At 46.4% G+C, this 60001-nt stretch overlaps 2 protein-coding genes across 2 annotated transcripts; both read right to left on the bottom strand.

Annotated features, from left to right (window-relative positions):
* Positions 1-565: 565 nt before the first annotated feature.
* Positions 566-23839, bottom strand: LOC119434528 (transmembrane protein 135-like). Its single transcript, XM_049659517.1, has 9 exons — positions 23470-23839; positions 21246-21402; positions 21107-21199; positions 17447-17480; positions 17288-17353; positions 7689-7735; positions 3615-3656; positions 1983-2082; positions 566-793 (listed from the first exon to the last, which is right to left on the bottom strand). The coding sequence occupies exons 2-9, from the start codon at positions 21377-21379 to the stop codon at positions 566-568; spliced, it is 744 nt and encodes a 247-aa protein (XP_049515474.1). The 5' UTR covers positions 21380-21402; positions 23470-23839.
* Positions 23840-23943: 104 nt separating this feature from the next.
* On the bottom strand, positions 23944-34420 carry LOC119434527 (heterogeneous nuclear ribonucleoprotein Q). Its single transcript, XM_037701671.2, has 7 exons — positions 34264-34420; positions 33098-33763; positions 32895-33030; positions 25330-25831; positions 24785-24894; positions 24546-24694; positions 23944-24347 (listed from the first exon to the last, which is right to left on the bottom strand). Exons 2-7 carry the CDS (start codon positions 33755-33757, stop codon positions 24081-24083), a joined length of 1824 nt encoding a protein of 607 aa, XP_037557599.1. The 5' UTR covers positions 33758-33763; positions 34264-34420; the 3' UTR covers positions 23944-24080.
* Positions 34421-60001: the final 25581 nt, after the last annotated feature.

Here is a 60001-nt window from a genome sequence, read left to right as displayed (position 1 = left end):
ATATAGCTTTTCTTTCCACTTTGGTCATTTCATTGTACTCACTGTTGCCCATATTTAAAAGTTTGTGTGCGAGAGCACGTGTGTGCTGTTTTCCTTTCCCTTAACATATATTGAACCTGCAATAGCATGCCAAGCCTCTAAACTTTCTCTTACTAGCATGTGCATATTTTTAGACATACTGGTTGCTGTGTACAGTTTGCTATTGATACATTCCTAGAATACACAAGTTGTGTGTACAATGGGCAAGCTACTTGGCGGAAATAACATGGCAGTGAATGTTTGGCATAATGCAGCTGCAACTCCCTGGGCTAATTAGCTCAGAAGATCTAAAATGCAAAATAATGCATCTTTTTGTCCACTTATGTATTCCGCTGTGACCGCCGGGATGAAAGTTATTGCATCTTTTTTTTGTTTTAGTTTCATGTTTGATCGCACATGGTTGACTGTGTGAAATGTATGAAACCTATTAGAAAAGTATTAGAATCTGCAAATTGTGATTATTCGATTTTAGGATCGAATTGAATAGGACATGATTAAATTCATTATTAGAAAGTTTTGAATATTTTCACACTCCTACAATAATGCAAATTGATTTACTACAGTGAAGCGGCAAAAAAGCAAGCAGGTTGGAAAGACCCACCCGGAACAGCCCAACTGTGCTGGCGAGAAATGCCCCCTGTGCAAAGGGCGCCCACCGGCCAAGTATCCGCCAAGGTCTGCGCCGCAGGTGAGGTGATGCTAGTGACAGTAGAGCTTGCAGCCCATAGCCTATCAGAAATGGTGCAGACATGCCCTGCACAGGAGAAAGAAGACCATGGAAGAAAAAAGAAGCAAAGAGTGCAGTGCAGAAACATGACAAGTTCTGTTGAACAGTGTCTGAGACTTACACAACTTTTGATTTGCAATATTGGATTGCAGATGCAGATTCAGGCACTTGCTAGTTTTTGTACCATGTCCTTACGCTGTACGATTCACTCTAAAAATATGTGCAGCATGAAAAAGCAGACCTCGATGATTGATTAAATGGCCTGGTAAATACAAGAAGGGCCGTGAAAGTCTGGTGGGAGCATGGGGAGGAACGAGGAGGCGGCGGAACACCACCTGGTGTTCCGCAGCCTAGATTCCCGAATCTTCTTACGTGCGCCACGTGGCTCGAACACATGTAGTACCCAAGAATAAAGGGCAAGAGTCAGATGACGGAGCTCAAATGACATGATGCGGCGGCCACGGTGGCATCGCGAACACGAGCCTATACCAATGGCTCAAGTTGGTAGGCACCGCCAGCACCATGGTGTAGGAGGCTAGACAGATAGATACGCCCAAAGTGCCTTAAGTTGCAAAGAATTCTTTGCATTAAAATGTACACCATATGAGGCTTATATTGACAACAAGCAATAACTGTCATTTTGCATACATTTCCTTCTTTAACATTCTGCATTTGCAACTTTCCTGTCAAGCATGCTCTGTTGTGCTGATACATGGGTGCCATTCATGACCTGAAAGTTCCGGGCACACTGAGTTCAAAGAAGAATATCCGTGCAAGATAGATGAAGATTATTGCTTGGGGTCAAGGTAAGTCCCAAAGGGTGCAAGCTTTTCCTGGAGTGTGCTTTGTATCATCTCTCATCAGGTGGTACGAGAAATGGTCTGCACCTGTGGTATCTTGCCTTGTACCATCTCTGTATTCCCTCAACGATGTTGCTATACCCATCCTCACCTTGCAGTGCAACAGTGAAGACAATTGACGATAGGGATGCCACCAAGAAAGCAAACCCTACTGAAAATGCCTATCTGCCTAAAAGTGAGGGCATGGAAGGGCTAATGGTGAAGGATGTGGGAAGGCTGATAAAATCTCAGTAGTTAAGAGGAGGGCGGGCTGGTTGGCAACTTTAACAAAGTGAGGATGATGATAAGGTGAGAAGGTTTTTCATGTTTGAGAGTGAGAGAGGGATGTGGAGGTGGCTCTGCACTTCAGCACTAACCTCAGCAGCATGTCGCCAGCAGCTTCTCAAGTGCCAACATGGCTGTCCCGTGTCAGTCGTGGCTGTGGGGGCCACAAATTCCTCTGCACCCATGAGGAGTCTGCATTGTGAACAATGTGCCTTATGCACAAAATCCTCAAGCAAAACATATGTTGCCAAGTAGGTTTTTAAGAATCACTATCACTTATTAGTTATTTTTAACGGGACATCCAATGACAGGCAGATGCCTGCCTCAACAATGGTGCACCATCATCTGTGCTCTTGCAATGTAGGTGAAATGCTGCATGCAAGAACACAACAGGTGGGAAAATGGTAGAAGAAAGGGTAAGTTTTCGGGCCGCTGGCTGCTGGAGTTGGCACTGCTTTCTCCAGCCCGTGCCACTCGCATTCTGCTTGCCTCATTTGAGGCCTCTAGTTGTCGCGCTTGGCATATGGAAACATTGTCGCTGTTGCAAGGGCAACACTTTCTCCAGAGTGCTCGCATGATTAACTGTGTATTACAACTTCCAAAAGGTGCAGCAGACGAGTAGGTGACAAACCCAGAACAGCTGTGTGGGCTGGCTAGAAACAATTGTTTGCTATCAAGTGAATGATCACGTGCTTGGGTGATTTTCTATGAATAATCCTTTTTATTTTTTATGACTCGGCCTTTATGGTTGTCGTGTGACACTCCCTCTTAATTTTTTTTTTCCTCCATGGCTGCTTTGATGAGTACTTTGAAAGAGATCCCAGTTCAGTATGCTTCCAGGCAGGCTATGACACATGGCAGAATCGTTGGCAACTGTGTACCGATGCTCAAGAATGCTATGCTATTTTGAAGAATAATTTCTGTATGTGAGCATACCTTTAATTAACTCCTTAACTACCTATGACAAGGCAACTCGTCCTCTGGTGCCAATGACGAGTTAACTCGTCGTGAACTCCGCTATTTTTCCACATATGTATACGCACAGTTTCTTGTAATTCTGAGGAATAAATAATATACAATTACTTTTGCTATCTTTTTAAACAAGACCAGTAAATATGTGATAGGCATTTCTGGTATCATATTTTTTTTTAATTGGCGCAAGATATTCAGGTTTAAAAAAAGTTAGGCACTTTTCAAAATTTGTCATGGCAGTTAAAGGTTTAAACAAATTTTCAAGAATAAGTCTTATTATTTTATGAGCATAGCCTGTAAGATTCCATCTCCTTGTGGCAAGTTTCATACTTATAATGCATGGCAAGAATATCGCAGAACATTACTGTAAGGGCCTGTGCTTTTGCACTTGACATCCAACTGCAACACAGGTGGATCCACAGTTGGATCCAGCAGGAAAACTGTTTTGTTTAAGCACTGTGACTAGGCAACATAATTATTGCCAAAGACCTGGTGAAGAAAGAGCACCACCAAATTTGTCTCAGCTGCGATTTCATTGCACCACGAGAAGGTGTACAAAGGTATTGCAGAATGCGATAAGTACAGTCCCAGATTGTAAACAAATCCAGTCTCGGCTTGTTGATTAAAGAGACTGCTTTGTTTGTGCCTAATAAAGAGCGCATCAGTGCAGTATGGCCACTGTCAGATGCACAGCAAAGATTACGCAGTATGGAACATGGCCGTTTTTGTATTTGTATGTGCTTCATACAAACCTTAAAGCTTTGCACACAGGGTCCTTCAGCTTGTTGTTGTTCCTGCATAAAGATGCATAGCTGTGATGACTACAATAGAAAGATGCAACATAACAAGAAAGCTTCAATGTAACAAATGGCAGTACAGCCAATATGAAGGCTGTAAGTCGTGCTTGTACACAACTTATCAGAGCAAAAGAAAAAGAACAGCAATAACTTGAATAAAAAATTAATTAATTAATCCATGACCCTTGTGCAACTTGTTGCTGGGCTAGTTGGCTAGTGTGCTTGAGTATGCATCTGCAATATGGGATCCCAGTCACGTTAATCTCATTACTTCACTTGAACTAGTACAAAATAACTCTACCCGTTTCATTCTTTCTAACTATAACCGAACCGCGAGTATAACCTCAATGAAAACTAACCTAGCACTTATTCCGTTAGCTAACCGCCGCAAAGTCGCCCGACTTTCGCTATTTCATAAAATTTTCCATCACACCACGCTTCACGACGACTTGATAATGCGGCCTCAATACATTTCAAACCGCGTCGATCATTGCAGTAAGGTGGGAATTGATTCATGCCACACGAAGTCTTTCTTTCAGTCTTTCGTCCCCCGTACATCGCAGGAATGGAACCACCTTCCCTCAAGTATCGTAGCCATCACCGATAACAAACGTTTTCGCGAAACATTAGCTAACACTGTATAATCAGGAGAATTATTGTATTACCAGAACTCACTGCATTGGTTTGTTTGATTTGTCTTTCTTTACTACTCTGTAACCACTCCCCTCTTTAATGCCATATGGCCCTGAGGGTATTTTTAAATAAAAAAAAAAATATGTATTTCGAAGCGAAAGATGCAAAATCAGTAGTAAGAATGTAGGACTGGGCGTGTTGGTTGAGCATATTCTGAAAAGCGAGGCGCGAAGACGACGACTAAATGGGAGATAGGCGCCCGTGTGTGTATTTTCTCCCACTGTGTCTGTCGCTAGTTCGCTTCAGAATATGCAAAATCAAGTAAGGAAACGACTGGACAGTAAAGCATGTCAGGAATAGGTCTGGCCCTGTCCAGTCTTTTCTTTACTTGTCTTTACGTCTTCTCCACTGCAAGCACAACACACTTCTCTCCCATCCTTGCAGCAGAAGACAAGGTGCTCCTGCATGCTCTCATGTACAATGGCTTGTTGAGATGCCCCCTATGGGCCTCTGGATGTGCTTGTCCTTTTTTTTACTATACAGTGTAGCCCACTTATAACTAGAGGCCGGATCTTTAGGCATTAAAAAAGCGCGTTTTAGGCCTCCAACGTCATAAATATAGGCACAATAAATTTTTACATAAATGCAAATAATTTCAAACGAAGACGTGCGTGGCCTATATCTACGATAGGAAAACAAGAAACGTTATTGCCTACGATGGCACAAAGGCGCCAACAGTTGAACATAGCCGTGCAATTGTCCCATAGAACTGACTATCATTGGCTTAATTCCATAAGCACACTGCTCATATTCATGTTCAATGGCCACTGTATCGAGCGTCGCATATAGTGAAACAGGCATGAAAAAAGAATACTTGAAAGCTGGGAATCTGATTAAAAAAAAGCGATACTTTATGTCTGCCTGATGCAATTAAATTAAGACACACAAAAACAGACAAATAACAAATGCAAGAGAGACTACGATTTATTAAGAAATTAGCATGTTCTTACATGAGGACTATTAGTACAACTCTTGGCAATTTTCTCAGTATACAATGACATTATCCGAATTGTACAGGCAAGACGTCCAACACTGCCAGATACACTTCCGCCCATTTAAGCTGCACATGTTTGAAGAAATCTGTTTGGAGAGCGCGCGGAATAGTCTAAGAATCACCGTGAAGATTGTGAAACAATAGCAAACTACCACCATCTCCAGATTTTTAGATTCAAAATTGTGCCTCTTGTCACTGAGAATGATCTCATACGCTGAGAAGGAACGCCCGATGGCGGTGAACACCTTAAAAAGTAAATGACAAATCAAACAAAAGCCGCCGTGCACATCACATTTTCTTTCTTCTTTTGCTCTTCACTCTCCTTCCCCTGACGGCTCTCCGCGGTTTCGCATTCGCCAACCGCTCGCGCAATGTCAGCGCGGCGGTGTATGCTTACCGGCGCGTCCCATTTCAATGCTGCTAGCATTTGTTTTCCGGGAGTTGGTTGAACTAAAGGACTAGGTTGAACCCCATAGCGTACCGAACAATCAATGTTGCCCGGTAACATGAATAACGGTCTCTAACTGCACTCGAAAGCGAAACTTGAGGCTAACTAGTGTTCATATAGGTGCCGATATTGAAAATAGGCATTTATAGACATTTAAGCACAAACTCCAAAATAGGCATTTATAGGCACTATTAAAACACTATAAAAGCCCTTCTTAGCCTCTAATTCATGCTTATATATCAAAGTGGGGCGATAGGAGCGCAAGGAACAAAAAAGGCATTTGCCTAAAATCCGGTCTCTACTTATAACGAACCCACCTATAGCGAAATAGTGGTTATAACGAAGTGATATTGATTTTCCATCCTAATTTCCGCATTGTCAATGCCTTTTCGGTTGAGTTTTAACTAAGCAAATAAACGCAACTCAGCAGATATAGCGAAGCATTTTTTTTTCGAGAAAAACAAAACATCCTTCCATCAAACATCCTTTTGTACGTTCGCATGCATCAACAAGGCCAAAAATAACCGCTAATTCTTGGCTCCCGGCAGCCTCCGCCAGCATCGTTTTCCCTTTCATCCAGCTCGGCTCCTTGCGAAAGCTTGCTTCACCGCATCACACAGCAAATGCTACCCGGTCGCAGTCTCCAAACCAAGCGAGCGCTTCCTTTTTTTTTTTTTTTCTTTTTTTTCAATGCCAAGCAGGCCGACCGCCGGGTACATGAGCTGGTTTAATGCCCTCCAGAAAGGTTGCTGGTTTTGTCACGTTTCTCGTCGCACAGCGTAGTCCTCCAGTTTGTTTGACAAGAAAACTCTCCTTCAGTTGATGACATTGGTGCACTTCAGCCAGTGACCTCTGGAGCTGCTGTCGCAGCTATCGACATGTTACGTATGTTCCCGAGTTCCGGGCCGGACGTTTGCGCTCAGCCAGACAGTGTTAAGCCCGCTGTTCTAAAACGCGCGCTAATGAAACACGTGCAGCGGACCCTCAACCACTTTTTTTTCAGAGGGTGTAAATAAAATTTTCTACTTGGTCTACTTGATGCTTGCATTTTTATTTTTTTAGAGTCCAGATATAGCGAAAAAGTGGTTATAGTGAAGCAGTTTTTGATTCCCGCTGACTTCCGTTATAACCGGGCTACACTGTACTTCATATTTGCATGTTGCCTTCTCAAGAGCAGGGTTGAAAACTCGATATTGTGTTTTGGTTGGCCTGCATGCTTGTCATCATTCCCTTTTTCCCAAAGCAAAAATAACTGGTGCACACTTAACTGTATGCAAAATCATCTAGGGCAGTGTTGCAGGCACCTTCTGCTCAGATGAACCAATGCAGCATTCATCGACAGGAATGTTGCACTGCCGAGTACCATGCGGGTGCACAGTGAATGCACACGGCACCAAGCACAGGTTTGCCTTTTCACCTTCATGAATTTGCATCACTGTGCAACTTTTCGCTTTTATGCCAGTTTGGTAAGTTTGGTGCAACAATATTTGTAGCTACTGGTGACAATTCAATTGATAAAGTTTCTCAAAATCATGCTTTTGATTGAACCAGGAATTGCACCAGGACAAATCCAACAGGATACATGAGTCACTGCTGGTGATTGCAGCAGGGCGTACAAAGACCTAACATTTTTGCACAAAGTTGTGTCCATGCTGCGCCTGAGTGGTTCCAGGCACCAATTTCATAGTCCAAAGGATGCAAGATCAAATCTCATAAAAACCAAAGAACATTTCATTTCAGTTAGTCTATGCCATAACGAGCCAACAGATCATTTTATGAGTTCCCATGCTTAGCTACTGCCTATAATATGCGCCCAAGAGAGATCTGTGACTTCCCGTGTGAAGCACATTTTTTGTCAACTTCAAGCATGCTTTACACATGTTAGAATGCTTACCGAATGCAATACAGGAAGCCTGCCAAACTCACAGCAAACATGAACACCTGGAAGTATCAAGTTGCAGATGTGTAAGACACAAGTGTATAAAGTTGTGCTAGTTGGATCAAGTTCAACATTGCAATGGCAGCTCTAAGGATGACACAGAAATGCACACAATACAGTACCTGTGTCATCAAGCTTGTGTCATCTTTTTTTTTTTTTTTTGCACTATTTTTACAACAATGTAAGATATAGTGCAAGACACATTTCTCGCATTCAGTGACCACCTATATTAAGACATATTGCTGAAAGCATGCACAAAATGTCTAGGAATGCACTTGCAAAAGGCAGTTTTGTTTTTGTTGCACTGCACTCAGCACCAGGGCAGAAGTGGGTACGGTGGCCTGTGCCTGGTGCTAACAGTGAAGAGAAAGAAAGCAGAAAAATCATCTAAGTGAAGAGAGTCAAACATTGAAAAAAAAGTATTTTTTTTTTAAACAAATTTGGAGCTCTTTAAAATGTATTCTGAGCTGCACAGGACTATCACAGTCATTCAGGCCAGTAGAATTGCCCCTAAAATAGAGAATATCTGCCCTCCTTAACAATCAATGTAGGTATAGGGAACTTGAGCCTATAACAGGTATCTCTTGCTCTTTCAAAAACTGTTTGATTGATTGTTTGCTTGCTTGCTTGTTTATTTGTTTGTAGAGCTAACGTCCCAAATTAAGCAAGTCGAGCTATGAGAGACACCTTAGAAAAGGACGCTGGATTAACTTTGACCACCTGGGGTTCTTTACTATGCACCTAAGTCTAAGTACAGAAATTGTTTTGCATTTTGCCCCCATCTAAGTGTGGCCCCAATGGCCGGGAATCGAACGCATGACTTCAGCAGCAGAAAACTGTCACAGTAGTGGGCTTTTCAAAACAATCATAGGTTCTAATGTAATTTTCAATAATGCGGTGAAAACTGATTATATTTGTCACGAGCGAAAGCAGACGACGCTTGGTGCGTACGTGTCTTGCGCCTTGGCGCCGAGCTCGCGCTCACGAGAGGGGCTCGAGCAATAAAGAAGAAGGGTAAGGCAGTCCCTTCCTGGTCTCCACTGTGTCTGGATGCGTCTTACGCTGCCCCGGAACCCATAGAAACCGACGGCCACAACGGCACGTCACATTTGGCGCCCAACGGCTCAAGGTGAGCTATGAAGACGTTTATTCCTTTTTGATGTGGGGTCGTCGCTTGCTGCGCATTCCTTTGGTCGAACCACTGCCTTCAGGACAGCGTCGGCTCCGTAAACCCAACATAGCGACCGCCCAGTGTTCCATCAATGTGTTCGAACAGTTGGATGACGCCGCCCGGGTGGAAGCCTACAGGACCGCTGTGTCCGAAGCAGGTGCCCTAAGAACCGAAGTGAATCAGCTCTGGCGCGAATTGGAAGGACTGAAAATAATGTTTCCGGATGGACACGACACCACCAAAGAAGTCGACGCACCAAAGCCACCTCTTGACCCGCAGTTGCAGGCAAGTCGCGACTTATTTTGCAACTTACTCGCTCCAATTGTAGAACGCATCGAGCGCTTGGAGTCGAAGACGCGTGAGGACTCGGACGCCGAATCCTGCCAGAGTACGGAGACGAGCGCTGCATCGATAAATCTTCAACGCTGCTCGGGAAACCAACACGGCAAAGCTAAAGACGAAGCTACTTTATGCATCTCTAACAGCTCGGGTGAAGATGCTCGCGACCGACTTTCAAGTTTCGCGGGTAGCTCCTTGCTGCATCTTGGGAAAGATGTCACCGCTTGGTTTCATCAAGTTGATTTTTGGTTCAGAACCTTCAGCGTTCATGAAGAGGTCGCGATACCCTTCATTATCTCCAGACTCCCAGCTAAGGATTTCACATTGATGCGCCACCACGCAAAGATGGCCAATATTGCTACTTGGGCTGATGTGAAGGCAGCGTTCTGTCGCCGTTACAACATAGATTGTGACGTAACCTCTAAGCAGCGAATGTTCGGAGCTACACAACGAGCTGGAGAGTCGTGTACAGACTTTGCTTACCGCAAGTTGGACCTCATGGAACAATGTAATTATCCAGTATTGCAAAAGGAGAAGTGTCAGTTCATCATGGCTACGCTTTCAGACAAGGCCAAGAAACACTTTTTTGACAAGAATTTTGAGAAACTAAATGACATGATAGACTCTTTTCTGCGCTTTGACCAGATCAGCAATTCCGAGGAAAACGTTAAAGTTCTGGTTGCAGTTGAACCTCCCACACCACATACCGCGGAACGCCCCGTTTTGGTAAAGGGTTCGTCTCGGAAGTCTACGCGGAATCGTAAGCGCAAGGAGAGCATAGAGTCAAGCGGTTTCTCAGAATATAAGCTACCACAGAAAAACCTACCTCAAAGGGAACATGAAGTGTAACCGCCTCCAAGGAATCCGACTTATTATTCACCACGTGTTTTTAACAGATCTCAAGAGAACACCTCCAGGATTCGTAAACTATGCTTGAACTGCTCTAGAAGCGGACATTTTGTCACACAGTGTCGCCTGCCACTAACTGCAGAATTTTTGAAGTGGCAGGAGGAATTTGAGTCCGCTAGCGCAAAAGAGCAGGGAAACGAACAACTGGTGACGCCAATGCCTGCGAGCAGTCATCAGTGATTGAGCAGGTGTCTTGTTCTACAGAAGCGGGTATTTTTTTCCGTTCCTGTCATCATCAACGGACAAACGTTTAAAGGCATCTTGGACTCAGGTGCTGTGAAAAGTTTGATTACAGCACCACTGGTTGACAGACTCAAGCTAATTATTGGGCCTTCGTCCCTGCGTTTGGTAGGAGCAAGCGGCCATCACTTAGAAAACTTGGGTCAAGTCAAAACTGTTGTAACAGTCGACGGCCAAACGTTGCAGCATGAGTTTGTCGTGGTTAAGCGGTTACCTCATGACGGAGTGCTTCTAGGCGACGACTTCCTACGGGCCTCAAGAGCCATCATCGACTGGGGTTCACAAAGCTTTGCCATGTCTGTTCCTCAGGTGTTACAAAAGGTCCACCTCATTAGAGAGCAAACACTACCTGCTTTATCACGAAAGTTAGTTCCAGTGGACTGGCATCGCATGTCTAGAGATAAAGATTGTGTGATGGTCATCACAGGGACAAAGCTCTTGTATGACCGCTATTCGGTCATTGTGGAGCCCATGGTTGTAGATGCATCCGAAAAAATAGTCAAGGTTTTGCTTACGAACTGTTCACCCCAAGCCATCGTGCTTCCATCTCAGATGACAGTTGGAGTCATAGAAGAAGCAGGGGGAATAGAGGACATTGAACTCTCTGTGGAAGACTCAACAGATCCTCCAAATTTCATGCCTGCCTTCTCCTGAGGATCTTGATGAACCACCAGGCCATGCAGTTGTTGACCCGCAGCATTGCTCAATTCAAATTGGTGAGATAAACTTTAACGTTGGCACAACGTTATCCTCAAGTGAGCTGCAGGTCGTGAAGAAGTTGTTCGCGTAGCATGCTGCTTGCTTCGCACAATCAAGTACGGATGTGGGCTCATGCAAAGTTGAGCAACATTGTATTCCAACTGGGGATGCAAAGCCTATCTCCCAACGACCTCGCAGATTGTCTCCTGCGCAATGTGACCTCGTCAAGAGTCTTATCAAGGACCTCATCAATGCCAACATAGTCTGGCCTTCTCGGAGTCCTTGGGCTTCACCGCTGGTCCTAGTAGCGAAGAAAGACGGGACAACACGCATGTGCATTGATTATCGACAGCTCGATGCAGTGACTGAAGATATTGTTTACCCTTTTCCAAGGATTGAAGATGCCCTGCAGGCGCTCACCGAAAGCAAGTACTTTTCTGGCATGGACTTGGTGTCTGGTTTTTATCAGATAGCCATGCATCCAGATGACATAGAGAAGATGGCTTTCGTTACACCTTGGGGTCTCTACGAATTCCTACGGATGCTGTTTGGCCTCAAAGGTGCTCCTTTCACGTGTCAACGAGCCGTCGATACAATCATTGACGGAATTAAGAATGACAATGCTCTTGTCTACATGGATGATTGCGTAGTCTTCAGTCAGACATTTGAAGACCATGTTTCGCACCTCAGGGACATCTTTTCAAGGTTCCAGAAAGCAGCTTTGAAGTTCAAACCACAGAAGTGTTTCTTCTTCTGCACTGCTATTAATTACCTTGGGCATGTTGTCACAAAAGATGGTGTAAGTACTGACCCATCGAAACTGGCAGCTGTTCAGATGTTCCAGCCTCCTCGAACCGTACAGGAACTCCAGTCATTCATGGGGCTTACGTCATATTTCAGGAAGTTTATCCCTAACTACAGCGTTACCGCTGCACCTCTACGATCCCTCCTAAAGAAGAATTCAGCTTTTTCCTGGGAAGAGGATCAGCAAGTGGCCTTTGAGACATTAAAGTGCGCTTTGTCTCAGCCGCCTGTCCTCAAACTATTCTCGGAGAGAACGGAATTTAGGGTGCAAGTACACACAGACGCATCTCGTCTCGGCTTAGGAGGTCTGTTGCTGCAAGAAGATGAAGAGCGACGATATCGCCCAGTGTTATACCTGAGCAGGGCACTTAAAGGCGCAGAGGTCAATTATTTTTCGACGGAACTGGAAGCCCTCGCTGTGAAATGGGCATTAGAACAGTTGCGACCATACTTGATAGGCCGCAAATTCAAGTTGTCAGTGACCACCACGCCCTTTGCTGGATCTTGCGCTACAAGGAAGGTAACCAACGTCTCCTCCGTTGGTCGCTGATTTTGCAGGAGCTCGACTTTGACGTCACCTACAAATCAGGAATCCTGCACAGCGCACCAGATTGTCTCTCAAGGACACCTCCCATTGTTCCAGAGAAAGGCCAAATCCTTGCTGTATCCTATCCACCATTGCGATACTGTGGCAACATGGGTGAAGAACAGCGTCAGGATGCATTCTGCACTAAAGTCCTGGATCTCTGCTTAATGGTGCATTGGGCACAAAGAAGCAACAGAAACGGGCCCAAAAGAAATTTTTGATGCACAATGAGGTACTGTACAGGAGAAATCAAGGTCCGGTCAGCAGTCGATTTCTCCTCTGCCTTCCTTCTCAGCGACAGGCTGAGGCACTTTGAGAAATGCATGAAGGAAGGTACGGTGGCCACATGGGCATCAGAAGAACATTTGAAGCGCTGAGGTCCAAGTACTACTGGCCAAAGCTCTATACGGATGTCAAACGTTATGTGAGTCACTGCGACCTTTGTCAGAGGATGAAGATGTCGACATCCCTACCTTATGGATTACTACAACCAATAGAAGTGCACAGCCCTTTTCATACAGTTGGGATGGACATCGTAGGGCCATTCAAGAACTCTAGAGGATATAAATATATCATCGTAGCCTTTGACTACCTCACAAAGTTTGTTGAGGCAAAACCCTTGAGGAATATAGAAGCCACAACAGTTCAAAAGTTCATTGAGCGCAGAACTGTCTTGAAGCACGGATGCCCAGCCACGATTATAACAGACCGCAGTACTCAAATGATGGCACGATCTACTGAAGCTTACTTCAAACATCGTGGCATCACACATGCTGCCACTACTGCATATCATCCTGCAGCAAATGGCTTGTGCGAAAGGGCTAACAAGACTATCAAGCAGATGATTGCCATGACTACCGCTGGGGGAGAAAAGTGGGCTGATGTACTCTCATATGTTGTATTTTGCTACAACACCGGGTACCAGGACACGGTTTGCCAAACTCCATTCTGCTTAGTTTATGACAGAGATCCAGTGCTTCCACTAGACATTGTTTACAGCCGCCGAGAACTTGAAGAACTGAAAGAAGATTCCAGTTATGGCGCGGTAGTGAGCGAAAGACTGAAAAAAAGCTAGAGAACTTGCGGCCGCGTACATCAGACTGGCACAAGAAAAACAGAAGGACTACTTCAACAAGCACCACAAGGACGTTGTGTTCGAAAGAGGACAACTAGTGCTTCTTAAGGCTCCACTCTCCGGTGTTAAATCGACCACATGGTACAACGGCCCTCACAAAGTAGTGAACAGACTGTCTCCCGTGAACTACGAGATCGAACTTGCCGATAACATGGGAACGGACATTGTGCATGTGGAGAAATTGAAGCCCTACCTGAGCCCAATTGCCAAGATGGAACAACCTCGTGCATCGGACTAAGCCGTACATGTGTCTGACGCCCTATGGATGCAGTGAAGTGTGTGGTGCAGTATAGTTCCAGTGATTACATTTATTTACGTGTTACTGTTGTATGATTGCTCTTTAAGCTTGCTTATGTTTTAGATAATTCCTGTTGTACCATTGCGAATGTTATGTGTTGTGTTTTTAGTGTTGTAAACAGTCGGGACGACTTGTTTCAAAACCCGGCCATGTCACGAGCGAAAGCAGACGACGCTTGGTGCGTACGTGTCTTGCGCCTTGGCGCCGAGCTCGCGCTCACGAGAGGGGCTCGAGCAATAAAGAAGAAGGGTCAGGCAGTCCCTTCCTGGTCTCCACTGTGTCTGGATGCGTCTTACGCCGCCCCGAAACCAATAGAAACCGACGGCCACAACGGCACGTCACAATATTGAAACCAGTTAAATCAAATTAACTCTCATATAGAACAATTTATGAACGCTGTGAAGCCGTAGCAAGAATGCACTGCAAAATGTGCAGTTACATTGAAAGAGAATCCTATGCACACCTGATAAATATAACTCCAGTGCCAAATGGCTCTGCAAATTGAGTTTTCCACACAGCCACAACACTACCATGTCTGCCTGCCATTAAAGAGGCCCTTACTAAGTTTGCAAACAGACAAGTGCAGCACGTAGATCACACGGTGGTAATCATGTCTGCAAAGTGTCAAACAGCTGCAGCACACAAAAACAGCTGAAATTTCAAACAGAAGCCTGCAAACCCTTCTCCTTTAGGGAGACCTGCTTCCACCCATACAGTCAAGGTCACATGTACAAATCACTACCTAAGGCAGTGCGCCTGCAATGTAATCGATTATGACACATGACTTCAGTAAATCATTCAATGCAGAATGTGCAATACCACCACTGGAAGTGTGTAGTGCAGCAAGAAAGAAAGAAAATAAAAAATAATAATAAAAGAAAAGTAGGGGTGGGGCTCATGACGTAAACATGACACAGTCCTTTGAGTCCGGTATGGGAGAAGGCAGCGAAGAAATGTCACTTGTCACTTGCAGACACTAGTCGAGGTAAAGGGGGAGAGTGTCTACGCTGGCAGTGAAACTTGTCTCCTGGCAGCAAGGCAATGAGATATCTTAATTTTTCTTGTCTCCTCTAATAATTAATCAATTTTAAAAATTATTCTGGTATAACGCTCCCTAGATAGCACCCTACAACTTCCAGTGTATAACCAAAATTTGCAATGGGGCCTAGAGAGGGGCCTTTTATGGGATAAAAAAAAAATTGGAGAATAAATTTTCCTTTCGGCATGGTGTGCATAATGCACAGATTTTCAGTGCTGCGGCCATGCACAAGGGCGTGTCATACCAACACAGCACATCTTCAAGAAAAAGAAAGTTGCATAATGCCACCTGATGTTGTGGTCTGGCATCAAGAGGAAGAAGCAGAAGATGACCGAACTGGGCGGCCAGCGAGAAGCCTGGTGTTTTTGTTTGAACTAATGTGGTAGAATTAAAGGCAAACTGTCGTGGCATGTTAGAGATACATTAAACAGTCAGTCGGTGGATGAAATGTTTAACCACAAGTCAGCCATTTCCTGAAGTGAGTGCACATGCCTTATAAGATGTTCACCATACAGCTGGAGACAAGGTGGGTGCAAGTAAAGCAGCGAATGAAACGTCACCGCCCCTCCAGGATGACAAACATCTATTTTTCTTTCTGACTGTTTACGCCACTGCTAAGATGAATGTGTTAAGCAACAATACACTTTCCCTTTTTATATGGGAAGAAACTCCTCCTGGTGCACTTTCAAGAAACTATTTGTCTCCTGCAGTTTTATATACACTCACGATTATCTAGACATGATAATGTTGCGTGTTCACCTTTAATTCAATCACGTTAGGTCAAACAAAAACACTAGGCTTCTAGTCGGCCACCCAGTTTGGTTGTCTTCTACTACTTCCTGCTGTTACTAAGCCACACCAGCAGGTGGCATTAGGTAAAGGCAGACTGTCGCTTGATCATGTGACAATGTCCATAAATTGGTGCGATAAGCACGAGTCCATGACGCCTGGTCAATGAGCATGCAATTTTATATCATTAGAACTTTTGCCTAACAGATAACCAGCATCTCTTTTTGTATTAAAAAAAGCATTACAAAAAGCATTAAAGAAAGTAATAGTAATTGACCTTAGATTCAGACATGTTTCTAGTGGTCAAATTTCATAAAACTTTATATCTAATTAAATGCCATATCAAACTAGTGAGCACTTTTTTGCAAATTCAATATAAATGGAATCGACTATATAATTTATGAAGTTCTGTGTCTCAAATATGTTCAGTAATGTAAGAAAGAAGTCATAGTTGTGGGCTTAAGAGTTATTTTTGAGCCTCATGCATGCACATAAATTCAAGTATGAGTGTTTCCACATTTGCCTTCAAGTAAAATGCAGCCATCAGAGCAGTAGCGCACCCAGGATCTCTGCCAGGGGGGGGGGGGGGGGTGCGAATATGCAGACAATTTCGCATCTCACATCTTAGTTGCAGTACTCAAAGGCACAAGGAAAGAAAATGGGTCAAACCGCATGGCAACCCCTTAAAGGCAAAAATTGCATCTTTTTTCCGCCTAGAGCTGCTTCAGTGAAATTCAATGCAAAGCCATCGAGCACGCAGTTGGCCCTCCTTGAATTTAAGAGTGAATGAATAAATAGAAGACAATAATAGAGTGTTTTTCTTAACCAGGAAAATTCAAGCTCCGGCCACCTCCTGAATTGTAATGTCAATGTGAACAGAGCACTGAAGGTACACGTTGGACTGGTGGGGCTCGGCACGTGGGGGGGGGGGGGGGAGTTAGGACCCCCGACCCCCCCCCCCCCTTTCGGTGCACCACTATGTCAGAGTGAGGAACACAACCTGCTATTGCTGCTTAGCAGCAGAATGCCGCAGTCATTGAGCAATGGGCAGTGTGGTTATATTTTTGTTTTGTGTGCCCTGCAATAGAAAATTATGGTATTTTTGTGCATTCTTTCTGGTGAATGAGCTTCTACATGCAGCATTGTGAAACAGATGATTTTGTCACTTGAGGTTTGTGTAGTGCAAACAAGTATGCCAGTATTTGTTTATAACAGTTGCAGCTATCGAGAAGTGGACAGTACCACACACTTGAATTTTAGGCCACCGGGGTTGATAAATGTGAACGCACTGATGTGCCAACAAAATGTTGGAAGCAGCGATCTGCCTTTAAAGATAAACAAATAGATAAATAAAAATTTATACCAGAAGAAGATTAATAAGTCGGGAATTGTAATAAGTTAACAAGGGTGTTTGGCTTACAGCCGCTAACAGCGAGAACACAGCTTTTTGCCTTGGGTGCTTTCTAGAAGCATTGCACTGACAAGCAAACAATCTTTCAGTTCTGTGGCAATGCATTCCTAAAGAAAGGCAAGATGTTGACATACCTCTCCATGAGGAACATCATGTACAATGTTCCGGCTGCGCAGGCTGTTGAACACAATCTCCGAGCACTAGAAGGAAGTAAGTGGTTCCAAGTTTGCCTCTCTTAGTACTCAGCCAAGAATATCCCACTGCCCTACCTAGAGACACTAATTAAAGCTCACCTGGTTGAGCATGTACACAGACAGAACGCGACGCCTGAAAGTGACAGGAAAGAAGACAAAATTTTGAGCACTTCATACACAGTCATCAAGGGCAGTACAGAGGTGGAGGCATAGCATGCAAAATGTGAAACAAGCTGATTTTGCTCCAAGACACTGCTTGTGGTGTATTATTTCACTGCTGTTATAGTGACCTATACGTGGACTCCACTTCAAAATGAATTCCCCAATTGTTTCCCACAGACTCTGTGCACTGCTCTTAAGCAGAACTTCTGGTAAGGGAAACAGGTTTCCAACATTCTTTATTGTTCATCTTAAAGTGAGTCTATCATATTTTCAGCACTGAAAAGCAATTAAATGCTAGCACATGGCTTAACATTTAGCACACACAACTCTGGGAAACTGAAATAGCACTAAAAGTTCACGGACATTCATGAAGTACAACAATACACCTGTTCCACGTCCATCCTTGTCTTTGCAGCACTACTCAGTTTCCCAGTATGATAGGCCAACTACACTGAATTACTACCACGCACAACACAGAAAGTGTTTGCTCTGTTCCAAGACAGTGCATAGAGATTCCTTTACATCAGGCAGAATTGATAGCTAGGCTAGTTGGTGCGATTTGATACTGCAATATGGGAAACACAAAGCTACTTGTGAAATGTGAAAAATATGTTTGCCAGACCTCAGTCATGGTATTTGATAAGGAATTTAGATACCCTTGGAGCATATATCACATGTGCTCCATGTGGCCTGGATAACTTTCAGTGTCGCATGCACCCAAAAAAGTAGTTGCAGTCACTGGTATGTATTTAGTAACAATAGCCATTCTACAGATCAAAAACAGGTCTTCACATAGTGTCTTCCTCCCTTCCTTCCTTCAGTCAGTTAAGTCATTAAAGAAACCTTCATTAGAGAAAAAAAATCCTTGTCCCCAGCAGGCTTTGAACTCATAACTTTTATGTTGCAGCTTCTCAGTTTCTGTGAATAGCTGCGATCTAACAGTGGACACAAGAAACCCTTCAAAGCCAAGGAGCAAGCAATGCAGCTCCCACACACTAAGTATCAATGACAGCACACTAGCAACTTCCAGACTTTAACGATGGAAGAGACAACTGAAACGTTATGTCATAACGACAGAGGCTTGTTTCCAGACAACTGGTGCCAAGGTGTCCGAGTAGAAAATGGCAGCAATAATCACATGCAGTCACTGACATATGCAGGCATTGTAAATAGCGCTACGACTCAAAATCCAATGAGATTTGACTTCTACTTTTCCTAGCACTGGCAGCCAGATGGTAAGTATATTCATGAGTTAATTGGAGAGTATTAATCAAATTGTTGACATCTTCGATTTTTACAGCATGCCCTAGTGTGCTCTGCTTAGCTAATTATATATATATATGCTCAGCATAAAAAGAAGTGCGCTACATGAACCGGTTGTTAGTATAGCAAGATCTGACATCAGGATATGCACTACCAACGAAACAGCGTTGTTGTCTGAAGCCACCAATTAGGATATCCCCAAATTTTATGGAGGTACTTAAAATAAAAGACACGACCAGCAACACTAAATGAGGCACCAGGCAAATGTGCAGGACATGGTAGCAAAAAGCACAGAAATTATGCTTGCAGCTGGGCAAACTCCCAATATGAATGTTGCAATATAAGTTGTAGTGTAGTGTCTAAGCAAAGTAATGCTCCAGACACACAAGACGAATCGGGTGTGGCAAACATGGCAGGCTGGTGGCAATTACGGATAGCAGCACAGATGACATTAAAAAATATAATTTACACATCTTGGCACTGAACTGGCTGTTATTCAAGAAGTACCAAAAACAATGCGCACCATTACAGCTCCTATGCATCAAGCTCTCATGTGACCTTTGGAAGTTATCAATTTAGGGGGAACTTCAACTGCATATGTCTGATTACAACAGCATTTCTATTGGCTATTTCAGATTGCCTTTGCCTGTGTGGTCATGACCTCACTTTCCACACAAGTAGGGCAGGGACTAAGAGCCTGGCAATACACCAGCCATCGTCGACATGTCTGGTGAGTTTCAAGGCATCTACTTCATGGGTCTAAGTCGGTTCAAAAAACCCACGGCGTGCATACAGTTGAAGAAAAAAAAGAAATTCTGTACAGCCTAAGCAATTACTTTCACACCCTGTCTTAGGAATCTCATTGCTCTCTATGTTCTGTCACCAGCATCACACTCAGTCATCCTTGTAGATGCACACAGCAAATAGATTCAAGTTATGCCAATGAAGTCTGTAAGCATATCCCCTACAATTGCGAGCATATGCTCCGTTTTTACCAAACTTAAAATTTGTCACACCTGGCAATGAAACGCAGTTTACTAGCCAATGCATTGCCGATTTCATCAAGAGACCGAACATAACGCACCTGTCCATGCCCACATTTTGCCTATCAAATCTTGTGTGGGTATTGTTTTCTCCCATGCTTGCAGAATCATTCAGCGCACCCATAGTGTGTACCCTGCTGTCTGACGTGTGTCGCAACTATGATGATGGTGACAAAAGGAATGTGGAAACCGTGTATTCCATTATATGATTGAGTATAATAACAAGTGAAACAGCCACAAGCTTCGTCTGTTGTTATATTGATCACATTCACCCAAGGTGGGAATCGACACCTTTAAAGGACCATGGGAAACATGACAGAGTGAGGAAGTTTAGTCCACCAGTGGAGGAACCTGCACTATTGCCATGTGTGAAGCCTCAAGCCTGCCACATGCCAGCATCACATTCATAAGGAAATTGAATTCTGAAATTTTAGAAGTCAGAACCCCGATCTGATTATGAGGCATGCTGTAGTCGGGACTCCCGAATACTTTCAACCACTTGTTTGTTTTTTTTTTTTTTTTTTTTTTTTTTTTAAAGGTGCACCTAAATCTCCACTCCACTTTATGTTTTAAGTGATGGCCCTGTCTTGAAGGTGTGAATGTACGAGCCACACAAGTTTGCTGATAGAACTGCAAGTTCAGATTTTCATTCCTAGCAAAATAAGCAAGCACCAAGAAAGTTCACCCAAAAGTTACACTTATGCACGCAGCTGACATCAAGTGGCTCTCAATTTTTTTCTTCTTTTTTATGTATCCTGAAAGGCAACACGGCATTCTGTGCAGTAACAGACTGAGTCCTAGGGACACAGTCTGTTTATGAGATGGAAAAAAATAATAGATAGCAACAAGCCACTGCAACCAGAAGTAGCCACTTCATATGGTGCATGTCAATATTTATCAGCTAGTGGCATGGGCGGTAGATTGTCAGCCTTTGAACCAAGATACTTGGGCTTCAGCATCCACTTCAACCATTACTACAGAAAAGTCTTTTACTTGCACTAATCTCTTACCCAAAGACTAATATGATACTACAAGTGCACAGCTGAAAATTGGACTTTTGCATCTCATTTATCTTTTTCTCTAGGAAATCTGGCTAACACTACATATAAGCGTTTCATACTTTAATGCTAACTTAATCAGGTGGCATTTATGCTGAAAATTAAAAAAAAAATATATATATAAAAAAAAGATGTGCCAAACATTTGATATGAAATGCATGGTGGCTTAAAATATGAAACAGCGATAGACACAGAAAAGCACATCTTGGACAGACAAGAATGGCTTGCGTTACCTGCTCGGATGCTCGACGAAAATGGAAAGAAAGCCCGAGGCAAGCCCGGCCACGAAGGTGGAATTCTGCAGATAAAGGCGGCCAAAGCCCCACCTGAGGATGGAGGCGAGCGTGCACCACTGCTATTACTGTTACTCACCTCAGCGCACAAATGACGAACATGAAGAGCATCACATTATAGCTGAGGAAGGATGCTGACCGCACACTACTCAGCACCGTCTCTGCAAATGCCCGTCTGGAGGTCCTGCGGCTAACAAGCTGCGCCACCTGCATGAACTCTGCAGCTGCCACATAGCCTACCAAAGTAGTGCAGCCAGTATTCTTTTTCTTCCCCCACAGAGAAATGGGAGAAGGGGTACGTCACTCCTGCTCTTTGAAGTGGAGGCATCGACAAGTGATAAGAGGAAAGTGTAAACGGGACCTTTCAGAGACATCAAACTTGTTAATGGAAAAATGCTTTGCTGGACCAAAAGCAAACAGTAACATTCAGGAACTGTACTAGATTATGAGCCATTGTTAAAAATAATGCTTTTACTCGCGTGGCCTTTACTGTCGCAAGAGATGCCTCACTTCCGCAATATGCAAACGTCAAGTAATGCCCTATGTTTTCTGAAGGCTAAAATAGTTTACGGTAGAAATGAGGCAGACACAAAGGATGCCGGACTTGCAACTTATGACAGTTTGCTAAAGCAATGCTGCTGTGTACAGGAATGAAGACTGAACAAAAATGAAACCTAACAAGCATGTGTGTCAGCCCAAACCTCAATCGACAAAGATAATGCTCCTCTTCCTTGATACAAACAGAAGGGACACTGATGTGATCACAACCTCCTCCTTGTAAGCAGAAAGCATCATGGGTAGACTGTTTCCATTTTGCTAATTGGCCACAGCAGTCTTTCTCCAGTAAATCCTAGTTGTAGGTCCAGCATCCTCTGTCTGCTTTAATTCTGCTGTAAACTTTACTACTGGAATATGTGGTGCATCATTCAGTCAATCAACCAGACCACCTTTCAGCTTACATAAAGCACAAACACTAACGAGCATGTACATGCATGCACACGCACCACCACAGCAAACACACAAAACTGGGGATTCTTTTTTGCGATAACTTATAAATATAGTTTTTAATGTCATCAAGCATTTCAGAGTGTAGGCTGCGCACAATTTTTAAAGCAGCTGTAGTCGAGGTATAATTGCTATTAAAGAAAAAAGATGGGTTTAGCTATATGTACAATAAGGTAGGGTAGATTTGCTGCATAATCGAACCCTCGCATTATAAAAGCAAAATATTATGTCGTGCTTTGTCGCATTATTCATTTATATAATAAAGATGTTTATTCTCTCTCCCTCTGTCGCATTTTTAGCATTAGTTCTGACCAGCTGATTCTACACAAGGTTAAATTCATACATCATACCAAAAGCAAAACACCTGCTGTTTTAGTAATAAATGTCATAACAAGCGACATATATGTCACAAGATATAGAAATTTGAACGCATTCCCAGGAGCTGCTGCATGCGCGCACTCAGTTCTTACAAAGGTGGATTTTTTTTTGTTTTGTTTTCACATTCGCGTTCATGGTACGCTAGTCAAAGCAACACCGTAAATTTATTGTTTTTTACCGGACACGAAATAACACGCTCCACACGGCGCTAGCGTGAGAAGAGACAAAAGAGGCAAGAAAGTAATCTTCGACAGTGCCCATCACATCAATAACAGAAAGACATCGCGCAAACTATATTTTATTAACCTAACGCCATTTGTGGCGCTTGTTTGGTATGCATGAACGAAAGCGCGCTCGTTGCATCTCATTCACATTGGTGGCTTGCAAGAGAGACGCCTCAGATTACCGCTCGGGCGCTCCAGTCGTGCTTCGAACCTAAATTCAAACCCCGAGGCGCCTAAAAGCGGTCAAGAGGACGGACGGCACGCATGAGCGTTTCCTAAGCTCTGCCAATTTCTAACCGAACCTCACAGATATCCTCATCCTCTGTCCGGTCACCGTGGCTGGTCAAAACGCAGTTTCGTTGCAGGAGATTCGCTAAATAACGTCACACGAGTTTTCCGCAGTAGCCTACAGCGTCCCTTTCACACGCGCGCGCGAGTTTTTGCCTATGTACGCGGCAAGCTAGCAAGGCTCTTGGGGACGTACTACAACGCGCGTCCGCATGGTCAGCTGACTCGTGCATACGGCGTAACGACGCAGCACCTTACGAGGAAAAACGGTGCAGCGAACGTTTCCCGATCAAACACTTGTTCGACTATCTGTATTAGCGAACACACAGCTCATTACAGACCTACATAGACTTTCTCTCTCTCGTTGTAAGCGTGTCAGCTTGTGTCATCGAAAATAAACGCACTGACCAGGTAGAGCACGCTGTAGAGCTTGATAGAGTTGCTGAAGGTGTCGAAAAACAATGTCACCCAGCTAGCAGTGCACGAAGGCTCCCACGGATGCGCGATTTCATAGCAACGAAACGGCAGGCTAGTTTCCAGCAACTTGCTTAAAACCGCCATTGCAAGGCGGCTACACGTTGAATGGACACAGGAGGAAAAACTTGTCCAAAGTACTTTCACCTCTCGAAAACAAGTCATACGTCCACGCCACCTACATCTCAACGGCGCGTACCGGCCTTCGGGTGTGCGCGGCATTCGATTGGACCAGCCGACATTTTTAACAGCTGTTCGCTTTGCGCGGCATACTCAACAAGCATTATGCGCTATAATAGGTGGGAAAAAATTGTCCGATACCAAACCTTTGCCTGGTGGGCGTCGCCGTCCACTTGTGAGCGCTGTTCGTGCACAGCCGTGTCATGCAGCAGGGAAGAGAATGCCCGAAGTTTTTAAAACGGCCACTTTTATTTTCCACACATTGTCAGGTTACACGTCGCCTGTCCATCACAGTCCGGCCCCCCCGCGAGAAGGAGGAGTGCTTGGCGGCGGGAAGACACACACACGAGCGGCGGCGATGGCGGTCAGCCCCAGGTCTCTTTGAAGGAGTCCTGGTACCACTGCTGCCCGTCGTCCTGCTGCTGCTGGCTGCTGTTGTGGAAGCGGCGCTTTGAGTCGCCCTGGTTCTGGTGGCCCCCGTCGAACTTGCGCTTACCGGCCAGGCTTCCCCGGGGGGGGGCGCCCCCACGGCCCCCACGGCTGACAGGGCCCGCCCCCCGGCCAGCGCGAGCGCGGGGGGCCCGCCCACGGCCGCGCCCCCCACGCGTCACCCCACGCTGGCCACCACGAGCCTGCAACACGAACACCACACTAATCAGGGCCCACCGACTTAGGGGCTTGCTCTCCCGGCCACGGGCAAGGCGCGCGCCGGGCTACCATATCCGAGAGCGAGCACCTCAACCACCGCGGGGGCGCCCGCTTTCCCGGCCGCTCGGATATGCTAACCGTCGGCAAGAGGAGGAGAAGGAAGGAAAAGAGTAACCACCCACCCGCTCTGGAGCAGGCCGGCCACGGGGGGGTGCCGCAGCTGGGTAGCCGTAGTCATAATAGTCATCATAGCGGCCGTAATAGTCCTCATAGTACGGATCCGCATAGCCGCCCCGGTAGTCGCTATACCCATAGTAGTCATAGTCGTAATCTACGGAGCAGCACAGAGACCAACAAGGATCAGGGTTGAGCCAGCCGGGAAAACGCACACCCCCGTGCCCCCAGGTGCCCCCACACTCACCGTAACTCCTGGGACCCACGGGGGGGCCCCGGCCGCCCCCGCCGCCCCGGGGCCCCCGAAGGGGCGGCGGCGGGGGCATGCAGCCCATCATGCGGTAGTCCGACACGTCCCTGCAACAAACAAATAAGCACGCACATCACTACAACGAGCGTGCTACTTTTTCATCACGCACGGCCTTAACTGACCACGCTGCACGACCGCATAGCCTTCCAGGGCACGTGCACGAAGGTCAGTACTAGCAGGGCCAATAAGCTTTCAGTTAACGCAAAGCCTTGAGTGCACCTAAAATGGAACATCATCCAACAATGAGAAGCAACCAAGGCTTGCACCAATTACAAGCAACACGAACAAACGTGTTGCAATTGCCCATAGGAGTGCGTATTTATCCAATTTAGCTGGTGCACACACTTTGTGGTGGAGCACAATGGAATCCATTCTGCAGTGGGTGGCTGTGTTACTATGTCATGCACGAGGCAGTTTACTAAGAGGCCCCACTGATGGGCCACCACTCAAGTTCCAGCGGTGGGAGAGGATAGAGTGCTCACACTATGCGTTGCTGCATCATCTGCATCATGCGACGTTCCCGGTTGCGCAGCACCTCCTCCTTCTTCTTCTTGTCCGACGGGGGCTTGGCCAGCGAGACCTCCATGGGGGCCCCGCATAAGTCCTTGCCCTGAAGCTGCTCCATGGCATGCACAGCATGGTCCCGCTCTTCGAAGTGCACAAATGCATAGTCCTTGATCTTCTTGACCCGCTCTACTCGGCCATGTGCCTCAAACAGCTCCTTGAGCTTCTCTTCCGTCACGTCCGCTGTCAGGTTGCGAACGTACAGGACCTTTACTTTGGCCATTGTCTCCTCATCAGGCTCCTCCTGTGGGTCTGCCCAGTCCACTATGATGTCACAGCTCCACACCTTAATGCGGCCTGTGCTCAGGCGGCGCTTGGCCAGCGAGGCTGCCTTGTGTGACTCGTACTCCAGAAAGCAGAAGCCTCTGTTCTTTTTCTTGTCGTCAGGTGAACTGTAGATGATCACCTCTGTCAGGCCCGCTAGAAAAACAAAGGGACAGTGTTAGTCATGGGATGGCTAAAAATTTGTTTGTGCACATCAGCTTTAATGTTTATTTAACAAATAACACTGAGGTGCCCAATGCAATGAATACTAAGAAATCACACTGGGCCAGTGCAACAATCGGCTACAGCACTGCCTATAAAGAATACTCTTACGTGTAGATTTTGTGTAGGATAGAACACGCTAGTGCACTTGGCCTATGCAGCAACATCCGCCTGCCGCTCTCGAAGAAACATCACCCTCGTGACTAGCCGGTTTGAATAAACTGTGGCCACACACAGCTTCCTCTTCTGGCCACATCTATAGGTCATCAAACCCAACTGCACACCTATTACACAAAAACCACCAGTCAGTGACTCGTGAATTCAAGAAGGAAAAACCTAAAGGTCAAGTTGGCACGAAGCCTTCAAATGAATCTCGGTAATCACAACGAATGAGAGCCGGTGTTCAAAGCTACTTGTCAAATGTAAACAGCAGAGCACGTGTATTACCATCACTTGTTACTCGCCCCTTACATTATTCTTGGTCAACACCAACAGGCATATGCAAGAGGAAAATTCCTACAAATTGGGAATTGTAAGCTGAAAAGTGCCTGGCATCCACGATTCTCAAGGTAGGATATGCATGGCCACATGTACGACCAGCCGCTCCACAACAGGCTTGTTTGTCAGGAACTTCTGTGCTCCTCTGGGTCCTTTCGTACTTCATGCATGATGGCAGAGATGTTGTGGCTACATGTATAAAAGCACTAGCCCCATATCAAATGATACCAGGTTGTCCGGCTCAAAAGAATATTCAAACTGCAGGGATTGCTCAACGCCTACTTCACAAACAAAATGCAATACCAAAAACAATCACGGCATTTTAGCAACGTGCAATGGCATTACCGTTACTCTCTCAGCCACCTGCTGCTTTGCCCATGCTAGCTAAAAAAAAATCTGGGCTCTTAATTGCCAGATCCACGATCTGATTATGAGATACACCATTACGGGGGCTTCAGAATAATTCTGGCCACCTGGGATCCTTTAAAGTGCACCCAATGCATGTGACACAAGCATTCTTGCATTCCGCCCCCTTCGAAATGCTGGCATTGAACGTGCGACCTCGGCAGCACGACACCATAGCCACTGGGATACCGCGACGGATAATGTCGGCTACTAGTCTACGCCATAAGCGTTTTCTGCTCAAATTACCTAATGTAAATGTGGTGTTGTGACCATTCTACCATGGGAATGATGGGTATTATTTATTTATTAGTATTACCCTCAGGGCCAGAGGCATTACAGAGGGGAGTGGAACACAGGAAAAAAAAAGAAACATGATACAAGCTTTGTTCTGTTATACAATATTAGCTGAAAAGATGAGAAACAAGCGGGAACCACAAAAATTCAAGCAACTGAGCGAAAACAAACATAATTACATACTTGGTTAGTTACACAGTAATAAACTTGTGTTTGAAACATTATGAAACTGGGAATAGTGAACAGTGGACGAGACTGATCCCGGAAGGTGGTTCCAGTCCTGTGAGGTGCGGAGTATAAATGATTGATAGCATGTTGACAACATGTTTGCATTAAGCACGACATTATTCCCACCTTTTGTGCATGATCGAAAACGAGGGGAAATGTATGATGGAAGAAGAATAACATCATTGTGCAGGGCAGGGCTGCAGTATACTTTGTGGAAGAGACATAGGCGAGAAAACTTGCGGCGACAGGCAAGTGACGCAAGCTGTAAAGATTTTCATTAAAGTGATACTGGCAGTAGGACTGTAGTTTCCAAGAATAAAGCGGGCAGAGGTTATTATATCAGTGCTGGGGTCCCAGATGGAAGCGGCATACTTGAGTTTACCAAGTTTTGTAAAGGAGGAATTGCAAAACATTGCGACAGAGATAACCTAACAAGCGGTTAGCATTGCTAATTATTTTGCTAATATAAAGAGACCAATTAAGAGAGAAAGTTATGTGAACACCTAAGTGGCAATAGGACGTTACGGATTCGTCTAGCACGTACACATGTCAAATGCATGTGCCATGTAGCTTTATTATGCTCTATCTTTCTAAATTTCCAAGCAATTCTATTTTTTTAAACACATGAAGGCAATAAGTATCTGTGCACGTGCATAAAATTATGGGGTTTTACGTGCCAAAATCAGTTCCGATTATGAGGCACGCCGTAGTGGGGGACTCCGGAAATTTAGACCACCTGGGGTTCTTTAACGTGCAACTAAATCTAAGTACACGAGTGTTTTCGCATTTCGCCCTTATAGAAATGCGGCCGCCGTGGCCGAGATTCGATCCCGCGACTTCGTGCTCAGCAGCCCAACACCATAGCCACTGAGCAACCACGGCGGGTGTATGCCACGTGCATAATCATTGCCAATTGTAAAATTACACAATGTATTGTTAAAAACAATCAACTTGCAATGTCAAAGTCACTTGAAGCAAGGACAAAGTTTAGACAAATTGCAGTCAAACCTCGATATAACGAACCTCAATTTAACGAAGTATTGCTATTTCACCATCTTAGTTCTATTGAATTAACAAAACCTCAATATAACGAAATTCTCAATATAACGAAGTTTTGCGCTGCAAGTACAACTGTGTTATATCGAGGTTTGACTGTACTATCATTTCCATGCCAGCTGAACCGCCACACTTGCAGCACCCATATTCACCAGTGTCTGAATTCTGTAATAATTCATTCTAGTAATTTATCCAAGAAACCCTATGGTCTATGCCGCCCCTGTATGGGCTGTGTGAACAAGCAGGTAAACTAGCAACGCAGCACTTGAATGCATAGTACAAATACCAGTCCTTTTACGCTGAAACAGCCAATTCTGTACTGGGTGACTGAAAGTGACTTGGGCCAATGTGCGATCTTCGACTGCAGTTCTCGTTGCATCAGCATGCAAACACAAGAACAGACACCCGCCTCGGACTGCTTGAGAACCCTTCTGTGCCTTCATGCTCATTGAAAAATCTTAGCCAAGTCTGAGCCACACCAGCTGCACTGCTTGCAATATGTCTTTCGAGGAAGGTTCTTGCCATCAGGTGTAGTGAAGGTGTATTAAAAACTTGATTTGCATCTTGCACATCTGGAGATATTTACAGCACTACAAAAGGTATCTGAATTGTGCAACCTTTGTTTTTGGAACAAGCATGGTGCACAGCAATCACAAGTTTGCATATTTATATTTACAAACTCCTTTGCCCACCTACCCGACTAGTCTAATGATAGCATGATTATCGCTTTCATTTTGTTGCTTCGTCCCTTGCTCGGGTAGCAGTTGCGACTTATGCTGCGGCCCTCATGGCAATGAAAACATTTTTTTCCTTCTGCTCTTAACCCTCTCCGTGTGGAAGTCAAGCATAGCTCTTCAGGGGTTTACTTGCAGAAAATATAGAAGACAAGCCAAGCTCGTTCAAAGATGCGTGGCCTTACAGTAGAGTCCTGGAGACTGGTCTGGCCCATCCATTCCACTGCGTTTGTAAAAAACAATGCCAGATGGCACACAACGTCCAGCAGATATTCTTTGAGTGGAGGTTGCTGCACCGGCTACACTCAACTTCAAAATGGCAGCCCCCGTGAGAAGCACCAATAATTCAGCATGTGGTGTTGATACAAAAAGGAAATGTGCACTTTCCAAAACTTCATTGCCCTGAAGTAGAAAGAATGTTGAACAGTCCACAAACAAACCCGTTAAATCATGAGCTCTCAATCTCAGTTCTGATGACAGTGATATCAAGTTTCAGTGTTTTCCATCAACAAGACTTCTGAGGATTGAGACAACAGTACCTTTCGTTCTTACATTCAGGAAACGCCTTGCATGTTTGTGTGAATCGAATTTGCTATTTTTGTGAAGAACATTTGCACAGATTATAGGTGTGGATGTGCTTTTTTAGACATATTAAATCGTTTCCACGAATAAAAAATATTTTTTTGATTACAGTCGTTACAGGCCCAAGCTCAACATCGCTGACTATGGCACCACTACAAGGCACTCCTGGAACTGCAGGTAGCATAAAAGTGTAATTGACTGAATAAAAGCAGAGGGGGGAAAAAAGGAGAAGGGGGAGGGGCTTTTTTTTAATATATACATGGCAACCATGAAAAAAACCAACCAAATGCTTTGGCTTTCTTCAGTATATTAAAATATTTGGCTTATCTAGAGGCTACTGTGTAAAGCTACTTGCAGTTGCCAGCTGCCACGCACTGTAATATAGTAATGAAAAGTAAAGAGCAATGTGACATGTCTGCGAGGTGCAGACAGTCAAACCTTTTGTTGTGCATGTGTACAGATAATATTCAGGAGCAGCAAACAAAACTGAAAACCAACAAGTGCTAAGTGCAGATCAATACAGAGGTAGATCAAGAATGCAGTGGCATTTAACCATATTCAACCCATCCTTACAATTCACATCTGCCTTGCTGAAGCACTGCAGTGGTACAGAAGTCACCATAAATGAGCAATCCCAATACACATCTGCAGTACACATCACTCTGCGTTTCATCGTTAGATGCAGTGCAGATCTTGCTGCCCGCACTGCCAATAGAGATTGCAAGAAGGGCGGTTGGACACAAGGCCACATAGGCACTTTTCTGTGGTGGAAGCTCTCCCCCCCCCCATTCCCACTCTTGGCTGTTTGCATGTTACCATGGTGTGTTCAATGTTCCTAAATAACCAAGGCACCTTTCTTTCCGTTAGCATGGCGAATGGAGATGCAGCAGTTTTTTTCATAATAGCATTTCCAGCATTCTTGACTCAATACCAAAAGCAATGCAACAGTCCATTGCAACAGTCCAATGCAACAGTCCAACCCTCTGTCATGCAGAAACATTCTAAGCTTCTATTTATTACTTTACAATACTGCAGACACATAAGAAGAGAGTAGATAATTCAAATGAAAAAAAAAAATTTATGCTGAATATAATGCTATATTTAGCAGTGCATAGTAAAACAGCAAGTAATAATTAATGTGAAGCAGGTTACAATAGCCATGTAAGCAAGTGCATTCCAGTCCATGATCAAGCCCTAGATGTGTTTCATTAGATTCGTATCGGAAGAATTGTGGCAGAGCCCATCATAAAATGAATGCCAATGTTAGTGCTTTAGTACTACTACCATTGAAGCAATGTAGCCACACTGAACTGCCACTGCCAAGATGCGTCATGTATGAGAGGTGCATTCAGCCAGATGGAGTCTACTTCCTCCTCGAGTTCCCAATGCTGCTTGCGTGCAGCAGTGACTCAAGTTGGCATCAAAAAAGTTGATCGAAGAGCGGCACATACGCAGTGACCAAAGTTGGCGTGTAAGAGGTTCACTGAAGAGCGGACATACCCAGTGTTACATATCCAGTGACCCAAGTTGGTCCGACGGCTGGTTTCGAACCCGGTTCCCTCAGTGCAGCAGCCCGATGCTCTACCCATTAGACCATGGACTACCCAGTGACCCAAGTTGGCGGGAAAACAGTTAGCCGCGGGAAAACGGACATAAAGAATACCGCAAACTGGCTGAAGTCCCCAAAGAACGCCAATTGCATTAAAACTTCCTGGCTGTTCTCTGTGCCAAGGTTTCTAGGTTCGCAAGTTGCAATATCCATGAAGGCAAGTCATGCTGATTTTTTGTAGATGCAACAAGTGGTGGTGGTCTACAGCAGGTTTACTCGCTTTGGGTTTCAGTACACCAAGCTTTGAATGAGGAACTCAAGGAAAATCCCGCAAATCTGACCACCACTACCAAGTACCTTGGCAAGTTCGTGCACACTAACTAAGGAATAACCACATCCAGAACCCTTGTGGGACATCAGTAATGGTACTTTCCTCTAAGAAATCGTTTAAATGCATTGCTATAACATTCAAGCATTCTACCTTTTTGTGCTGCTGTTCCAGATACTGTTGCACTTGTGGATGACAGAGCAAAGTGCTTACAGATGCCTCCATGAAACAATTACTGCATTTAATTTTCCATAAGTGTGCAGTGGTTTATGAGTAATGCCACTTTGGATTCATTTGGACCACCTGGGGTTCTTGTGCACCAAACCCACTGCACATGAGTGTTTTTGCATTCAGTTCTGGCCAGAATACAGCTTGGGCCATGGAAGAAAATTGAATTCGTGACCTCGTGCTCAGCAGCACAATGCCACTGCCACTGAGGCACATATCTACAGAATAAGTACAAATTCGTTGACCAAGTTCGACTTCTCAGTACACATGTGACCAGCCCTTCAATCCATTTTTTCATCTGAAATGTGTGATGAGTGCAACTTATCATGGCACTTTCTTTCATTGAGTAGTACAGAACACAGTTATTGCCCCACTGTGGTTCTTGGCTTGCTGAAATGTCTATGGCTTTTAGAAGGCATTACAATAAATAGCACTTTTGTTTATGCAGGTCAAGCCAGTCTTAAATAAAACTGCCATCCTTCATCAAAAATTTTGGGAACTGCTTGCAGGTAATTCCTGTCAGTACTGAAACCAATAACTGGAGTAGCAGAGATGCTGCCATAAAAGCATGCACACATTTGCACCACTACGAATAGCAACAGCAAAAGGGCGAAAGAGCATTCAAAGACCAATCTCTGGAAGACCATTTACAGTAGAACTTACACTTAATAGTCAATTCCAAACACAACAAAGCTTAGTCTATCAGTGTGGCTCACACCATCCATCGAGACCTTTTAACTCAACCAGCTATGAAGACCTGCTCTCCACATCCAAACCAACGCACTGTGTACACTGCAGCTCAAAACAAAGCTGATGCAGTATTTGTATGGCACCATGAATTACTGCTGAACCTGAGCTGCACGAACAGTAATGTACCACAGTAACATAATTTGGCTAACAATACAACCTAACCAAGAGAATGCATCAGCTCCACTGCAATCCAGCAAAATCTGCTAGAGAAGCCTCCTAACTTTAATTCACCTGATTACTGTGAAACGAGAGCACTTTATCACTGCACTTTATTGCTCAATGTAGTGACGAAGAAGCGCATAACTGTTATGTACGCGAGTTTAAAATCTGCACAAGAACACTCACGTGCATGTTTGGAGAATTCTTCAAACAGCTCCTCCTTGCCCCTGTTCTTTGGGATGTTGCCCACGAAAAGCCGATGATTGTTGATTGAGATGGTGACCCCGATGTATTTGCCCTTACGGATTTCGTGGTTGTCCAGCTGCGGGGCGAGCAAAGAGCACAGTCAGTGAGCATACGGGGAGTGCAGAGTGATTCAAGATACTCACCTCGCGTACAGAGTTGTGGGCGCCCTCGCGGTTACAGAAGGTGATGAAGGCGTAGCCCCGGTTGAGGCCCGAGAGCGGATCCATCATGAGCCGAAGATCCCAGATCTTCCCGCACTTTTCAAACAGGGGTATTAGCTCATCTTCAAACATGTCCTTGGGGATTTTGCCGACAAACACCTCGCAGCCGCTGCTCGGCTGCGGTCCCGACCAGCCGGGGGGTGGGCCGCCGTACTTGCGCTGACCCGTCGTCACGTCCAGCGAGTAGCCCGTACGGTCGAGAATGGCGCGGATCTTCTCCTCGTCCGGGCCCTTGTTGGCGCCCGAGCCCGACGCCCCGGGCAGCTTGCTTTTTTGCCGGTACGTCTTCATCACGCCGCAAAGGTAGGCAGATTTGTTGGACACGTGCTCCAGACTGCTGTCCAAAAACTGCTTCAGAACGGCCAAGGCGCCGTCGGCGGGGAATTCCTTGAGCGCGTCCAGCGCGCGCTCATCCAAGTCGGCGTAGGCCAGCTTGCCCGTCTGGAAGATGGCATCCAGTTGAGCAGCCACTTTCTCCTGAAGCCCGTGGCCCACAAGCTTGGCGTAATCGGCGCTGTGTTCCGTCGCGCTCGACTCGTCCATGGGCTCCACCGTCGCTGCGTCCCCGTTACCCTCGGCCATCGTTTTCTGCGTCACGAAAATGAAAAGGAAACGCCACCGATGACGCGCAAGCCAGGTGTCTCACCGACGCCCCAAATCGCGAGCGGGACCCCGAGCGCCGCACAAAGTTTAACTGGACGCACCCGGGTCGCCGGGAAGCACAGCACGCACGCTACCCAAGTGCACCGGCGTCTATCCCGCCATGGCGCTAGTCAAAAAGGCGAACTGCCAAATTAGGCCTCGCTAGCATCGCACGCTAGGTACTACCGCTGCTGCAACTACACTCGGCTGCGTTGCATCCTACCGCCACTTTCCCAACTCGGCTTGGCTGGGAGAGCGCGGACTCCTGTAAATCTTTGTCGTTCACTCTCAGTGAAACGCGCGCTAGGGCAGGCAAAACAAAGGGCCGGCGTAGGACTGACCGGCTCTACTCGGCGAGCCCGTCTCGACAGCGCGAACAGCACTTCACGCAGCTCGTCATCATTAAAGCAACGTGAACAATGTGTAGAAAACTTTCTTGTACTCACTTTGGAAGCCGATTACTCCTGCGAGAAAAAATTAGATCCCGATTCGAGGGGACAAAATTTGTCCCAGTCCCAACCTAATGGGAATGGGCAACAACGTGAGTGACACATGCACGGGGTGGCCGGAGTATTGCAAAGGGCCACGCCGTTCTTCGACTATCGAGTAAAACGGCGCAGTTTGCTGGTTAAATTGAACAGCCGAATATGACTCAGTGTTTTGTTAAAGGTTACTATCACAGTTTCACGATAATAGTTTTGTATACGATAAAAAATACAGATATTTGGGGAACTACTTTTCGTTGCGCAAAGGGGCGCAACCCAAGAAAAGGCGCCATCCTTGTTTTGATTGGCGATTTTGAGAGGAGCGGGCAAGCCCGGCAAGCTACCGTAGCTAGTGACGCGCAACCCATTGCTACTATGCTTCACAGGCGTGTTGTTATAACCCGTCTCCTTCGTATTCCGACGAAGATACCTGCAAGTTACCTCTTCACGTTTAATCGTCTACATCCCAATTGACACATCGGCCCATGCCGTTTTTAAAATCTCGTTGCATGAAGTGCAACCGTCACATCACTTCCGTTACATTCTCGCTACTACGGGAGCAACAGTTCTCCAGCAAGGTGCTACCAGTGCCGCCGTACTGCGCTGCAGTGACAGCCCGCGAGTTTTCATTTTGTGAACCTTACAAGTTTAGCCGACGTGCAATATGCGAACCACACGTTTAACGCCGGCCAAGTTCTTGACCCTTTGATATGTGAGATATGTTAAAGTATACAGTGTGGCGAGGAAAAGGCACGGTTGGTGTGATTACAGTAGACACGTACGTCGTGTGGTGCACGAGTTTCTTCATTACTAAACCATAACTGCAATCTACCAAACTTAGGCATGTTATTGATAATATATTCTAGAACACTACAGCCTAGGCTAGCCAGTGGTGGCGAAAAAATGCGCATTGCATCACGAATATTTATCTGGAAGCGATGCTTCTGTGGGCTAAAATCGGCGTGATAATTAGTATCTTAAACATAGTAGTTGAAAGTGGCATGTAATCAGTAATAGACAAATGCGACAGAATATAAAATATATATACAATGCGTGTTGTTGCGGCTTATATACGAATTCGAAGGATGAAGTCTTTTTTTTTTTTTTTTTGCGATAAAGTTTTGTTTCACAGTCGTCAATATGACTAATCTACTTTTCTCTCCTGAGTGGCAATAAATGAGATTCGACTGGTTCCTACCGCACTCCAATGTAGCAGCGATGCGGAGCCCTCTAGAGTATAAAAACTCGATGCGCTAGAGATTGGAGGCGGAGAGAGCCTGCATCAGCTATGGCCTTCGAGATTGTGCACGCGTAATCTGCGTCGTCTGCAATCGCGGAGGCAATGCCCCAGTCAGGCGGTTAGCTGTTTTCAGAGAGATATAGAGATATTCTAGGCCACTCTAGGACGAGTCACGCAATCGGGATTAAGAACTCAGTCGCGCTGTAGTGCCTAGAATATACTATTCTAAGCACTGTAGTCGCGCTCCCAGCTCGACTGTTAGAGCGCCTCCGAGCGCTCTGGGCGCGGGGCTCTGAATCAGAATGTGTTCGTAGCGCTGGATTTGAGCTCTGCGTAGGTCGGGCAAAGTGATTTTTGACAGGCTGCGCCCGGACCTGATGCCCTCTAGCCTGAACTGGGCATGAAGCCAGGGGTTCGGGTCGGGCCTTCGAGCACACGCGGGCGTTCTGTCCCATGTAACTAAAGCCAAATATTAAAAATATGCAAATAGCACGTAGCTGGGCAGAACGAAGGTAATGTTGTTTGCCGTCGCTTGGGCATACTCAAATTATTTTTTGCATTCTGCCTAATTGCATAATTAGTCTTAAATAATTAATCAACTTCTCAAATATTGCAATTAGATTAAAAGTGTCAATGAGAAAATTGAAGAACAACATGAAAAACTCTCGATGCAGCTTTACATAAAAGGGTTTTACCGAGCGCGAAAGGTGCCCTCGAATACACGCAAAATTGCCGCGCGACTGCATGCCACTCGAGGCACTTCGCGGGCTTCTTTCACGCTCGGAAAAACACCTTTATGTAGCACGTATTGAGAAGCAGAAATCTATATCGGGAGCCTTTCATGTTGCTATACAATTTTCTCATTGACACTTTTCGTCTAACTATAATATTTTAGAAGTTAATTAATTAATTAAGACAATATTATGTAGTATCTCGAAGCGACGGCAAACAACATTACCTTGATTCTGTCCAGCTACATGACATTTGCCTATTTCAAAGGTTTGGTTCAACTTACGCGGGACACCCTACGGGTAGGTGCAAGGCATTCTGTTGCGAAGCTCAAGTGACAAAAAATTGGACTGTTATATTAAAAAAGGAACGAATCTGTGTGGCCAAGTTCACGGACCACTGCTACACGTATGTTTCGTGAAGGTACACAAAATAAGCGAATGGCTATAGCGATAATACGTGTTTGCTGCAATTAGCTATTACAAAGAACAGAACATCTATGTTCCAAGCCTTGTGCGGCAACTGAGAACAAAAATACCGCAATTGAGCATACCAGCGAGCGATTAGGCAGAAAAATAAACAACCGGATAAAAACCGCGCCGAGGAACGTTACTGAGTCAGATATCGTACATGACAAGCCGCTGCTTCAAATTGTTAGCCAAATAAAAAACGACGAGCAAAACCCACTGATCCTGACTTAATTCAGAAGCAGGACGTTTGGACAGCTTGGAATGTATTTATAGACTCCTTTCTAGTACAATTTAGCACCGTATACGCTGCTCGCATCGTTTAGACAAGGCGTAATGAGCTGCGATAGCGCTAGCATATGTCCTCTGAAGCTGTGGCCAAAGCTTCGTCATCCACCCAGTCACCGTCTCGTGATATATACGCCGACAAAGAGGTTTGTTGAGTCGCATCGGCGTCGTACACAGGCATTGTAAATACGGAGGCAACAGAGACAGCTGAGGCAAGCAATGGACGCGTCACCACGTAATCAAACATGACGGCGCCCACGTACGGGATTGCCGTGAAAAGAGTTAACGGACAGCCGTGACATGCAAAGCTACGAATTAAGCGCTTGCTTATATTGCGCGGAACCATTCCGAACCGTTCAATGAACTGCTTCGGAACAATAATTCGTTTTGTTTTGAACTGCTGGCCGAATCGATTCGGTACGTTTCTATACGTACGTACGTATACAGTTTTGATCCGGTTATGGTTCAATTTCAAAATGGTGAGTTTTCATTCGGTTGCGGTTCAGCTTCAAAATGGCGGCGTGCCTTTCATGAAATTCGAGTTCAGTTCCGGTTACCGTTTGACACCCTGATGGTATACGACATGCGATGTTCTGACTTCTGGAGGCGCGGCACAACTGAAATGGCGAAGAGAGCGGCAGCACAGAACATTTCGCTTTGGGACAAGCACCCGTGCACCTCATCACGCCAGCGTTGTCCCGGCCGCGGCGGCCGCATTTCGATGGAGGATGACGCTGGAGGATGACCGGATGACGATGGAGGATGACCTGGATGACGCCTCCGTCACCCACCTTACAGATTATATCAATGACTGCTGGCGTAAAGGTGTAATTCCCCCAGCCTGGAAACCAGCAAAGGTCATCCTTATTCCCAAATCTGGCAAACCTTCTAGCCTCGATCACCTTCGCCCCATCTCCCTAACCTCATGTGTGGGAAAGGTTATGGAGCATGCCTTCCTCACCCGAATTAACACTCATCTGGAAGACACTGCAGCGTATCCTCACTCAGTCATTGGCTTCCGGGCTCACCTGTCGACCCAAGACGCCATGCTACAACTTAAGCACCATATACTTGAAGGTAGAACCCGCACTACTGAAGCAATACTCGGCCTCGACCTCGAAAAGGCCTTTGACAGCATAGCCCATTCCACAATTTTCGACCGCATCTCACGCCTTAACCTCGGTGCGCGCACTTATAAGTATGTCAGAGACTTTCTGTCTAATCGCACGGCCTTCCTCTCGGTGGGGGATCTCCGCTCCGACGCCCGGACTCTGGGCAGCGCGGGAACCCCCCAGGGCTCCGTTATCTCCCCAATGTTCTTTAATCTCGTCATGATCGATCTTGCCAAGGAGTTGCAGCAAGTAGACGGTGTCAACCACACCATCTACGCTGACGATATCACCATATTGGCCCATCAAGACAGTGACGGCCAAATGGAAACGGCACTACAATCCGCCATTGAAACAGTCAAGACCTATCTCCAAGGCACTGGGCTTCGCTGCTCTCCCGAGAAGTCCGAACTCCTCCTCTACAGGCCTACTCTCCGCGGCCGCCGTCCGAAACATTCCACCGCTAAACGCCAATACGAAGACATCGCGCTTCACCTCACGGATGGCAGCCCCATCCCCCTCGTCACCAATATCCGTGTGCTCGGCATGCTTATAGAGGCGAACGGAGCGAATGGCATGGCCCCCGCAAAAATCCAGGTCAATGCATTCAACACCATGAGACTTTTGAAGCGGGTCTCCAACCGCCGTGGGGGTGGAGAATCGGAGGAGAATCTCCTCCGATTAATCCAGTCATTCGTAATTTGCCACATCGCCTACGTTGCTGCGTTTCTAAATTGGTACAAGGCTGAACAAAACAAACTGAACATTCTCCTACGCGGTATCTATAAACAAGCCCTCGGCCTCTCCGGTTACACTAGCACTGACCTTCTCCTTCAACTAGGCGTCCATAACACACTGGACGAGCTCATCGAGGCCCAACGCCGCTCTCAGCTGGAGAGACTCACACTCACAGCGACGGGCCGCCACATCCTTACCTCGCTCGGTATTACCTACCACCATCAACACGGCCATAAACACCAGATCCCCTCCACCATACGACCCTGGATTCACGCCGACCCTATCCCCAGAAACATGCACCCCGAATACAACCGCGCACGCCGCACAGCACGTGCCACGGCTCTCACCAAAGCCCTTGCTCGCAACGACGGCGTGAGTTTTGTCGACGCCGCCGAATATCCCCACGGTACCCGCTTTGCAGCCGTCACCACACGTGAAGGCTCTTCCACCATGCTATCAGCCTAGTAACCCCACACGCTGAGGAAGCTGAAGAAGTGGCCATCGCGCTAGCCGCACTAGACCCAACATGCCATACCATCGTCTCTGATTCCCGCTCCGCCGTTATCAACTACATCAACGCCCGTATCTCCCACCAAGCCTTGCGCATCTTGCAACAAGCACCCCGCTCAACCGACCATCAGGTTACACTCGTCTGGTTCCCAGCTCATGTAGGCACCGTCCACCCGCACCTCCCCAACCTCAACGAGGTTACCCACTCCCTAGCGCGAGGGCTCGTTTACCGCGCGGGAGACGGGGAGGCTGCCCCCACCGGTAGGGATCGCCTGACACGCTACAATGATGTAGTGAAATCCTTCTACTTAGAGCGTAGGACTTTCCCCGGCCCGCACAGCAGGCTATCCCGAGCGCAGGCTACAACTTTCCGCCTGCTACAAACCAACACTTACCCCTCGTTACACCTTTACAACAAGATTTACCCAGACATTTACCCCAATCCCACGTGCCATATCTGCAAGACACAGCCAGCCACACTTACACACATGCTTTGGGACTGTACACAACAATACCCCGACACTAATCCACGACCCTCTCGTCGAGATGACACGCTGCTCTGCGTAGCTCCAACCTCGACGACCAACTATGGGCGACCCAGCAAGCCTGCGAGGCGGCGAAGAGGCAACACCTCGACGTCCCCACGTGGGAGGCCTAGGTCCAGCCACCACCTTTTGCTGGTTTTAATAAAGTTTATTCAGTCAGTCAGTCAGGTGTCCTAAGCTATCGCCTAGGAGACGCGAAGGCGAAAGCCTTTGTAAAGCCCACTGTAATTCACCATAAAGGGTCCCTAAACCATCTCGGATATTTTTTTAACATTTCAAGTAAACACGCGCATCGAGTTCTGAATGCCGTCACGATCAACGATGCCAAACCTAAATTTAGACCTCTGGGTGGTTTAGGGGCCCTTTAACCCTCCTTCATCCACCCTAATACTCCTTAACCGACCTTATAATCCATACTAACCCACCTTAATCCACCTTAACTCACCCTATTCAACCTTATTCCTCCATCCACCTTAATCGATCTTAATCCACCCCAATCCTGCTTAACACCATCGCGCCATGACATTTACCACGACCAGCGTACCACAAACTTGCTTTTACACTATTAATAACGTGGCCATTGAAAAAGTGTTCATAGTAAATTATCTAGGCGTTCACATTTCTTCAGACTTGACGTGGCATCAATGACTTATTTATCGTGCCCAGGAACAACCATGAGGTTGTTCCTGGGCACGTGACGCACGTATAATAATAATAATAATAATAATAATAATAATAATAATAATAATAATAATAATAATAATAATAATAATAATAATAATAATAATAATAATAATAATAATAATAATAATAATAATAAAGATTCCGGCAGAACCCATTTCACGATAAATGTCGACGTTAATGAGATTATAGGATTAAAGCAATGTAGTGACACACCAACGCAGAACCCAATACTTCATTCCTGTGTAGCCGAAAACTTCTCTATAGCTCAACGCTCCTGGCTGAATGCACGCTGGGTGTAGATGCAGATGCTAGATGTTAGTGGAACATACCCACTCTGGGGGATTGGCCAAGAACCATACTAACAATAGTAATAGTAAATAAAGATTCCGGCAGGACCCATTTCACGATAAATGTTGACGTTAATGCGAAGAATTGAAGAAGTGTAGTGACACACCTTCCTTTTTTACAGCGAAGCTGTATATATGGCCAGGATCACGGGGAGTTTTTCGCGTCCGTCGACAGAAAACGACCATCATCAGTGCACAGTCTGGTCACATTCTGCTCACCTCAATTCTTCCTCCTCATTCGGCTACTTTCGATGCCAACTTTTACACTACTCTGTATCTGACTTTTTTCCGATTGTTTCTGTTATCGACTTCACTTCTTGCCTCTTGTTCTGCTAGTCTATACATATACGCAGTGGCACAAACCCATTCTGGAGAATTGGTCAAGACTGTTCACATACGTAGTGTCTCATGCCCAGCTGCACATGCCCAATGGCCCAAGTTGCCATGTCCAGTCGCACATATATTCATCGTAAGGATCGTAACAGCGCAAACGAGACACGGACAAAAGGAAGGGAAATCGACAACACGGCGCTGACTCTCAACTGATATTTTATCGAAGGATCGTCTAACATATATGCCAGATTCAAAGAACCATGACATGCGCAAGACACAGTGATACATTGAGGCCGTGGTGACAAACTAGGCATAATCAAGTTGCAGAAGTAATGAAATTCCTTGTCATGAAGAGCGATTGACGGTTCGCTGATACATGCCTTGCCCCTAATCGGTATATTGTAGGCATCAGCGATTTCTCTTGTCAGTTGGTTAGTGTGTTTTAAGATGATAGAAGCCTTGTCCGGAGCATTGCAAGTCCTGCGGGTGTCGCCCCCTTTTGACAAGGCTTTTATCATCTTTTTATTTATTTATTTAACATTTATTTTTATATATTATTTAACATTTATGAATGTGTTTTGCAAACAAAGCAGAATTATAAATAACGTATGGTAATGAAATACTGGCTTCTTAAAAAATTCCAACAAGTGCTCGGCAACTTTTTTACCTATGCGATATAATGCAGGAAACTAAAACTTTTATAGAAACTGTTCGAAAGAAACAGCTTCGCTGAAAACTTGGTAGTAATTCTCCAAGGTCGCACACATCTGCTGCCTTTTTTCTTGCGAATACTGGGAGTCATTTATGTTGATTCTACTTCGTTGTGTATAACCTCTACAATAATATTACCTTAACTAGCAATACATGTGTGCTGTATGCAGACTTAGAGTACAATTCTTTGTTTAATTAGCAACGTCGTCTGTAACAAAAGTGCATTTTCTGACGTGCGCGACGCTGCTGCTACTGGGCGGAATCAGGGACCTCTGGGCACTCACTACCTTTTGTACCTGTATTATATGTATATTTTATATAGCGTCAAGAAATAAATGCGAAGTCAAATAATGTGTGGGCCTGCATGGTTCACCATGTGTGATTGATAAATAGGTTTATGTCTTTTAAATAGAAAAAGTACTGACAGACGCATTTCCCGGCTTTTTGACTTATTGTAAAAGTAATTCGATATACCCATATATATATATATATATATATATAGAGAGAGAGAGAGAGAGAGAGAGAGATAGAGAGAGATCGTTTGCGGTTGCCCCCCCCCCCCCCCCCCCCCCACACGAGAAGTAGTTGGTACGCCACTGGTCTTACCGTAACGGACATATAAAGTATTGAAGCAATTTAATTTCGAAGAATCGCAAGCGGTAATGGGCGGGCGAATGCTGCTAACCACGCCGCCGAGCAAACTCGAGACATCGAACGCAAGCGACAACGGCGGACTGCGGGTACATACCGTCAGTGACGTCGTTCTCTCCGTCGCCGCCGAACGTGTGTGTAATCTCATAATTGAGAAACACTTTAATGAACCCCTGGAAAGGCATTGCGCCCGGGATTAACGCAGTGATACACACCGGTGCCGCACGTTTCAGCTATCTTTACGGAGTGGGAGGGCCGACATTTTTTTTTATTATTATTATTACAGAGGCGTTTATGCGTTTCGGTAAATCATGGTGCATTATTGTGCGATACTACTTTACTTTTACAGTAAATATTCTCCAGTTTTCTTGAACATCTCGAAGGTCAAAGGTCTGAAAACAAACGTCCAGGGATTCACTCACTTTTTCATTCATAAGGCCAAAACTAGCCCTTTTACAGTCAAGAATTGTTTTATGTTTGCGCTGGACACGAAGAGAGGATATGTTGATGTTAAAGTGTAGGAGCGAATGATCACTCAAAAAAGGGAGGTAAGTTATAGGAGATATGTATTCTGGATGTGTAGAAAAAATGAAGTCCAATGTATTCGAGGATTCAGGCGTAATTCCTGTTGGTTCTCTCACAAGCTGCGTGGAATGGAAGCAATTGGACATTTTCTTAAATTTTTGTGCGCAAACAGGGACGAAGAAAAGGAGACACAAGGACGAGCGCTTTCTAACAACTGATTTTTATTATTGAAGAACCACCGGCTTAAATACCCACAGATCTGCGCGATCCTGTCAATAGAACACGTCAAGAGCGCATAAATAACGCTTGTCATGGAATGCCGCTACGCGGTCAGAATAAAAAGCAGCAATGTTCATAAAACAAGCACAAAAGGCGAAAATGCGTTAAAGATATGATGACAGGAGCGAATTCTCTTTATCTAACAATGAAACAGAAGGATGACTGATGCATTTTCTTTTAGTTTTTCAATCCAGTGAGCTTCCACAATTTCTCTCGCGGTTTGATTTCTATGCCTAAACAAAATGGCAGTGCTTCCAAGACAAGGTGAGCACGCATGTTCTTCACAATGCATCGCTAAATGCGTACTAGGGCGACCTTTGAGACTAGACAAGTGTTCCCTTAGTCTCGTTTTAACACATCTCGAAGTCTGCCCTACACCTTCTAAATCTTTTTCCAGCTCTCTGTCTATGCTTCCCAGAAGAGAGCTGGAAAAAGATTTAGAAGGTGTTTATGCTTTCCAGACAGAGAGCTGGAAAATGATTTAGAAGATGTAGTATATAAGGTATACAGATATGTAGATGACTACTTGATTTTGGGCTGTCATGTAGACAAAGATGTTTTCAGAAATAGAGTAGTAAAATCCTTTAATTCTCTGGGCAAGGGCTTGACATTCACTTCTGAAGTACCAGTAGATAATAAGCTACAGTTTCTAGATGTCAAGTTAGAATTTCTACCGGAACATGTGTGTTGGTCATTCTCGCCCCGAGATGGAAAACCGATAATGAACCATGCCTCTAACCATTCCAGGCTTGTGAAGAATGGTATAGTCATTTCATGTTTCAGGTCAGCGTTGTTGAAATCATGTTATCACACTGTAAACATTGCATTTCTTGAGCAAGTCAATCGGTTGAGAAAGGCTGGGTACCCGCTCGCTGTGATACTGGCGTCATGCTCTAGATTAATGAAAAAACTAAAACAGGATAAAGAATCATGCACAAGTAATCAAAGAGAGAAAGATTTAGCTTCTAAGGTGTCAGTGATTCCGTATGTTCATGGCCTTTCACACAGACTTAAGAAGGTGGCTGGGAGTTACGAAGTAAAAGTGGTGTTTTCGGCAAAAAACAAAATAGGTAGTGTATGTTCTAAGGTCAAAAGTAAGTTTGAAAGTAAGGATGATGCTAAGAAAGGATGTAGTATAAAACATCCACGTAAGAACCAATTTGTCGATTGCGAGATGAACGTTGTTTACAGTAGCGCACCCAGAATCTCTGCCAGGGGGGGGGAGGGGGGGGGGGGTTGACAGTTCGCCAATACCATCTAAACAGCACTAATTTCGATTTCTTCACGGCAAATTGTCAAAAAAATGCGCTTTTTGCGAGTGTGCAGACGATTGCGCGTCTTACATCTTAGTTGCAGTACTCAAATGCCTAAGGAAAGAAAATGGGTTAAACAAAAGGGGGGGTTAAGTCGGCCTCAGGGGGGGGGGGGGTTACAACCCCCGAATCCCCCCCCCCCCCCCCCCCGTCGGTGCGCCACTGGTTGTTTATCAGATTCCTTTGCCGTGTGGTCATGTGTACGTAGGGCAGACTTCGAGATGTGTTAACACAAGACTAAGGGAACACTTGTCTAGTCTCAAAGGTCGCCCTAGTACGCATTTGGCGATGCATTGTGAAGAACATGCGTGCTCACCTTGTCTTGGAATCACCGCCATTTTGTTTAGGCATAAAAATCAAACCGCGAGAGAAATTGTGGAAGCTCACTGGATTGAAAAACTAAAAGAAAAATGCATCAGTCATCCTTCTGTTTCATTGTTAGATAAAGAGAATTCGCTCCTGTCATCATATCTTTAACGCATTTTCGCCTTTTGTGCTTGTTTTATGAACATTGCTGCTTTTTATGATGACCGCGTAGCGGCATTCCATGACAAGCGTTATTTATGCGCTCTTGACGTGTTCTATTGACAGGATCGCGCAGATCTGTGGGTATTTAAGCCGGTGGTTCTTCAATAATAAAAATCAGTTGTTAGAAAGCGCTCGTCCTTGTGTCTCCTTTTCTTCGTCCCTGTTTGTTTGCGCACAAAAATTTAAGAAAATGAATCTGTTCCAACTAGGCCAACTCGCAGTTATGCTTCAATTGGACATATCGAAGAACTGATTACACTGGGTGGAAGATCGGCTTACTATATAGGAAGAACGCCGGACTATGCTTTAGTTTGATTTATAAAACGTTATTAACCTGTTCCTTCCATCGTAGTGGGTAATTACCTCTCGAGAACAAGAAGGAAAGCAAGAACGTTCGCACGCGAATACCTCGATCTCTCTTCTGCCTTCGTGATCGCAGCCAGCGTTCCTCACAGCTCCACAGTCTGCGATTTGCCATGGCGGAAGCCGTGAAAGGAAGCGACGCCAAGCCAGGCGAGGAGCAGCCAGTGGACTCAGAACCGAAGAAGAGCGCCTTGAAGGTTCCCAGGGAGGATGGATCGACGAGTGGCAAAAAATCAAAGAAGAAGCAGAAGAAAAGGAAGGTCGTCGACGACGCAGCCACGCATGACGGCGCCGGAAAGATAGCTTCGCAAGCTGCCTCCGGCAAAGACAGCAGCACAAGCTCGCTGAAGAAGCCGAAGGCTCCTAAAAAGTCCTCCAGCAAAGAAAGCAAGTCCGATGGCAAGGCCAAGAAGGTCCTTCATCCCAAAGCGGGCGCGGAAAAGTTGGACGGGAGCGAAGCAAAGGACGCCATCAAGGGCAAGAAAGTCAAAAAGAAGAAGAAGAAAAAAGAGCCGGTCGCGTCTCATCTGCCCAGCAGTCCCGTGGAACTTCTCCAGCGCTCATCTTCAGGAGCGATCCAGCAGCCGAACCTCAACTACCCGCCGGGCACGCTTCCTTTAGCCGCGCAGCCTGCGATCCAGCCAGCGAGCGCCCCACAACCGGCACCCAGTTCAGGTGTCTTCTCGCATCTGGAAGCTTTTTTTGGCTACGGCGAGCGGGCGGACGCAACGCAACATCCCGCCGCGGGGCCCGTGGCAGCACCTCAGGCCACTTCTGAATTACATCCCCTGCCGTTCCCGACCGCTCAGGGTCCCGAGGTGCCCCCACCTCCTCCACATCTTGGCCTTTCTCAACTGATACCTGGTGAACCTGCGCCCGCTGGTGAACAGCCTACATCCGTTACGTCTGGTCAACAAACGCAACCGATGACTTTTCAGCCGAATCTTGGCCAGCCAGTGCCTGGTCAGCCAGTTCTCGGTCAGCCGACACCTGATCACAAAACTGCTGATCAGCAGATAACCGTCGATCAGACAATACGAAGACAACCTACGCTTTTTCAATATATGCCTGCTCAAACAATGCAAGGTCATATGGCGCCTAGCCATTCATTATCAAGTCAGCTGATGTCAGGACAGTCCACGCTTGTTCAACCTACTCCTACTGAATTGATGCAAGGTCAATCAGCGTCTAGTCATTCATTGCCTAGTCAGCTAATGTCAACGCAACCTATGCCAAAGGAGCAGACGCCTACTCAGTCTATGGCGTCACAGTATATGCCGGAACACACTGCATCGTTTACAGACCAGCCCATGCCGACACAAGTACTTCTAGGCCAGCATATGTCATCGCAGCCCTTTCCTGGTCAGGATATCCCAGGCCCAGGCCAGGCATTAACTAGCAAACAAATGACTGTTCCAAATGAGGTACTGTCAGAAATGACGTTAGACCAGGAGACAATCTATGCCGAGCCACAACGAATTTTGCAAGGAGATGTGACTCAGGCTATCCCCTTATCAGCTTCGAAAGCATCAATTCTGACACCTAGCAGAAGAGCAAGCGTTATTTTCACGCGTTCGACCGGTCTGCCAGGCGGGCCCTTTGGGCCAACATCATACTCGCAAGACAGCCAGGCGGATGAGTCCTTCTACGAGAGAGTCCCCTTAGCTGATCAGCAAGCCCAGCGAGAGAGAAGGCTCTCTATAGTGCTCCCCACGCGGTTGGCGTCTGAAAGAACGTCCGTCGCGCAAATATGGCAGAGCGAATCGCCTGCAAGTTCGCCATCAATGTCTCCCACGTTAGGCCAAAGGGAGATGTCTCGAGCGGCTTCTGGAAGGCCGTCCAGAAGCTGGCCCCAGCACGCAGTGGAACTGCCGCCTAGGAAAGCTTCTCGGTCATCGTTATCTAGGAGGCCATCGCGAACACGAGACTATGATCTTGCCGGCCATGAGACGGTTTCGGGAGCAATTTACGAAAGTCTGCCACCCTCACAAGAGGTCCACGGCAGCGCTGAGCCGTTAGAGTCTTGGAAAGACAGCAGTCCCCGCTACAGGCGGCGTAGTTCACAGAGGGGCATTTCGGAGAGCAGGTCACACGTTGCGATAGGCGATGATGTACATTGGGAACCAGAGGGAGAAGACTACGAGCATACTTCTCGCAGCCGGCGCTCTTCTTCTTGGAGGGAGGAATCTGCAGAGCGCCCTCGGCGTGCCGCGAGCGCTTCGAGGCCTTACCAGCCGTGGGAAACCCGCTGCACCGCGGACACAACGCAGCACATCAAGTACACGGCCGCAGTCGCCGAGGACCTTCGGGTAGCTTCGCTGGCGCTCAGGAGGCTGCAGTATGACACCGAGACGGAGCGGCGCCGACGAGACTTCCTGGCCACTGAGCTAATGAAGAGGGCAGCTCTCGCCAGCAGCGAGGTTCGCAGAGCTTCCATGGCCCTGGCGGCCATGTACCCCGAGCCGCGCTCTGCGGTGCCGTATGCAGTACCGGAGGACGATATCTTTCCTCCCGAGACGACGTCGTCCACAGAACGTAAGCGCAGGTTATGGTCAAATGCCAGCAGGAAAGCAGCTGAGAAGCCGGCGCGCCCTGCGGCAGGACCCGCTGGCGAACAAAAAGCGCAGCGCGACAAGACTTCGCATCGCGCGCATCTCGTGCAGAGCGCTCTGCCGTCGGAACCAGCCCGGGAGCACCCCGGTTCCGAGTCTAGGCAATTCTCGTTCCAGGCGACGAGCTCGGGAGCGGCAGCAATGCCGGCGGCGCGCAAGGCGACGTCAAAGAGGGCATTCGCGAGCAAGCACTCGCGGGCTTCCCTGGCGGCTGTGTCGGAGTCTTCCACACCAGAGGGCAGCGGATGCGACATGTGTGGAGGCCTGTGGAGGGGCCTGGTGCGCGAAGCCCCGTCCGAGGAGAGCTCGTTACCACAGGTTAAATATGTATACCTTTCGAGGATTTGAACAGACGTGGGCGCACCACGCTTCGCCTTATTAGCGGCTGCGTAATTAAGCGCTTGGGAAGGTTAGCCAGGCACGCCTGAATTCAATTAGGTTCGGCCAAGTAGCAATCGAAACTATTGCAGCCCCAAGGCTAGCGAGCAATTCGGAGTGAATATAATAGTTTAAGGGGCATAATCACTTATCCTATCTTTCAGGATATAGTAGTCCGTGGACTGTATAAGTTTAAATTTGGCGGCATGCGGATTATCTTATCAATATGGGAAATGACTATACAATATGAGTTTACTTTTTAAGATCGGAGCATGCTTCGGAACAACACACTTGTCTTGCTTTGTTCTAAAAGCCCTGACGAGAGTAATATTTAGAATTACCTCCCATATGACGTCTAATAATTGACCCAGGTTCTTACTGGTTGACAATAAAATGTGTGGTTGCCTATACTGTATGCTGTTTCCAAACAAGCTAAAATACCTACGTTCACTCGAAATTCGTTCTAGAGGACTATACAGCGGGTGCAGACTATCTCATAAAGCTTATTTTAAGCGCGAAGTGATCCCTGAGGATAATACACAAGGTGCAGACCACAGTCCGGCAAATATTTCGCACAGAAACATATCACGTCTCTGTATAGAAAGCACTGCGCTGCGAAGCGGAAACTTATCGCCCCCGGCGTGCGGTGTATATGGTATACATGGTGTTTTCACTTAACTTTAAAAGCTTTAGGCCAAACTTTAAAAATATGCAAATGGCCACGTACCTGGGCAGAGTCATGCTAATGTTTTTTGTCGTCGCTTGGAGATGCTCAGATTAGTTTTTGCATACCGCTTAATTAGATAATTATTCTTAAATAATTAATCAATCTATAAATTATTATAATTAGGTGAAAATCATCAATGAGAAAATTGTAGAACAGCATGAGAAACTTCCGATACAGCTTTCTGTTGTTCAATACGTGCTACATAAGTGTTTTTCCGAGCGTGAAAGAAGCCCGCGAATACACGCAAGGCGCCTCTAGCGGCCAGTCGCGCGGCAATTTTGCGTGTATTCGCGGGCTTCTTTCACGCTCGGAAAAACACTTTTATGTAGCACGTATTGAACAACAGAAAGCTGTATCGGAAGTTTCTCATGCTGCTCTACAATTTTCTCATTGATGATTTTCATCTAATTATAATAATTGAGAAATTGATTAATTATTTAAGAATAATTACCTAATTAAGCGGAATGCAAAACATAATCTGAGTATCTCCAAGCGACGGCAGACAACGTTAGCTTGGTTCTGTCCAGCTACGTAGCATTTGCATAATGTTTGGCCCAAGTAAAGTGAAACACCCTGTATGTACCCTGCGCTGCTGCGACATCGCCGCTGTCGTCGCCGTGAGAGAGGTGACGGACAAGTGGCTGCCCCCGTAGACCAGAACCGGCTCTCCGATCGCGATTCGGCGCGTCTGCGGTTTGGCGGTCACAGACTTCCTCGCACACTTGCTAGGGGAATTGCGAAGGCTAGCGCTATTCTTGATTGGCTAGCGCCTCGAATCGTTCTCGGTGCTTGCATCGGGTCGCGCATCTGCAAGCTGAAGTACTCTCTCTTGGTGACCTCTACAAGGCGTGCATGTTGACATTTAAATGTAACAGCCGAGCTCTTACATACTTAACTATGACAGCCTAATGGCTTGGATGTATTCGTTATATTTTTCACATATTGACAAACATCAATCAGACGTGAAATAATATCGTCGCAAAACGCTATGTTATACATTAATGACATGGAGCCAGGCGCCAAGTAATATTGCCTCGAGACCTGACGAAGAATATTCTATACATCAAAACTAGCACATCTGTTATCCTCAAATGTGCAGATGTGTCCCTAATTTGTGAATGTTACCAGATAAGAGTTAAGTGTTGCGCCTGTGGTTTCTTATATAAACGCACGAGTCCGGCATGTTGGTTGCGTCATGCTTTGGAGAGGGAGAAAACCTTCTTTCATTCCTTTCACAAAGTCACTCATTTCACATCGCCGTTTCCCTGTATATGAAGCAAGGGTCCCTATTCCCCCCCCCCCCCTTCCCCCCTTAGACTTTATACTTTGTCGGTCAGTACGCAGGGGTTATATAAAGCCGTTTCCTGGCACTAGCACTCGTATGCGCATGCGTGATGGTGTTATAGACGAGTTATCAATTTTGCCTATGCCTCCACCCCGTCGTCATATTAAACACCGTACACAGCAGGCACGTCACAAAAGGGAGGAGCTTAACGCCAGTCCTCACTGTCTTGCATGCATGCGTCATCATGCGAACGGCAATTAAACTTCGCAGTTCGATATCTCGCAGTACGGATGCGCTAGAAGAATTCTGTCAAATGAAACTGAGTAGAAACACGATTGCGTCTAACTTTTCAATACAAACATGCCTGCTTAGTGCAGCCACTAAAAAGTTAATTATTCAATTTTAGTTAATTAAGCCACCGACATCAATAATTATACCACCTCATTCTGTGTTCCCCTGGGCGCATAACCTTAGTGTAGAGGTAGTCTTCACGTACATTTAAGCGCCTAATTAAAAAAAAAACCTGTCGACTTAACTTTGATCACCCTGTATATTCGATCCCAAATATATCCACCGAGATACAAACCTATACCTAGCAGCAGACAGCAAACAGCGCAGCTGCAGCAGCAGCAGTAGCAGCAGCAGCAGCAGCAGCAGCAGCAGCAGCAGCAGCAGCAGCAGCAGCAGCAGCAGCAGCAGCAGCAGCAGCAGCAGCAGCAGCAGCACGTCAGATACGGGAGGGTATTGCAAAAATAGCTTCGCTTTAATATAAGTATCTAAACGATTGCGACTTTATTTTTTGCTCCGACATGCCCATGAGTTAACGTCGACAATAATCGCATTCTTCATTCACTGGACATGTCCTGCTTGTATCCGGTGGTGGGCACACCAGCCCACAGTTATCTTTTTTTTTTTTTTTTCAAATCTACCCGTCTAGAAGGTTTGAACGAATTCACTGATTTTTCTTTATGTAGCAGCTCGTGATTATCGAACAAACCCGCTTGTTATGAACGAAGGTGGCGGCCTACGTCCTATCGCATTTTTGTCAGCATAAAAATACGAAAACACAGTAAACGGCCACACGGCCATCTGCAAGCCGGTTATTGTAAGCACCAAGAGAATCGATCAGTAGAGTTATACCACAACATTGCACCCTCAATTAAGCTTTCGGGTGGAAATCCCGAGCGACAGTATTCTGGGGATCGTAAATAAGATGCATCTTCGCTGCCTTCTCGTCGCCGTACTGGTCTAGATTAATAAACCACGCCACGAATCCATGCTCATCTGGAGACGTGGTAAACAAGTATGATACCTTGAAGCAATTCGGTTTGTAGAAGTAAGGTTTGAAGGGACTCGCCTAAACGTTCTATTTGGCTTCAGTATCGTGACGAACTTCTGCTGTGCTCGCTTGAAGGTTGACGACGTGCTGGAGCTGGGCGGTCGCGTCAGCGGACCGGTGACGTGGCCTCTGAGCTACCCGGGCAGCCAGAAGCGCAGCTCCGTGGCCACGGTGACCATGCTGAGTGCCGTGCGCAGGGGAAGTCGCAGGCGGCCGTCCGAGAAGCCTAAGCAGGAGATCCCCGACGAGCCTGGCGTCATCGCTCTCCTCGAAGAGCACGTGCCGTCGCCGCTAGAGGGCTTCCCGGGCATCTCCGGAGACTTGGTGGCGTCGATTGCCGGCAAGGGAGACGCCCATGTACGAGCAGTTCTTGTGTCCTATAGCTGCATTTGACTTCGGGCGCCGTTTTTTTTTTAAATATTACACCTCTGAAACCACTGTTGTGAAGGAAGAATACCAACTACCAAGGAAGAATATAGCATTGTCAGGCTCCGTCAGACTTTGGTCACTCACTGTCCTAAACTGTCACTGTCTTCGTTAAGCGGTAGTGGGCAACGAGACACGATCGGAAGAATGACGTCTTGTTTTTAGGGCGCAGCTCTTAGGCGCCCGTTCCTGCGTTTCGCGTCGGCGTCCCTCGGCGTAACCGAGCGAACGAGCACAGCGAAGGATGAAAGAGCGAACGCGGAGCGCAGCGGGGAATGAAAGACGGCGATAGCGAAGAAAGCGCGAGGATGAAAGCGGAGGAGGTGGGTGCAGCAGAACCATGAGGCGGAAATCGGAGGAGAAGGGTATGGCTAGAGTGTACTAGAATGGGGAAGTGGGTCCAACGGACGTCCTGGCAAGCGCCGAGGGTGAAGCAAAAAACGTTGAAATTGTGGCGGCGCTGCCGTCGCCTTATTCAGAATATCCGACCAATAAACGTTGGCTCCGGCTGTTTCGGCAGCGCTCATTGGCTGAGGCGAGCTCACGGGCTGAGTAGCTGTCGTCCAGTGTTGCCAGGTTTGGCTATATGTTGCCAAATTGGACTAAGGGAAAAAAAGTTTTGGCGTCGACTTAGACGAGTTGGCTATGTGGCTATATTTGGGCTACTGAAAATCGGCGACTTGGCTTTGTTTGGGCTATAAGTGTCGCCCCAATCCACGCTCCAGAGGTGGCTCTGATCGGGTAGAAGCAAATCTCGAAGCCTATGTTTTCGTTAGCTGAGCCGGCCGCGTGGCTGTGCGTGTGTGCGTGCGCGAAATGACCCCCCTTCCCTTCCCTCTCTGCGCCGTTGTCTGAGCCGGTGGCTTTAATCTTTGATGCACTTAAACGTACACCCTGCTTGACCGTTAGGCACCCGATCCCCGGGCATCGAGATGAACCTGGGTGTAGTGGGTTTTTCACAGTACACTGTGCTAACATGGCTATGCTCAGGAAGGGAGAGCAATAACATGGGGTCGGGGCCTTCGGCTGATCGTGGCGCCGACATGAAAGAAGAGAAGCACGGGTGGATGACAAGCTCTAGGGTATTCATGGCCATGTCTTCCGGGTGAAATATCGCGCCGGGCACAGCTTTCGACCTATTCCGTGTTTCTGGAGCGAAGCTTTACTGCCATTTTCTTTTTCCTGCTAGATGAATTTTTCTTCGTGCTTACATTCGAGATTCATTTCGATAAGTTTGACGTAAGATCGGATTCTCCTCAGAGAGGTGAATCCAAACATGGAGAAGTGGGCCAAGTATGCGAGACCGTATAAAAAAGAATGGGAGCAAGACCCCCAGCCAAAGGTGGGTTTTTGGTGCTTTTCTAGATTGCGTGCCCGTAACGTCACGGAGGCAGATACTCATTCTGCTGATATCAAAACATGTTTGCCACGATGACATAGTGCACCACGTCACATGAACTTCACCCACCGTGTTAGCTTAGCTTGTGAGGTGTCGTGCTGCTGGCTCGACGACGCGGGTTTGAGTCCCAGCATTTCGATCAAGGCGAAATGCAGGAACACCCCTGTACTTAGACTTAGGTGTACATTAAAGAACCCGAGGTGGCCAAAATTATTCCGGAGTCCCCGACTGCGTCAAGCCTCCCAATCATATCGTGCTTTTGGCACGGAAAATCCCAGAAATTATTACAGAGTTTTAGAATAGAGGCCTCAAACGTTTTGGGGCCCCAAAGAAATAGCGTCGAAGCCACTGCACATGCGCAAGACGCAAACTGTTTGGGTTTTGCGTCAAGCACGCGATTTCATCGATTTAGCGGGAGCCCCAAAAGCTGCCACAAAAGCTTTCGTCAACAATCATGGCGGCGCCCATCGGAGGGACGGCTCTAACCTAGCACAAAACTGGGCTCGATTCGTGGTAACGCGTGAAGTTCGTACGCTAGAAGAAGTGATTGCGGTTATCGCTTTCTCTCAACTAACACGTGTAATGAGGATTGATTCATTAAATGCCATTTATTCCGAATTTAGTTGTCGATATCATGGCTCGTAGTCCTAACACGGATTGACTTGGCTGGGTGAAAGTACGTAAAGTTGGTTACTCAAAACTAAGCGCAACAAGTTGCATACTGCTGTTAGAATAACTTCTAAATTGTAAATAAATGCAAAAACCTGAAAGTCTAAATTCTCTTCTTATTATATAATCATATATTTATTTAAATATTTATAACAGCTTTTCTTTGACGCCGTATTGACGCTACAAGCGCAATACGCTATCCGCAAACGCAAAACGCCTATTCCAAAACTCTTCACACCTGCATGCCCTAACGCTAACACCCGCAAAGCTCTTTGGGGTCCAAATTTTAGGGGACCCTAGTCTAAAATTTTATTAGCCATCGAAATGATTTGCTTTCTGACAGTAACCGGTTTTTATAGCATTACCACTGTTATCAATTTGTTGTTTACCTTTGCTCTTTGTGCGCCGTCGCGGCTTGAACCATATCGAGCGAGAAGTTCGGGACGTGCTCGTCGCCGAAAACCACTGCGCGCTTCTTACACTGGTGTGCCATTTTGCGCAGTAATCTTTTAAAGCTTCGCTTACATCGATTCAGACAGTGAGTGGCATCTGTTGCCTGTCGCTTTTCTTAACGCATGTTCTTGGCGTGCTAGAGACCTAAGATGGCGGCCAGGTTGATGTAAATGGACACTATATAGGTAGTGTGTGTCCCAGCTAATCCGGGCCAAGCTAATTGAAAAAAAAAACGAAAAAAAAACGAGAAAAGAAGATTAGACGATGAGACAAATAACGCGAGATATCGTAGCACGAAATACTTGTTTTAGCTCATAAAAAGGAAGCCGTGAGCAAGTCGCCGTCGCAGATCGCTGGACAGCTGAACTTCTACGCCGTAGGCAGATCGATGACGCTGAACATTATTTTGCGTCCTCGACAGCTAAAAAGCAGAATCCATAGTTATTATTACTGTAAATAACTAAAAATAATAACTTAGTACTATCTGTCACAAAATAAAAGCCCTCATTTCGCGCTCTGCAGCGATTCCCTGGAACTTAAGAGCTTCCGGGGCCAACCAAAAAGTGTTCTGTGCAAGCATGATGTCGCTGTTGTTGCTATCAAGGGCCGACGGTCACGGCGGCACGGACATTTTGTTACGACGGGTTGTGCAAAAGGGATTGCGGTAGTCGAATGTGAAAATGTAAACACAAATAAAAGTGCAAATAAAAATGGCTACATTTGGCTACGAGTTATTTTGCACTTTTTTTCTGTTTGGCTACATTTGGGCTACAACATATCTAGCTTTTGGCTACGCCGCCTTGCCGGACTTGGCAACACTGCTGTCGTCTGCTCGACGCACCGTCGTTGTTGCGTCGTTTGCGTTCTTTCCGCCGCTCTTTTTCCATTTTATTTACGATAGATCGGTGGGGAATAATATCAGTGTTACCGCCACCGAGTATCCGCCTGTCAAAGCTCCATGCAGCTACGGTAGGGTCTCCGACGCGACAAGCGTCCGGCCGGCGCGCGCTCGTTCGGGAGAAAGCGACGGCCCACCAACTTTTCAATAAAAAAAAAAAGCCTCAGCGGGGTGCCTGCGTTGGACCCACTCCCCCAATCTAGTACACTGTAGTATGGCGAAAGCGTGAGAAGAAAAGCGTAGTGCCGCGCAAGACAAGCTCTGCGGCGACGACTACTACGAGATGGCGCCAGAGTAGCGCGCCGTCGTCCGTTCACCGATGGCATGCGGCGAGCGCGTCCACCGATACCGTACATGGAAACAAAGTGCTGCATGAGCGGAGGTCTGTCTGCGGCGGCGGCTGTGATCGCGCCCACTCGTCACCCACGCGCTGCCTACCGCGATATCCCGGTTAGCGAGGCAATCGCGCCACACTTCACTCCGTTTGAAATGTACTGCACGAGACAGATTGTCCGCGCTGGCCAATATATCGCAAAATGAAAACACGGGAAAGCTGCAGGGTCAAATTTTGCATTGGGGAGTATTGTAATCGTCGATGAATTTTTCTTTCTTTTGTGCAAATCGTCTGCTGGTTCTAAAATCGGTTAAGTTAGTATTGTCCATGGACTATTTGCTCAACTAGTCCTATTATATTCGCCAGTATATACTCAAACCGACAAGGTAGATAATTCGCGCCAGTCCTGTGCGCGATAAGCGAGCGGAATATCTGCCAATTGCCATGGCGACGAAACCATTTCCTTTCGTTCAACTTTTCGCTGGTACGTTGTGCCGATTTTTCGCCGGATGACGCTGCGATAATCGCTCTGTTTAAAGGCACGTCCACGTTAAGGGCCGTTTACAGTCCGACGTAACGCGAGCGCGCGCTCGCTACGTCACGTTGGCGAAAACGAACCCCTCTCGTCGAGCGCACCGGAGCAGCCAACGTAACCCACGGTGGCTTCCGACGCGCCCCGACGGGCCCGGCGCTGAATTTCCTCCTGACCCATTCGCGCGTCGGTCGCGAATGGGTCAACATTTGCGGAGAAATGCATTGGCGTTCTAGTTAATTTTGTGCTTCAATGCATAAAGCGACGTTTTGCTAAGAAACTAACTGCAACGCCAATGCATTTCTCCGAAAAGTTCGGGAATTAATATCTCGAAACTAGTGTCATCCCGAGAATTCGTTCCAAGTGGATCCGGATCGCCTTGCGAACTCCACGGCTGCAATTTGTAAATTGCAATATGGGCCATCAGGTGATTAGTTAGAAACTTAATTAGTAAATTTTTGTTAATTATTCGACTAGGCATTTCAATTTCTTGTGCAAGTATAATGTCCGCCTCTTCGAGTAGACCAGCTCATAAACTAGAATTGTGCTATATGCCACAGGCAACCTTTAAAAATTTTCGGAAGTGTTCGCTGAAACACCCTGTATATATATATATATATATATATATATATATATATATATATATATATATATATATAATGGTCCTACACACGCCTTTTGTACGGCGCTCGTCTTTGCATAGGCGGGAAAGCTCGCTGAGCTTACGAACGGTTTTAGCTTTGTGAATACGTTTTTTTTTTTTTCGTAAGATTGTTCTCCGGCCAAAATTTGTTCGTTCGCTTAGTGATTTCCGCCCCTGATCCGCCCCTGATTTCCGCCCCCGCGCGCACGTTTCAAGGCCGACGAGCGGAACAACACGATGGGCGAGAACACGTGGAATCTAATGGAGCTCGAGACGCCATATGAGGGTGACGTTGGGCCTCCAGAACTGAACGCCGGACTTCCAGAAATGGACGCCGGACTTCCAGAACTGGACGTCGGACTTCCAGAACCGGAAGGCAGGCAGTTCGACACGAGGGAGGTGGAAGGCGGACAGCCCACATTTGAGGCGGACAACGTCGAGGTCGACATGTGGAAGTTCGCCGAGAGCACGGTGCCCATGTTCCCCGAGTCTGGCGTGGCCGCTTTCTTCCTACTCGCCTGCCTGGTCTGGCTGGCTGTGATGCTGTTCGCCGGGAGCGCACACCACGGGTCCGTTTCGGTGACTGACGACGCCAAAACGGGACGCAGTAAACCGGATGACGAACACAGGTACGCGCCCATCGGGGCCGCTGATGTTTCATGTCGAGAAAAGCTGTACCGCTCTTACGCCAACAGACACTGATGGGAAAGTAACGCTGCAAGTAGCACCTCTGTGAGACCACAAAAGTCGTCACCGTCACAAAAGGTAACGCAGAATTGAGGCAAGCGGCGAGACTTTAGTTCTCGAAGTAGCTTCCTGTGGTGGCACAAATGGCTGACCGAGGCTTTTTTTATTATTAAAAAATAAATATCACTGCATTTACAAAAAGAAAAAAAAAACACCAGTCTGGCAAATTCCGCAAACATGGAAGGACTCTGCTATTACCGTACCATTACCCAGTGTTGCTATAAGACATCAAGAGATGAGAATAATGCCTATAGGTGCGACACAAATTGAGAAAGTGGATTTTCAAAAGTTATATACGTGAATATCTTGGTAAATATCTGCAGAGATATCGCGGGTACCATACTCCTTTTTTATAACACAAGTGAAAACGAATCAGGTCAAGAAAGGCTGTTAGGCAGGGAAACAATATCTTCAGTGCTATTCGATGCATGCCTGCAAGAGGTAGTCTCATCCACCCGATAGAGAGAAGTGGTTCTGTGTGAGGAAGGGAGAGGTTGCACTGATCGACTGTATCTTTGGGCTATACAGTCGAGCGTATGACAATTTTCCCTTTCGTGAACTTTCTTTCACCTTGCGGGCTTGCGCAGAACTAATTGGCTCAAGAACACTGTTAATGCGCAGCCGTACACTAAAGCTTCATAATAGCGTTCTTGTGTGCACACTCGGACAAGAACGAGATGCATATATCTGAACGCATCTGTTTCCCACAGCACGCTGTCATGGCCTCCGACTGAACGGCCCACAATGACTTGGACTGCACGTAAGTTCTTGCAACGGCCTGCGTTGATGCTCACAGTGTCTTTAGATGTAGAGCCGCTCTATACTCAAGTCTTCACCCAGTGCACGAGCTCAGGCTGTGGTGCGCAATAAATGACAATGAAAGTGCCAGCTTCATGCTGGGTGTATCTAAAATTCGGCTTTCTCCAGAATACAGAGACGTCTAAACTTATATGGGGGCAACCGGCGCACCTGAAATGCGTGTTTGAAGACATCAGGTGCAACGCTGTGGAAGTTACGCAATAAGTTCGGCCACTAAAATTTATCACTCTGCGCGTTACGTCCATGCTTCGCGGCGCGCAACGGCGTTCGCTCGCACGTGCATGCACACGCACTCCCGCCACGGGCTGCAAATAAAGAAACACGAAAAGAAGAAAAAAAAAAGACATCGAAAAAAAAAAGATGAACTAAAACAATGCATTAGCAGCGGTATACTCAAGTTTGTTTCTAAGGGTGAACTTTTTTTATTGCGATAGCAATTATATGGACACTCCAGGCGTATTTCTGCCGTCGCCGTGGGGTTCCGTATAAAGTCCAAGGTCGATAAAGTGAAAGCGTGCGAGGGTGAGCCGGCGATCACTGCTCAAACTCGCGCACGCAAGGGAGGAAAGCGGGAAGGAAGCGCGCCGCCTGCCGTCTTCCGCAACGGGGGGGGGGGGGGGGGGGGGTTCTACTCCAGGAGGTCCGGGCGGCCGCGCGTGCCGGGGCCGTTGTATCTTGAAAGCCATCTACGACGGCCTGCGTTGATGGTCACAGTGTCTTTAGATGTAGAGCCGCTCTATACTCGTCTTCACCCAGTGCACGAGCTCAGGCTGTGGAGCGCAATAAATGACAATGGGACAGAGTCCGACGCGCGCTGTGCTTTCGCTGCTTAGTTCGCGTTGATGCGAAAGGCGGCACAAAGGTTCATTCGCTCGCTGCTGTGCCGCGCTTCCTCACTCCAACGTTTTGACAGCGAGTTTCCGCGGTCATCGAGTGTGGTGTGTTTGTTTGCTTGTGCGCACGTGGCACAATGCCTGTTAATTTAGTTAGTATGACTGTGTTTACAAGATTATACAGCCAATAAAGCTACTATCCTTACTTCGTATAGCTTTCCACTGATTTTCTATCGCAATCAATG

This window comes from Dermacentor silvarum, unplaced genomic scaffold (genome assembly GCF_013339745.2).
Source record: "Dermacentor silvarum isolate Dsil-2018 unplaced genomic scaffold, BIME_Dsil_1.4 Seq12, whole genome shotgun sequence".
Taxonomy (NCBI): domain Eukaryota; kingdom Metazoa; phylum Arthropoda; class Arachnida; order Ixodida; family Ixodidae; genus Dermacentor; species Dermacentor silvarum.
Note: the sequence above shows the minus strand (reverse complement) of the source record. Positions and strands in the feature narration are given on the sequence as shown.

Bases quoted from the DNA above. Each gene is read 5' to 3' on its own strand.
- LOC119434528 (XM_049659517.1), bottom strand. From the start codon at position 21,379: ATGCAGGTGGCGCAGCTTGTTAGCCGCAGGACCTCCAGACGGGCATTT. The intron at 7,736-17,287 runs GTATGTCAACAT...TGATACTTCCAG, and splicing joins ATGATGTTCCTCATGGAGAG to GTGTTCATGTTTGCTGTGAG. The intron at 3,657-7,688 runs GTAAGCATTCTA...ATCTTTATGCAG, and splicing joins GGCTTCCTGTATTGCATTCG to GAACAACAACAAGCTGAAGG.
- LOC119434527 (XM_037701671.2), bottom strand. From the start codon at position 33,757: ATGGCCGAGGGTAACGGGGACGCAGCGACGGTGGAGCCCATGGACGAG. The intron at 25,832-32,894 runs GTGAGTGTTCTT...TTGTTTTTCTAG, and splicing joins AGAATTCTCCAAACATGCAC to CGGGCCTGACAGAGGTGATC. The intron at 24,895-25,329 runs GTGAGCACTCTA...TGTTTGTTGCAG, and splicing joins ATGATGCAGCAACGCATAGT to GGACGTGTCGGACTACCGCA.